At 38.1% G+C, this 61,420-nt stretch overlaps 2 protein-coding genes across 7 annotated transcripts; both read right to left on the bottom strand.

Moving 5' to 3' along the window:
- Positions 1–1,712: 1,712 nt before the first annotated feature.
- SPATA24 (spermatogenesis associated 24) lies at positions 1,713–20,859 on the bottom strand. 3 transcript variants are annotated; one of them, XM_074212893.1, is made up of 6 exons: positions 20,662–20,859; positions 6,959–7,024; positions 6,564–6,694; positions 6,393–6,463; positions 2,018–2,120; positions 1,713–1,858 (listed from the first exon to the last, which is right to left on the bottom strand). In XM_074212893.1, the coding sequence occupies exons 1-6, from the start codon at positions 20,767–20,769 to the stop codon at positions 1,729–1,731; spliced, it is 609 nt and encodes a 202-aa protein (XP_074068994.1). In that variant the 5' UTR covers positions 20,770–20,859; the 3' UTR covers positions 1,713–1,728. The 3 variants fall into 3 exon arrangements, with proteins under 3 accessions (XP_074068994.1, XP_074068993.1, XP_074068995.1); XM_074212892.1 differs by lacking the exon at positions 20,662–20,859 and adding an exon at positions 13,015–13,210; XM_074212894.1 differs by lacking the exon at positions 20,662–20,859 and adding an exon at positions 12,183–12,787.
- Positions 20,860–21,885: 1,026 nt separating this feature from the next.
- DNAJC18 (DnaJ heat shock protein family (Hsp40) member C18) lies at positions 21,886–57,241 on the bottom strand. 4 transcript variants are annotated; one of them, XM_074212890.1, is made up of 8 exons: positions 56,715–57,241; positions 55,200–55,582; positions 50,143–50,288; positions 42,933–43,118; positions 42,080–42,192; positions 34,901–35,010; positions 30,697–30,869; positions 21,886–26,312 (listed from the first exon to the last, which is right to left on the bottom strand). In XM_074212890.1, the coding sequence occupies exons 2-8, from the start codon at positions 55,301–55,303 to the stop codon at positions 26,188–26,190; spliced, it is 957 nt and encodes a 318-aa protein (XP_074068991.1). In that variant the 5' UTR covers positions 55,304–55,582; positions 56,715–57,241; the 3' UTR covers positions 21,886–26,187. The 4 variants fall into 4 exon arrangements, with proteins under 4 accessions (XP_074068991.1, XP_074068989.1, XP_074068990.1 ...); XM_074212888.1 differs by lacking the exon at positions 56,715–57,241 and adding an exon at positions 56,287–56,556; XM_074212889.1 differs by lacking the exon at positions 56,715–57,241 and adding an exon at positions 56,321–56,556.
- Between the last annotated feature and the right edge of the window lie 4,179 nt (positions 57,242–61,420).

Genomic DNA, 61,420 nt, shown 5'->3' with positions numbered 1-61,420 from the left:
AACTAAACTGCTGAGAGGAGCTGAGTCCATCATAGTTGATCATCTCACAGTGTTGCTGTTACTGCACACAAAGTTCTGTTGGTTCTGCATCAGTTCATACAAGTCTTTCCAGGTTTTTCTGAAATCCCACCTGGAGGAGGACTCAAAAAACCACTCCAAGACAGAACCCAAGTTTAAACCCAGCACATTCTTGGGAATAAAATTGTCATGTCTTTCCTCTCCCCCTGCAATCCTCTAGTAAAAGCTTGCCGGAGGTCCAGGTAAGTGGCCCAGTGGGGGAAGGGAGGTAGGGCAATGGGGTTAAGGGGCTTGGCCAAGGTCACACAGCTAGGTAATAAGTGTGTGAGGTTGAATTCACATTCAGGACCTTCTGACTCCAGGGCAGGTGCTTTATTCACTGTGCCACCTAGCTGCCCCCTTGCCCTTTATTTCCAATGCTTTTTAGTCCCAAATCTTTTAAAAGTCCTATCAGCTGTTCACTACTAGCATGATACTGAGTATGAGGGCAAGATTCCTCTGAGCAGCTCCAGTCTAACTGACAAAGGCTGAGCAGGCATGAGATTCAAGGATTGTGACATTCAGAAACAGAGGTTTGGAATCCATAGCAAGTCAGAATCAGTATGTTACTCTTCAGGCTGGCTTAATTGGAAAGTAGGGGCCCTAGGGATTTCAACTTTTCTCCTGACACACATTTGCCATTTCCACTGCACATTAAGCATTTGGAAGAGGACAGATTCAGTTTTCAGATAGATGTCTATCACAGATAGAAGTTGGTAGAAAATACATGCTTTGGATTTTTTTTTTTATTGTACCACCCCAGGTCTTGGTCATCTAGCTCAGGAACAATTCTATAACTAGTGCAATTACTTTGGGCAAGTCAACTTTGTCTTCCTGTTTTCTCATATGTCAAATAAGCATAATGCTTAACCTTCTAAAGAGCTATGAGGATTATGTGATAATGTTTATGCAAATACTTTGAAAAAACATTAAAAATATGCTTATGATGCTGAATGGAAGAAATTTTGAAATCAAGTTAAAGTTCTATCTAAGGATAGAGCTTTCTCTATCCAGGTCATGAGACCTTACATTGGTAAGTTCTCAATCAATGTTTCCCCCATCCCCCATCACTTTCCAGCCTAGAAACTTCCCAAGTCTGGAAGCTAAATTAAGCAAGACTACTTAACCCTGAGGAGGGGGGTTACCAGGGTAACCAGGAGTGTTTATGTAGGGAGGGGCCAAACAAGGGTGGGGTAGGCATTGGTCTGGGGAATTCCACAACCCCCCCCAAAAAAAATCTGGGGAGCTGAACACATATACATAGGGGACATGACCCCATATGTCCCACAAACCCTGGAGATCCATCTAGAAAGAAAGTAGGATGGCAGAGTGTTTAATCTGAATATCCCTTCCCTGGCCAGTTCTGTTTCAGCTCTGTTGGGTCCAGTGTGGCAGCTGCAGGGGTTGATGCCAGAATCAGGTCATGTCCTATCAGCTTCATCCCACCTCATCCCACGCATGCTCCCTGGAACTGGCTAGGCAGAAGGGCCTGCCATCCACCAGGGCTGGAGAAGGCAGCCAAAGTGGGGTTCCTTGAGCATCCTAGCAAGGGCTGACTGAGCCTAACTGAAGTGGGCAAATTAATTAAAAGGGGGGAAAAAGGGAAAGGTTGAGGAATCTAAGAAAGTCCCCTTAGTTCAGGGTACAGAAAAGAGTTAAGTGGAAGCAGATTTATTTGTCTCCAAGTCCCTTGAAGCCCCTGGTGGAAAGCAGCCCACCTGCCTTCTTTTGCTTCCTGTCCAGCACTTGGGCCATGTAATTCTCTTGCTGCTTCTGAATCCGAAAGTCTGATATCTGATGCCTGCAACAGAGATGCATGGGATAGACCTGAGAAATCTACTGGGGCAAAAACCCATCAAGGAGTTTGGAGAGTCAGTGTCCCCCACCCTTGTCCTTCAACAACTAGGCTTCTCCCTATACATCCAAATCCCTTACCTGATGGAGGATTCAAACTCCTTACCTGAAGATCTGTTTCTGATGGCTGATGACATTCTGTAGTTCCTTAATTTCATTTTCTTTCCCATTAAGAATATCTTCTTGCTTTATAATGTGAGACTCAATTTCTGAAATGAAGGCGAGAGGTTGTCAAATACCTAGACCAGGAAAGAAAGGGAGGTCCCTTGTCCCAGGAACAGAAGAGTGAATGCTTGAAATCTTAGAATTTAATTTCTTTGGAATTACTACCCTCACCTAGGTCTTCTTTCAAAAGTGAAGACACTTCTACATCTCCCCTTGAATGAGTTTACCTAGAAATAACTCAGCTTCTCTGTTTGAGAAGCTTTATGCCCTGCTCACAGAAGTCAGTTTAACATAGAATGATAATCTCAGCTCTTCTCTAGGAGATTCCAGGAAAAACTACACATCTCTAAGTACTATGAAGGTCTAGATCAGGAGATACAGGAAAGAGGTTGTACCCCTGGTACCATGACAGGTAGCAGCTCAGACGGACGTTGGGATGTTAAATCTAAACTCTATCCTTAGTTGGATAGTAGATTATTGAATTTAAAGATGGGAAGAGCCTTAAATAAACTGGCTCACTTAGAAATTCAGAAATTGGTTGTTATAGAAGAGGAAACAGAAACTCCTTGAAGGGAAATGATTTCCCCAAGGCCACAAAAATATTAAATAGTGAAGCTGAGATTTGAATTGGGTCTTTTGATTTCAGATTGTACTGTTACCTTGACTGAAATCATGAAATTCTGCCTTTGTAGTATTTCTTAAAAAATTTTTTTTGGTATCTTCAAGCCAAAATATAGACAAGCTGGGAGATTTACCCAGTCAAAACCTCAGAATTGGAGGGGGATATTAGAGGTTCTTTTCTTCATATTGAACCTCCAGGGAGAGGGGAATCCACTACTTCTCCAGGAATCCCATTCTACTTTTGGACAGATCTAATTGTTAGAAAGGTTTCCTTCCCCCAAAAAGAAATGTTTCTCCTATGTTTCCCCTATATTTGAAGGCAATGATTATTAACCTTCCATCTAAGTCTATTTTCCTCCAGGTTTAACATCCCCAGTGCATTATCTCCAGTACCCTCATTATCCCAGCTATTCCAGCACCCTCATTATCTCAGCCACCAGGATAAATCACTCCAACTTGGTGGATATAATTCACCAAGTTATCATTGCAACATTTGGCAAGCTATGCCTCTTCCATCTATTCTTCTAAAGTCAATTCTTTTAAGCTCAAGAAAGAATTTTACATTTAGTCCTGTTTGATTTCAAAATCTTATATTAAGTCCATTGTTATGCAAACTCTAATGAGCTCTTTTCTGAAATATGCTCTCATCCAATATGATTACTATCCCTTGTCCTACCTTTGTGTCATCTGTAAACGTAATCAACGTGCCTTCATTACTTTCATCAAAGTCATTGATTTAAAAAAAATGTTAAACACTCTAGTCTCCTCTCTGAGACAGTTAAGATTTCTCAACCATTTCAGGAGAATTCTGAATCAATCCACTAATGCCGCCTCTACAGAGCCTGTGATTTAATCATCTAACCCATGGCTCCCTACCTTGTTAAACAAGAATTGTATAACATGATGATGAGGATGAATAGAAAATTCATTTCCTAATTCCCAGTCAAAACCCACTTTGGCAAAACTCTTTCCACTAATGTAAACTGTAATGAGGCATTGTTTTGGGAGGTCCCCATAATGACTAAATCTATTCCAGGCATCAATAAGCATTAATGAAACTCCAATGTACTAAGCACTCCAGTGAAATGTTAAATGACCATTGTGATCACTTTCTTCCAGACCTAACCTCTTTCCTGAATGCTAGTTCATCAGCTGCTCACTAGTCACATGGACCCAGCTGCCCCACCAGCTTTTCATACTCAAACAGGACAAAAAGTGATTTCGTGTTCCTCCTGAAATCTGCCTCTTCTCCAATCCTTAATTCAGTCCAATTCAACAAATTTGATTAAGTATTTGCTTTCTGAAGGATTCTACAGAAGATGCTGGGAATACAAAAACAAAAACGAAAGTCCCTGTCCTCAAAGAGCTTATATTCTCCTGGGAGTGAGAATCTGTAAGGCCACCATTTGATGAGGGATAGATAGCTCTAACAACAATGGTAGCATCTCTGTCTTGTCTCTGTTTAAGCAGAGCCTTGAACAAAGATATGACAAAGAGAAGGAGGGAGGGAGGGAGGGAGGACAGGTATGGAGATCAGCTTGTATAGAAGCACAGTGAGGAAGTGGAGGCTTGTGTTTGGAGATTAGTTAGGAATTCAGGTGAGTTTAAGTGTTTAGGAAGGGGAACTGGTAATATGAAAGAGAATTACAGCCAGATGACAGGGGGCCTTTAAATATCAGTTTAAGTAGTTTATATTTTTATATTTTATTCTAGAGGCAAGTCATTAAAAATTTATGAGTAGCAAACAATGATCCAAGACATTTCCAAAAGACTTGTGAGGGAAAATCTTAACTATATCCAGAGAAAGAACTGATGGAGTCTGAATGTATTTTGTGTTCACTTTTTTTCATAATTTTTTCTTTTTGTTCTGTTTCTTCTTTCAAAACATGACTAAAGTAGAAATATGTTTAACTTGATTGCTATACTATATTAGATTACTTGTCATCTTGTGGAGAGGAAGGGGGAGGGAGAAAAATTTGGAACTCAAAATCTTATAAAAATGAAATGTTGAAAACTATCTTTACATGTAATTAGAAAAAACAAAAACACTATTTACAAAAAAAGTATGAGAAATTTAGAGGTTATTTTGGCAATCTTGGTAAAAGTTGATAAAGGTCTACTAAGTCTAAAAGTCTGGGTCTGGGTCTGGGTGGCTAAGTCAGTGGAGGGAAGGAAATGAATGGAAGAGGCATGTATTCTGGCAAATTAATAGTTTCAACAACTGATTGGAGACCTGAATTCAAATTCTGCCTCAGACACTAGAGTGACAAGTCATTTAACCTCTGTTTGCCTTAATCCAACTAGAGAAGCAAATGGCAAACCACTTCAATTTTGTTTCAAGAAAACCCCATGGTGTGCTATATAGTGCATGGACTCACAATGAGTTGGACACAATGAACTAAATAATGACAGGTTCCAATCCCATTTTAGTAGCTATGTGACCCTCAAATACTCCAAGTTGCAATTTTCTTCTTTGTAAAATGGAGCTAATAATAGCTTCTACTTCACAGAATTGTTCCTAGATATGCAATAATGAAAAAGTGCTTCATTAAAGTACCAGATTAATGTCACTGTTTTATGATTCTCAAATCCCTGAATGATCCTGGTCTGTCTCCCCCCACTTTCCTCCCCTTCCTCCCTCCCCTCTGGATACTGTCCAGGTAAGAATAGCCTTACTTATGGCAAAAATATCATCTGCAAACAAGGGTCCTCCTAGACCTTCCCCTATTTCCAAGGACTCCCTTCTGTTCTATGTGGACTTTCCTTGTACAGGGAACTCTTCTTTGATCTGGACTCTTATGTGACATATTATTCATGCTGGTGGCCAACAGATCTCGGTTTTATGCTTCACTTGCTATTAATACTCAGGAGATAAATACTTTTAAGGAATCTTGCATTTTGACTTGGGCATGGGAGACCTCCCTTATTAGAGAAGTCTTTTAGATTGGTATTTTGCTTTAATGAAGCAAAGAATAAGCACAGTGGATCTTTTTTTTATCATTTCAGTTAACTGTGGGATGCTAAAGATATGAGTTGCTATAGAATGTCATTTCTCAAACCTTCCTTAGGATGTCCTTTGTGCATGTGTACTCATCAAGACTTTGTAGAGTTAGTAAAGCAGGCTCCAGAGGGAAGTATTTATCAATATTTTGAGTACTATTCCTTTTCTTAATGTAGCCTAAGGTCAATTTAGCATTTTAAAATATTTTATCCCCCTCAATTACATGTAAAAACAAATTTTTACACTCATTGGTTTTTTTTTTTGAATTCCAAATTCTATCCCTACTTTCCATCCCACCTTCCTGAGACAATAAGTAATCTAATATAGGTTAGACATGTGAAATCATATAAAACATTTCTATATTAGTCATTCTGTGGAAGAAAACCTGAACTAAAAAAAGGGGGAAAAAGTGAAAAAGAGTGTGCTTCCATCTGCATTCAGGCTCCATCAGTTCTTTCTCTGGATAGCATTTTTCATCATGAGCCCTTTGAGATTATCTTGGATCATTGTATTGCTGAGAATAGCTAAGTCATTCACAGTTGTTCATCTTACAGTATTACTGTTATTGTGTACATTCCCATTTGCTTTTTCTAACATATTAATTTTCAATATAAATAACAGTTTATACTTTTCTCTAGCTATTTGTCTTATCTGGTCTCTATTTTTTCTTCAGTTCTCTTGTGACCTTCCTTACCATTGCATTTGGTGATAAGCTTGTCCTTTTTGGTGGACTCTGTCAGAACTTTGTTCTTGACACTGGATAGCCTAAATTGAACAGAAAAGATGTCTGAGTAAGTGGGGAGACAGATTGTCTCTGAGTACTCCTCTTTACTTCATTTCTCTCTTTCCTACAGGTTCCACTTACGCCTTTTCAAAAGCCTGCTTTTCTCTTTCCAGTTGCTTGGACAGTACCTCCACCTCTCCAAGAGCAAACTGCAGTTTCTCTGTCTCTTTAGCCAACAGGCCCTTGGTCTGGGCATGGGCTGCCTTTTCCTCCTGTAATCACACAAATCTCTCCATTAGCATACCATCCTGCTGCTCCCCCCCCCCCAAAAAAAAAGATGAAGCTAACTCTGGCACCTTGCCTGTAACCCTGGAGATATCAGAGCATCTCCTGTCAGGGGGAGGGCTCTTGTTGCCCTGTCCCCTTGGGCAAAAGAAATCAAAGATCCAGTCCTCTTTTCTTCCCATTTCTCCTCATTCTGACATTCTCATGCTCCCACCCCCAGGAATGAGAAGTAGAGGGAAGGACCTTTTTACCTCCAACTTCTTTACCACAGCTTCGTATTCTTCTTTACTCACAAATTTCTCTTCCTGGATGGCCATCTGCAATGCAACCACAGGATTAAAGTCTGAGGACTATAAAGGTCTAAGAGGTCAAGGAGTTTGTAAAGAGGAGAAAAGGGAACAAGGGGATGTTAGGTGGGCACAGCTAGTGAATGGTTTAGGAATACAGGATGTTAAGTGGGCACAGCTAAGTGAATGGTTTGGGAAGATTAACAGAAATCCCTTATAATTTACAATTCCCCCCATCCTTTTTGGGTCATAGCTTGGGCTGATTGAAAAGATTTGCCATTGAAATGGCAGTACATAATAATGCCTGGAGATTATAGTTTTTAGCTTGTAGAAATATATATATTTGGTCTATAATTATCTAAGTATATGGGTTGTATAGATATATTTATATAGTGTAATATTTTCTTCCCTGAAAGAATGTATAAATTCGATGAAGGTAGAGGGTATTTATTTCCCCCCCTCCCTTTGTATCCTACTATCTTAAGTTAAAATTGCTTGCTGATTAAATGAAAAAAAAGTCTTTTCATCTGTTTGCATAACAAGCTTTTTGTAGAGGGAGGAGCACTGGATACAGAGATCTAAGAACCTGGGTCTGAATGACAATTCTGTTTTTTATTACCTGTTGAACTTTGGGGAAATCACTTCACTTTTGCAGAGCCCTCAATTTCCTCACCTATAAAATTGGATTAGATTTCCAAGATCATTCTCATCTCTAAATTCTTACGTGATCCTCAAAATACCTTCAAAGCAGAAAGCATAGCAAGCACAACTTTTTTTTTTAGGTTTTTGCAAGGCAAATGGGGTTAAGTGGCTTGTCCAAGGCCACACAGCTAGGTCATTATTAAGTGTCTGAGGTCGGATTTGAACTCAGGTCCTCCTGACTCCAGGGCAAGTATTCTATCCACTGCGCCACCTAGCCGCACCCAAGCCAATAGATAAAAAGTGATTAGCCAAGACAACTGGGTCTTGGACCAGGAAATTAGAAGGGAAAGGAGGGAGCAGCTAGGTAGCACAGTAGATAGAGCACTGGTCCTGGAGTCAGGAGGATCTGAGTTCAAATATGACCTCAGACACTTAATAATGACCTAGCTGTGTGACCTTGGGCAAGTCACTTAACCCCATTGCCCTGCAAAATAAAAAAAAAAACAAACAAAGGATAAGAGGGCCATGGAAATAAATGGAAAATTTTTGGAAGAGGTAATTTGGGGAGGAGAGATTTGGGAATGAGAGGAGCAATGAGAAGCACTTTACATTTCAGGCTTGTGATGCTCATGATGGGAATAAGCAAGATCACCAAGGAGATTATAGTTTATTTGCCAAGAGCTGTTATACAAGATAAATAAATTGTATGAAGAACTTGAGGAGAACCTTCAATCAAAGTCAGTAGATACTCAGTAGACTTTGGTGAGGTTTGAGATTAAGAAATGAAAAGAGATCAAGGGCTTATAGACTACTCAGAAGCCCATGCCTATCTAGATCGTGAATACTTTTCCTCCAGAAGAGAACTGGGGTGGGGGGGGTAGAGTTGAAAGGTTAGTGTCAAAGTCAGGATGAGTCCCAAACAATATCACAAAAAAATGAAATTTAATTTTCATTGATAGGAAATGACTGGTCATCAGTATGGAATCACAACATCTGAACTCTTAATAATATCATAGTACCTGATGTATAAGGAATTTAAGAAAATGAAATCTTTATAATCAACTGGACCTCACCAAATACAAGAAGAAGTTCTGGAGAAGACACAGTTTTAAAGGCACTAAGAGAATAATTTTTTAAATATCTTTAAAATGAGGAGAAAAAAAATCAAAGACTTATGATCCAAAAAAGATGGAGAAGACATCAGCAATTACTAACTCTTATGTCTATATTCCAGGCAGCTAAGTGGCATAGCAGACAGAATGCCAGGCCTGGAGTCTGGAAGACTCATCTTCCTAAATTAAAATTTAGCCTGAAGACATTTACTAGCTACGTGTACCTGGGCAAGTTACTTCAATCTGTTTGCCTCAGTTTCCTCATCTGTAAAATGAATTGGAGAAGGAAATGACAAACCACTCCATTATCTTTGCCAAAAAACTTCCAAATGGGGTCACAAAGAGTTGGACACAACTGAAAACAACTTAACAATGACAACAATGTCTACATTTTAGCCTTTATAAAAACTGTGAGAATGTTTCCATATCCAGGATATTCTTGAATATGATAAGGCATGTACTTTAGTGGAGTTGTGAACTGATCCAATTAGTGTGGAGAGCAATTTGGAACTATGCCCAAAGGGCAAACCCTTTGATCTAACAATTACCTCTTCTTGGCCTATATCCCAAAGAGAACACAAAAAGGAAAAAAAGACCCACATGTACAAAAATATTTATAACAGCTTTTTGGTAGTGGCAAAGAATTGGAAATTGAAGGAAAGCCCATCAATTGGCAAGTGGCTGAATAAGCTATGATATGTGAATGTTATGGAGTAATATTGTTCTGTAAGAAATCATGAATAGTCTGACCTCAGAAAAGTATGGAAAGCCTTGCATGAACTGATATTGAGTGAAGTGAGCAGAACCAGGATTACAGTGTATCCATTAACAGGAACACTGTGAGATGATCAACTATGATGGATGCAACTGCTCTAAGCAGTTCAGTAATCAAGGACAGTCCTGAGAGACCTGTCAAGGAAAATGCCATCCCTATTCAAAAAAACCCAAAAATCCAACAAAAAACTGAAGGATTCTGAATGCAGAGCAAACTGTACTATGTTCACTTCTTAAAACTTTTATGCTTTTGCTTTCTCATGGCTCTTCCCCCGTTTTATTTTTTCATAACATGAAATGGAAATATGGAAATATATTAAAATAACCTGTAGCAGGTTGTTTGCTGCCATGGGGAGGGGAAAGGAAGGGACAGTGATAGAAAAATGTGGAACTCCAAAGCTTGTAAAAGAATGAATGTTGAAAACTACCTCTGCATATAATTGGAAAATAAAAAAAAACAAACATGATAATGCAATAGGTAGGCTTTTCACATGTTTTTCCATAGCAGACCACTGCTCCACAATCATACAATTAAGAGTTGCAGATGTAAAGAATACAAGATATTCACTGTTTATTTAAGCGTTTGATTTCGAAGAGCAAAATGTAGCATTAAGCCCTCCCCATTAAGTATCTCCTATGCATATGTTAAGATTGGAGAAACCAGTAAAATTACTTTTCATTTAATGATCCTGATTATTTCAAGTGAGGCACAAAACAAGAAACTATGCTTGACTATGTCATTGAGGAGAGATCTCAACCAAAGAACTAGTTAAAGGGGGATTCTCTGTCAATGAGGAGACATTCCAGTCTGCAAATGGTCCTAATTCTCTGAAGTACCATCATAAATGAGATCCAGTGCCATTAAAAAAAAAAAAAAGACTGTGGTTAAGTAATTTGCACAGAAAAATCCAAGGAGATTCTCTAGGATAGAAAATATTTATTGGCAGAAATGACAAAAGAGAATATTTCAGAGAAACCTGGGAAGATTTGTGTGAACTAATAAGGATTGAAAGGAAGAGAACCAGAAAAATAATTATGCAATTACACAATTGAGTAAACAACTTGGAAAGGCTTAAGAACTCTGTTCAATAAAATGACCAACCACAGTTCCAGAGGACTAATGATAAAGTTTGCTACCCATCTCTTGGAAGGTAATAAGACTCAGGGGGCAGAATGAGTGATCTGGTTTTGGACATAGCCAATGTGGGAATTGAATTTATTTTTCTTGATTTTGCATTATTTGTTTTTTCTTTTTTCTCATGGGGGTGTGTACAAGTGAAAGAAGGAAATCAAACTATTATTTAATTTTAAAATGTTTGTTTCAAAAAAAGAAAATGTATATTGGCCAAATTAGAATGGATGGGCAGCTCCCAAATTAGTTTATCTTGAATGAATACTGCTAATAGTCTTATGAAATAGAGGTGAACAAGAAGGTTGAAAGGTGGAATGCATTAGGAAAATTATGCAGCACTTTCAATTATCCCCAGCAGCTCCTTGAAACAAGTCTGTCTTTTCAATATGAATATTCTTACATTCATACAGACAACTCCTGGAAATAACTTGCCAGTGCTCAGCAGGTGTTAATTTGCATTGGTGGAGGAAATTTCCTCATGGGGAGTTGCCTTTACTAATGAGAGAATGGGTCGTTTGTGTGTTTGTGTGTGTGTATACGAACTTGGAAGGGACCTTAAAAAAGCTCATCGTCTACCCCCCAGCCCCACCAAAAGTACCCACGTAGGTATCTTCAAGTTTTTACTCAAAGAAACTTCTAGTGATGAACTCACTAGCTACCCAAGGCAGCTCATTCTACTTCTGAAAAACTCTTACTTCTAAAAATTTTTTCTTATATTAAGAATAAAATTTCCTTCCTGTAACTCTAACCTTATCCCTACCCCCACACACCTCCCCTTTGCTCCTGGTTCTGACAGTTGTGTCCAAGGTCAACAAAACTAATCCCCTTCCTGCATGATAGCTTTTCAAATACTCAGGCTCACTGCGTATTGCTAAGAATGATTTTTCAGGGGAATAAGTGGGATAAATATCATTGAACCAGAGTAGACAAGTTGACATTGAAGCTGGGAAGACTCCTGGGTTCAAGACCTACTTCTGACACATACCGGCAAGTCACTTAAATTTTCCAGTGTTCTGGAGACAGACAGAGTTAATCTGTAGGCATATGTAGGCATATCACATCAACCAACTGCTTTTTGGACATCTCAAACTCAACATGTCCAAAATAGAACTCATTATCAGAATTCCCCAAACCTTCCTTCTCCCCAACTTCCCTATTATTATTGAGGGCTTCACCATTCTTCCAGTCATATGGACCCACACAGTGTCATCAGTTCCTCACTTGCACTTGTAACACACATCCAGTCCATTTGCAAATCTTGTAGTTTATATTCTATCCATAAGCTACAAGATTTCTTAGACTATCAGCTTTTGCCTTCCCTGCTTCCCCTCTCTACTCCAATCCATCCTTCCCTCTATTTACAAGGTGATTAAAAAAAACCCCCAACATAGGTCTGGATCCTGTCATTCTCCCCCCCCCCCCACCCCCTTAAAAAAACCCCTACTCCAACGGCTCCCAATTGCCTTACGATTAAAAATAAAGTTCTGTTTTGGCATTCAAAGCTCTCCATAATCTAATTTCTTCCTACCTCTTTTGTCTCACATTCTTACTCCTCTCCAGTTCTAAGATCAAGACACTGGCTGTGACCCATTTCTGGAGGGTTTTGCCCCCTTCACACCCCTGACCCCTTTAATTTTTTTTTTTGGCTTCTGTAAATTCAGCTCTAATTTCACCGTCTGCAAGAGGTCTTTCAGGTGACCCAGCCACTGAGGCACTTAACCGAGATTCCCTCCCAGGTGTGTGTGTATATTAGTAGTCGCTGCCTCCCCCCCAATAAACTGAGCTCCAGGAGGGCAGAAATTGCGTTTTTGTCCTTCTTCGTATCCTCAAAGACACAGGGTCTTCCCTCACAAGGCCGGGGCTTTTACTCCGCTAGCTGACCGGCGGACCCCGAACTTTAATCGAGAGGTTTCAGCCAGGGGGGGCTGAATGAAGCCGCTGCCCTGCGCCGTGCCCAACTGGCCCGGGAGGCGCAAAGCATGCCGGGCAGTGCGCGTCTCCGGAGAAGACGGGGCAGTGGGCAGAGTCGGGGCACCGCGCCCGGGCAGGCGTCCGGGCTCCACTATAAATACGGGGGTGGCGGGCGATGAGCCCGGGCTGAATTCGGGGTGTAGAGGGCTTGCGGGCGGAGGGGGGCGCACACCGGGGCGCTGGGTGGGTCCCTTGCCGCAGTGCCAGAGGCTGGTTCCTTCCAGGCAAAGATTGTCAGGTAGTTGCCTAGACGACGAGAGGTTCGGCGGTTAGCCCCGCCCCCGCCGAGCCCCGCGTGCCCGCCCCCGCGCCGCCGCAGTCGGGCCTCGCCCCGCCCCTTCCGTTGTGACGTCCGGGGAGCCCCGCCCCCTTCCGGTCAGGGTCCGCACCGTGCTTTTCAGCCGGTGGATCACTTGCTCCTGAGATCCAATGACTTCCCGAAGTTGCTGGAAGGCGAAATACGCCGTATTCTCGTCCTCCGGGAAATTCTTGGAAGCTTCCGCCATTTTCCACCCCTCTCTCCAGTTCGTTAGAAATGGCGGCCTCTTACTCCCCCCGTCCTCCCTGGGCCAATGAAAGAGCTGCACGGCGATAGCATCCGGGGCGGGTCCTCTGCCCCACCCGCAGACCTGGGAGCGCCATGTGCTCGGAGAAGTCTCGCGAGAGGAGCTTATTTAAAGGCCCGGAGCGCGCCAGCACAGACATGCGCAGTGAGTGACGGCCAGCGCCGACCCCGCCTCCCTAGGCCGCCGCCTCCTTCCGACCCTGCTTGCTCGAAACGCCGCTTCCAGACAGTCTCCAAACCTTTTTTTTTTTTGGGGGGGTTCTCTGAGGAAGAGAAAAGAGCTCAGTACACCCCAGGAGACTCCCAGTCTGCAGTAACGGCAAGGGGCTACAGGGGGAGAACTGACGCCGGGCTTGGGCCTCCGAGCTGGGAGTGATGGTTGAGCAATCCTCCCCAGTGGGCTGAATGAGGCAGATGATTTGGGAAAGATAACCAGAAGTCTCAAACTAATCTTCGAGAGCTCTAGTTCAACCTGTGTATATTGTTGCCACTAACAGAAACTTGAAAATGTTCAGAATTATCAAAAGATCTTACTGTCCTGCAGATAGCGCAGGACCACCAGGCTTTGTCCTAGAGCCATAAATGATCTGGGAGCATTCGTCCTCTCTGCTTCTCAATCTCCCCTTCCTCAACTTTTTTTTTTTTTTTTGTTTAGGTTTTTGCAAGGCAATGGGGTTAAGCGGCTTGCCCAAGGCCACACAGCTAGGTAATTAAGTGTCTGAGGTCGGATTTGAACTCAGGGACACCTGACTCCAAGGCCACTACGCCACCTACCAGCACCCAGATCACCTTTCCGTGGTGGCCTCCTCATCCTACCTTTCCCACAATTAATGACACGAAGGGCTGGATTCTTTGGGGCACAAGCTGCAGCCCTTTTCTAGCTCAGCTGCAGACCTGTCCTCTGCCTGCCACTGCTCACCTCACCTCCCAACTGCCTTAAACATAACATTTTCTAGTTCTGAACCACATGTAAAGCTACATGCACCCCAGTGAGCTCTAATGTGGATTTTTTTTTAACTGATGAAGATAAAAGTTATAACAATCAGAGGAGGTACACAAGAAAAGTGGGTCACAGTAGATTGACAAAAGAACTGACTAAAAACATCAGAATTTTTCAACTTGTAAAATTTAAAAGTTAACTAAAATCTAAAAAGATGAAATTCCATCTTGTCTAGTTTTAACTAAGGTTCAATTCAACATGAAATACTAGGATGAAAAAACATTGTTTAGGTTACATAATATAATAGGTAACAATTCTTTTTTCAGATTGCAGCTAATTTGTCTACTAAATATAAACAGCTGACACTACATTCAAGCCCCTTTACACAATCCTGGTTCACAGAACCAATTTAACCACTTCTCTACAATGCTATATAACTCACTTGCTTTCTGTTGCCTTTTGTTGAATCTTTTCCCCATTGCCTTGACTTTGCTTATGCTAGATTTACTGCCATTTCTGTGTGTTTTAGTCCCTTGTATTAATATCCATCTCAGTTTCCTCCATGAAGTCTTCCTGACAAAGACCACCATAAGATTGTCCTCTGAAAAATACATATACCTTGAGAACTCTGTTGGTCAAAGAATCTTGGGTTAAATAGACTGTTGTCTGATCCATTGTGGCATAGCTATATGCTTATCAGTACTTAACCATTTTCAACCTCTAAATGGTCTGATTGTTTCATGTGTATACTTGCCTTTCCAAGTTGAAAGTGACTGTTTGACCCTTCTCAAATGTCTCCTTTCACTTTGCCAGGCTATCCTTTGCTCTTAGGTTATTTTCCCATCTATCATACAACTATTTATACTCCTTTCCTTATACCCAGATTATACTGTCAGAACTTTTAGAACAAGACTTGCATTTTGTCTTGTAACTTCAGTTTTATTACAGTGCTTTATACACAAGACACTACATACTTGTTTTGTGAACTTTAATTCCATGAAATGGTATGGGCAAGAAAGATGGGGCCTCTGTTAGCAAAAGGATCCTGGGTCAAATAGACAATTTGTGTTTGACTCAGCAAGTCAATACCTATACCTGTTAGTACTCAATTCAAAATGGGACTAGAAATATTTACCCAGTCATTTATAGCTCCTAAAGGTTATCTGAAACCCCACTGTTCAAAAGGTATGCAGAAGAGTGTACTAGGTTTTGATAGGAAATATAACTTGAGGTCTTTATTGGCAAAAGGATTCTGGGTCAGAGAGACAATCTGTTGCCTGGCGCAGCACATCAGTACCTCATTGCTTATTGACATTTAATATCTCGTGTCTTGTATTGGTCTCTGTACATTGTGAATATCCTTGCCTCCCAAACAAGATAACGATCTCCTTGAAGGCAGAGGCATTGTCTTCCATTTTAACTTGTGTCTCCTTTCCACAGTGATAAGGTACAAGACTGAGCAAATAGAAGGGGTTAAAAAATATCTATTGATTGATTTAGACAAATTCTATGAAGAAGCATGCAATTCTGCACTACTCGTATAATCCACTTCTCATTCCAGATCAAGAAGAATATAATATATAGTACACCTTCCAGTATTCCAGTACATACAACCTACCTAGTATGTCTTTTTTGTATATCTCCCCTATCTGATATTTTGTGCCATATGGCCTCCACTCAGGTCTTATTCTTTCTGATGCTTCATTTCAATTTGGAGGTGACTCTGGGTTCCTGAGAGATATGTCAGTAGAATCAATGTTTTGGCAGTTTCTACCAAACTAGAAAGGTCCTGAGGGATGGTCCAATGATAGCAAGCATCTGCTATCCAAGAAATAGTATAAGTAAGGAGAAGTCAGAAGACCAACCACACTAGATAAAGAATTTTTTGGTCCATGGTGACCTTCAAAACTGTAAAGAGAGAAAACTGTCTTCAGACTGGTATGGTTCCCCTTATACAGTTGACAGTAGAATAGTAGAGGAATCAAAGGTGTTAAAAATCATACAGTTCTTAGTATCACATTGATTTAATATGATTAAAACAATTAAATGAGAGACCTTTATCTAAAACCAATAAGCATTGGTGGGGCAGCTAGGTGGCATAGTGGATAAAGCACTGGCCCTGGAGTCAGGAGTACTTGGGTTCAAATCCGGTCTCAGACACTTAATAATTACCTAGCTGTGTGGTCTTGGGCGAGCCACTTAACCCCGTTTGCCTTGCAAAAACCTAAAAAAAAAAATGGTAACTTTAAAAAAAAATAAAATAAAACCAATAAGCTGATACCCTATTAGCAGAATGAACCTGTTCCAAATGGACATTCTTAACACAAATGAAGCAGGAAGAAATGAAATTGCAGTTTAATGGAAGGATTGCTTGGGAGACCACACAAATGAAGGAGCTGGTATAGTTGGTTCATCATGTACTCTAATACCCCCAAAATATTTCATTTGTTCCTGACACTCTTCTTTCCTTCAAGTGTTTATGATGAATTTAGTAAATAGACTACCCAAGGAGAAATTATGACCCATGTGTCACCATTTATTTGTTGCAGAAAATGAAATAAAAAAAATCTACAGATGATTTTTGATAAGATCCTCCAAATGAAATAGGATCATGTATCTAGTTCTGAGATTCAAGGTTCCCAGAGGTGCATTTCCCCTAACCATATTTTACAGATGAGGAAACTGAGGCCCAAAAATTTTTGCCACAAGGCTCACTTGCCTAAGGTAATATGGCACGTAAGCAACAGACATTGGATTTTTACCTAGGTCCTCTGAATCCAGGATCATACTCTGTGCCACACTGCTTCTCCTAAATTAATAAAATTAAATACCTTTAATATCAGTGGCTTCAATGTGTTGGTAGGAACAAAAGCTAAGATCAATGAAAAATATCACTTGAAATCAAGAAAAAAAGCCAAATGCTTATTTACTCAAAACCTTTATTTGTGGTAGGCGGCCAATGGCATACCACAATATGTAGACATCATGAATATTTTCTTTGAAAGGAATGCCAGAAAGTGCTGGATGATGGTGATTATTGAATAAGATTACCAAAAAACAAAATCTATCCATACAAAGAAAATAATCAGTTTTTTACAGAATCAAATAAAATCTATGGATCTAGAGCTGGAAAAGACACCTTCAGAGGTTATTTAGTCCGAATTTCTATTTTATGGATAGTTAAATGACCCCTCTCTCTCTCTCTTTCTCTCTCTCTCTCTCTCTTTCACACACACACACACACACACACATACATAGACATACATACACATGCACACGCAGTATGTTCATCATGGCTGGGATTTGAACCCATTTCCCTTGAATCCAAAGCCAGGACTTTTTGTACCTCACTGTTTCCTAAATATCTACTTGGTCAGAGCAAAAATTAAGAATGTATTAGTAGAAAGGATAAAGATGAGAAGACTCTGGATAGTTACACAGTAACATCAACTCAAACTGTTTAAGCAAGATGTTAATACAAAGAATTAGGAAGGAAATGGACAGAAGTGTCACTACCACCATATCATAGAGAAGTAAAATAATACAGACAAGAGGGGACTGAAGAAGCTCCAACATCATGTAAAGAAGCAGTTTGCCTTTACTAATTACAGAGATGGGGTAGGCAAAGACAGATAGGTAATAGGTTAGAGTACAAACTGAATTTACAAAACATTAAAAACAATATCAAAATAGCAAACAACAGGAGATGGAAAAGACAGCTAACCCATATGATTCAAGGAGCACATATAGATGAAGCTGGAAGAAAAGCAAATAGGTATGAAATATGTCCCTGTGGTTCTACATAGATCTATTCTAACTAGTTATGTTAATTGAAGCACCCATTCAACCTCTACCACTCAAATACCAAAGTACTTATGAAGTGACCCATTCTAATTTTCAGAACATTCAGTTCTTGGCTGAGATTTTCCACAGTCCAAGTTATTAATTTTCTTTGCTATCCTTTCCTTCAAAGCTATTCCATTTCAGAATAGTTTCAGTTCTTCCAAGTACTCTTATAATTTTTGGTCACTATGACATTTTTCTTCAAGGCTTTAATTAGTTGAAGATATGCTGAGAGGTTCATGAAATCTATATTCCTAAGATTTTTCCCCTTGGGTGCATCATCTCATCTCCAGGACATTTCTCCCCACTATGATATATACCAAGCCACAATGTCCTAATTGGAAAATGAGTTAAGGCCTGAAACGAAGACATGAGCAGAACCTACTTAGTTGTCTGACAAAACAAAACTAAACCCCCTTTCCTTCAAGGAACTCCAGTACTGCTAAGTTGCTGGGTTCTTCTAGAGCTGGGGGAGGAGGTCTCTTGCCACAGGGCTCAGAGATAACTCTTCTCCATTAGGCTTTGCCTGAGATCTTTCCTCCTAAATCAACTTCAGACTGGGCTTATGCAAGATTTCTTTCTTCTTCTCCTGGGCTTGGGTTGAGACCCCAATTTCCTGGAATAATCTTTGCCTAGACTTTCTCCTGAAACTGAATTTACCTGGAGCCCTTCACTTAAATTTCCTGGCTTTACTACCCTGACATAGCTATTAGATACTAAAAGATTCCAAGGGTCTTCTGTGGATCCTTGGAACATATGGAGGAATCTAAAATGATTCTTTCTAAATCCTATTGATTTTTTTTTTTTTGGAAGGGGAAGGTGGGGAGGAGAGGGTGATGATCTGGACTTCTTTATGTCTTAGTAATCACCAAAATGGCAATGGTATTTAAGATGAAGTCGAGAATAGCTGCTGCTGTACCTGTCCAAAGGTATTCTATAGAAATCAGAGCTGGAGGCTACATAATTTTGAAGGTATTCAAGGAACAAAAATTTAAAAAATCAAGAAAAGATCTTGGACAGTATGGGAGAGTGCAGCAGGCCAATCAGAGTACTTTAAGCTTGGAATCAGGAAACCCTGCATTTAAATCAAGCCTCAGATATCATGTCATCTTAGGTCAGTCAATTTATTCCCATCCCTAAAATGTGAATAATTTCTATAGGATCCATCTACCTTACAGAATGATTATGAGGCTCAAGTAAAATAATAGATTAAAGCATTTTTTAAACTTGAAAAGTACGATGTAGATGTTATAATAAAAAAGTGACTGAGAAGAAACTGCCAGGACAACTACCTCTCTTTTTATCTGTATAAAATATTTACAACAATGGTTTTAGGCAAATAAATAAATAAAACATCCTTTGTAAAAACACAAAAATGGAACTGGTAGGCTTTTTTAAAAGATGATTTTATACCCCAAAACCCATCTTTCACTGCTTAACGGTGTAGAAACTCTTAAGACCTCTCTGCGACTTCCTTTAAAGCTCTCCTCAAACAAAAAGTGCTTTATATACATGTTAAAATCAAACAAGATTCCATGACAGATGCAATCTCAGAGACTATTCTGCTTAGTGATACAAGTATGTATGTATCATCATCACCTAAGGTGAAAAATAATTTATACTCATTGAGGCCACTGACCAATAGAAGAAAGCTAGCTTTGCTTAATGAAAACTGCTGGGCCTCCTCACTAAGAAGCAGACATTTGAAAGTCAAAGGTTTTATTTGAAAGGATTAATTAGCTTAGCCATCTATGCTGAAAAAAGAGATGGCTAAAACATATATGTTAGTCATATTTGACAAGTAGTATATATGGACAATCCATTAAGTTAATCTGTATTTATATGTGTGTGAGCATGACAGGTTACTTTGTAGATGGATCCCAGAGTGGAACAGAAATGCAAATGAACTTGGACCACATTTAAATGGGTTCATCAGCATTTTAAAATAATCTCAAACTACTTTGCTGTCATGAAATAAACTGTCTGAAAAAAAATCCATCTTTTTAAACAGTAGTACTGATCCCCATTTGGCCAATGGACCCAAATGACTCTGGAGGACAAAGTAGGTCTGGTGATTTAGCACAGCCCTATTTCACTTAAATCCAATTCATTGGCATATCATAGCATCACCTCCCTGATGTCATGATTCTCTCACAGAATGAAGTACAAGCAACAACATCAATAAACTGTGCCAGTGAATGATATCATATGGCTATGTATCATGTAACACCCATGATCTCAGAATAATCAAAATGACAGGAATGGTTGGTTTACATAAGTGCAACATATCAAAGATGACTTGCTTATAATCACTATAGAAGGCATTATCAAGGATGTTTATGATCAAAACAAGAGGGTGGATCTATCATACATAGAAAGGAATTCCAGGTACGAACATATTATTTGAAATACATACTTTTAAAAATTAGTTGTCATTTATTTTTAAAGGCTCCATTATCTAACATATTAAAACAAACTTGAAAAAAATTCAGTGATCTGGGTAAATATAGGTTATCTATAAAGACAGACATGAATTACAAAGGATAATGAAAAATAGAAGGGTTGTGATATGTACTTATGAAGGAAATATCCAAAACCAATGAAGATCCCAAATACATTATAATACCATATTCTATCCTCTGGGCAATCATTTCAACTCAGTTGACTTTCTGCTTTCTAATTACTTACCTGGGCCAAAAAACTTAGCACTGATCTCCTGTAGCCTGTGTGACCAGGGCAGAGTGAAGAGCAAGGAAGAAACCTATTTCCGTATCCCCTGCACGCCAGTGTGGTCATACAGTCTATATCTAGTCTGATGGGAGGGAAGAGGGTATTTCACAGACACCCAACTAAATGCATCATAACACAGATCTTTAGCAACCAATCACGGATCCAGGCAACATAACATCACAAAGCAAGGATATGATGTAATAATGATACCCAAGGTTGACTGTGTGTTTTAGCTATACAGGGGTGTATATCTTGAGGCAGCCATGGTTTAAGAAAAAGAGTATCTGATATGAGGCTAAATCTTGGCATTGCTGCTTAATAATTGTATGACCACAGACAAATCAGCTAACATTGTGAGGTGCCCCATTTCCTCCTTTATAAAATGGGGATAAAAATATCTGTAATGCCTGCTTCAAGGGCTGTTTGTCATATATCAACAAGCCAACAAAGATTTTTTTAAGTGTTTACTATATGTCAAGCACTATATTCATAAAATAATTGATGTAAAGCATTTTTCAAACATGCTGGTTATAGTAATAGTTGTATCCTCTCTATTAATACTGTAAGGGACTACTCCTAAGGTTGAAGCAGACATTGTCATGCAGAGGTCCATATGCCTCTAGTTACTGATTGAATACTTGTTCTTGTGATGAAAAATCAATTTATAAATGTCCAATGGAACTGATTTACTGATGTTTCCATTCCACCAGCCTCCTACCAAAAAAAATTATATAGTGACCTTCTCCTATCTTCTTTAAATAATGCTCACTATAAATATCCCTTTACACAGCTGTAACTCTGTATAGAGCTCAATCATACTATGTACTCTATTTTTAGAGCAAGACTTTTCTTAATATTGGCCCATTGGGATTGAGTCCAAATTCTCTGAATAAAGGAGCTGGGATGACATTGACTTACTGATGTTAAATATAGTTTTGATCTGCAGATAGGTTGCAAATGATTAATGATACAGCAGCTGATGTTGACAGAAAAACTCAATAAGGAATAGGTTATTCTAACAATACTGATATTCTCATAAGCATCCAAAACTACATTAATCAATAAGGGATAATTGGAATGAAAATCAACAAACTCTGAGTGCCACCAAGAGGTGCCTAGAAATGCCACAGACAAGAGAGGGGGGGAAGAGAACAGGGAGAGAAAAAAAGAAGTGTAGAGACATTATTTATATGAAAGCCTTTTTTATTTTTCTTTATCAAAATGTACTTCACCCCTAAAAACTGAGCTTGATCCAGATGTAACTAATCAAGTTGGAAGCAACTAGGTTTTTCAAAACTTTTATCCTACAGCAATATATACCATACATGGATATATGACTATAGTCATCCCTTGACATTCATGGGTTTCACATTTGAGGTCTTGATTATTTGGGATTAGTCATTGATAATCAAATGGGAATTTTTGTAGATTTGAATGTACTGTAGAAAATTAAAGGTAACAAAAATGTAAAGAAAACTAAAAATTTAGTAAGTCATAAATGCATACTGTGTATCATTAATCTATTTTATCATTTACTACTATTAAGTGTATATACATAAATTTATTAACAACAGTTAAATTTTGTTAAAAATTTCAGTGTGCTAAAGAACTATGGGTTACACACTCTCTTTAGGAATGCCTCCTGTATCTCTCTCCCATCCAGACAGTCATGTGATTTTTTTTTCACAGTGTTCCTTCTATCTTGTGCTTTTTATAGAAGAAAATCATGAAAGTAGTTGTTATGGCTACATAGTGACTGTGAAGACACTGTATAGTGTGCAAGATACAAATCTCTGTTCAGTAGAAACTGCAACCTTTTTTATGGGGGCAATGTTTTGCTCTATTTGTTTTGAGTGTTAAATAAATATGATCAGAATTATTAAAAATAAAAATTTGAGGTGGGGCCTAGGGTTATTCATGCCTTTTCACATTTACAAAGGTCCTGGACCATTAATCCCCATGAGTATTGAGGGACAATGGTACAGGTGAAAGAGGCAATGGAAACAACATAAAGGCAGCCAATACTAAAAGGGCAATCAAACTCTAATTAATTATAATGGCCAATTTTAAACATCCTAAAGATCAATGGTCCTCTTCTCAATATAGAAGTCCAAAGATACAAAATGTGGTATTCACAGGCAGATGTGAATCTATGCCAATTACTTTTTCATATATGTGTATATATATATATTTTTTTTTTTTGATTTATGAGGGAGGGTTCAGTAAAGGGAAAAATTATTATGATTTGAAAACAAAAAGCAACAGTAAAAAACTTTTAAAGGAAGGTTAAAACCTTTTTAAAGTCAGCTTTGAGCTGACTTTGTCCTTGTGAATTTCAACTTCAACCAGGTAATAATACTGAGAGCATTCATAACTTTAATTCCAAACATTTTACAGAGGCACATCCAAATGGCACAATCAATTTTTAAAGAACAGGCAGACAGTTACTAATAGTCAACATTTCTTTGCTAGAGTAAATACAATGCAGGCTTAAAAATCTTAAACCAACAGTAATGTTATTCTCAGAAAAGGAATGCTTGGATACTAAGCTGGCATCTTAAATCAACATTGAGATTGAAGTAAATTCAAAATAAACAATAGTTCTGTAAGGTCTTACAGCATGCATAGACGAAGAACTCTGATGTTCAGCCACAGTTTAATGGAAGAGTTTGTTTCCATATTTAGTGTACATTCTAATAATAGTCACTAAGGAATGGAGTATTTCTTTTGTTTCATGACCATTAAATTACAGTGTAGTTCCTAGCAGATCAAGAAACAAAAGCCTTATTTAGTGACATTCTTTGCCTGGTCTCTTCTATCAGGTAGCAGTGCTCAGGTAGGTGATTGTGAGGAAAGTTGGTAGCTTTCAAGTTTGGTCTAATGGGCAGGCTGGCTGGAGCTTTTCAGCATGCAGTTAGGTGACTGATCCTGAGGTGACTTTTCTCTTCTCAAGATTCCTCTGAAGGCAAGAAAGATTTTCCTCTCCTTCCCCCATTACTCAGCATGAGACATAAAGAGAATGAGGCATATATATTCCATTCATAAACTAATTTAGCAGAGTGATCTACACTTTAGCCAAGTACCATTTCAGCCTGTCCACGCATGTCTCAAACCCACAATAATTTACATGGAAACAGTACACAGAACTGTCTGTCCTGCTTTTGCAGTAGAAGTAATATGGATATCACCTGCAGTATTAATACTGTAAGGGACTACTCCTAAGGTTGAAGCAGACACTGTCATGCAGATAGTTTAACTAAAATACAAACAGGAAAGTTTTCATGTAACAATAAACTGGGGATTACCAGTAATGGATCAGAACAAAAACTAACTATTCCCTTGGGAAAAATCAAATGCAATTGTGTTGCCCTATTAAGAAATATAACTTTCATCAGTGCTATAAAAACATAGGCTTTCTGGTATGGAATGGGCATTAACATTGCCTTTACTCAAAAGAATTACAAATAACCAAACAATGACTTCCTCAAATAAATGTCTAGGATATTCATAAGCATTCAGAGCAGGGCCTCTCATGTTAATTTGATTTCTAGAAGAAATCAGAAAAAAAAGGGAACTCTAATTTCAAGATACAGAGGAAGCTCAACTTTCCGCAGGTTTCTTCGAATGTTTACAAATTTTATAGTGCAGACTGGGATCCTGAGGTTATGCCCTCCAAGTAAACAGTAACTACTTGACTCTAGAGTACATCTCAAAAGTGTCTGAAATAGCTTGTCTCCACCTTTCTTGTGGGTTTTCTCCAGATCCTCAGAGAACAAAACCCTGTGACCCAAACCTATCCTTTGCTGAATTCAGGACCCACACATTTGAATTCCTGGAACACTGAAACACTCTTTATTTTCTTTTCTCAAAAGAGGTAATCAGCAAATGGAAATCTCAGTCCTGGTCCTAAGAAGAAGGAATCTAGCTGTGTTATTGAGCATTTTAAGAGGAAGATGAGGAGCCAAATGACCATGTGCAATGAAGTTCCATTTCCTCATCAGAAAAAGGCCTTCTGGAAGAGAGCCAATTCTGTGCAATCACTTCTTTGGTTTACAAGATTCTTGTGGGGAGAAGCTGAGAAATGATGCTGAAGGGATAGGGAGACAAGATTTTAAAAGGGAAGACCTTCCACTCTTTCCATTCAGTCTGCATCATTTCAGCTCACACTCTATTTTCTTTCTACCTCACTGTTCTCAAAAACAGCTCTGCTAACTGGCAACCTTTCCATTTTAATTCTAACTCTCACACACTTAAATGAAATTGAGAAATTCAACTTGAATATTATATCACATAAAGTGAAGAACCTTCTAAGTAAAGGGAACTTTTACCTTGTCTGTATTGAAATATACAGGAATACATATTACAGACAGGGGGGAAAAAAGACTTTCAAAGTCATTTAATCCAGTTTCTTCATTTCAGAGATGAAGTACCAGAGGTCCAGAGATGTCTTTTAGGAGCAATACAAGTCAACTCTTTTTTTTTTTTATTTTTTATTTTTATTTAAGGCAATGGGGTTAAGTACTTGCCCAAGGTAACACAGCTAGGTAATTAAGTATCTGAGGTCGAATTTGAACTCAGGTCCTCCTGACTCCAGAGCTGGTGCTCTATCCACTGCACCACCTAGCTGCCCCAAAGTCAACTCTTAATTAATTAGGAGCATGTAATTGTCTGGGACCCAAAGTATTTCCACCTTTGGTCTCTGATCTATTGCTGAGCTTTTGGCAATGTCATAGTACATAGAAATCTAAACCAAAGGACAGTTAGAATTAAAATTCAAACCAGGTGAAACTCAAATCAGGTACTGTTGCTTATATCAACAACTCTAATAAAAGAATGGAGATATGAAAACTACTATCTACAATGAGAATTTAGGATTATCTATGTGTTATTATTACCAACAAAAATAATAGACATTAATCTAGTGTTTACAGTTTACAAAGTGCTTTACATATATTATATCATTTTTTTCCTTTAAACATGTCCTTCTCATGGTCATAGAATAATGAAGAATTCACTTTAAACATGTTCTGCTAGTGTTTCCGAGTGAAATGATATCTTTAACTGATGGATTTTGCTCTGTGAGCTATAAATAACTAGAGCTTGTGTGTGGCATGGAACTAAATGGTGGCTGTTTATTTCTGGATGATATACTTACCCATGGATAAAAGAGTATGTTTTGGTTCTATTTATGAAACAAAGTTCCCAGAGGATAGTATGGAATTCGTATCAAATCAAATACTTATACCCATGAAATCAATACAGTTGAACTGTCACTGGATTTTGGAGTCAGATCACACCAAGTATTATAAGAAGATCGGAAACCGTCTTCATGGTTCAGTTGTTTTTAGCTCTGTCCCCATGAGTTTTAGCAAGCCATAAAAATGGACTTGACTTTCTAATTTTCTTTTATAAAATGGAATTAGTAACATAAATAGGAAGAACTAAGAAAAACTCATGCCGTTATGTAATCCGCCTATGAGTCCATCATCCACCTTTATGGAGGCCAATAAGATTAGACAGTTTTTCACAGTTTTCAAGTTTCAGTGACTCAGCTTTTTGTTTCAAACGTTCATCTCGGTACAGTCTGGCCAAGTTTGTCAAGTCTGACTCTGAAACATGAAAGCGAGAACCAATTAGAAAGCAGACAATCAAGGCATTTTAATGAACTGTCTCTTTCCTTAAATTCTGTTTGTAGTTTTGGGTCCTGGGTCAGAAAAGCAATGGGTTTAGTTCTCATCAATCTAACATTTGGCACCTGACTTATGGAACAGTAAGAGAATATAACTATGTCCTCTAATGTTGCTCACATAACAGTCTGGAAGAGAACAACAGTTCACTATGCCTGTCTTGATGTCTGATACCAAGACAGCTGCTTCATTCCTTCCCCTTAATTTTTTTTTTTTGATCTTAATTTACACATACTACTTGATGCAGAGCCATTATCAAGTATGCAAGAAGATCAGAAGTTACCAGAGATGTTTTTCATTTCCCTTTAATTGTAGGGCACATAACACATAAACCAAAAAAATAATGAATTTGTATGTATATCATGATTTTTTGGTTGCTTGGTTAAATGAGGCTGATTTTCTTTAGATGATATTGAAGGCTGCTCTGTTGAAAACTAGATTACATTCTTAGCTGCTTTCCATGATTTTCATAATTTCTTTTTTTTTTTTAGGTTTTTGCAAGGCAAACAGGGTTAAGTGGCTTGTCTAAGGCCACACAGCTAGGTAATTATTAAGTGTCTGAGACCGGATTTGAACCCAGGTACTCCTGACTCCAAGGCCGGTGCTTTATCCACTACGTCACCTAGCCACCCTGATTTTCATAATTTCTTAATATTTCTAAGACATGTTTTTAAACTAGAACTCCTAAAAAGAATCTCTGAGAAAGGGGTCAAATGCAATTCTAGAATAGCCTGTTTGTGTAGCTTCCGAAATAAAGCTGCTACAATATGTTTAAAGGATCACTCTGTTAAAATCCTATCTTAATCACTTTGAAATAAATCTATTCCCTATTCCCTTCCTACTGAAAGACTAATACCAGCTTAATCAACAAACTGTTGGAAACAGGAATTAATATATTAACCCCAAGTGGCTAACCAGTTATAGGAAACATTGGGCATTGACTTTTTTTTTGGCAGGGCAATGGAGTTAAGTGACTTACTCAAGGTCATGCAATTAGGTAATTATTAAGTGTCTAAAGTCAAATTTGAACTCAGGTCCTCCTCACTCTAGGGGCAGTACTCTATCCATTGTGTCCTCTTCCCTTCCCACTGATTACTGATCTTTTAAAAAAAATTTAGGTTTTTTTTGGGGGGGGGTAAGGCAATGGGGTTAAGTGACTTACTCAAGGTCACCCAGCTAAGTAATTAAGTGTCTGAGGCTGAATTTGAACTCAGGTCCTCCTGACTTCAGGGCTGGTGCTCTAGTCACTGCACCACCTAGCTACCCCCCCCCCCCCAATGACTCTTAAACAAGTTTGATAAACACAGAATGCTGTGTAGCACTTCTGCTCACACAATGACTACTGATATCCAAGGAGACCCAAGATAGCCCAAAGCACTAATTATGGTCAAGACTAGAGGGTGACAGACAGACAATGCATAGAAAGCTTCCTTCCACGACAGCTACCTCAGATCAAACGTCTAGAAGGCCTTACATGAGTCAAACTCATTGCCTGACAAGTAATTATGTCTCCCAGGTTCAAAAACAATGTGCTCCAGAGGTGTGTTCTGTTTGGTTGGCCATCAGGCTAAGTATGTCTTGGCGCAATAACTCTTGCAGGTAACATGCCTTCAAGGACAATTATTTGGCTCTTTGAGCTGAAATACCTTTGATAAGGCTCTCCACAGTCAAATATTGACTCCATTCTTTTGGTATGTTCAGCAATGTGTGCAGCGTACATTCATAATGACATAGCTGAACCTATCTAGATCTTTCATTCTTTTGGGCTGGAGGTATGGAGGTACGTTTGATGCTAGTCTTGGATAATTAGAAGGAAGACAAAGATACTTGCATTTGAAGCAGGCTCTTTTGTTTCTTTTTAATCTCCATTCAATTTCCTTGAATTTTCTATTTACCTGGCTTGACTTATTTTTCTGAAGAAGATCAATGAACTGCTCCTAACAATCCAGAGACCAAAGTTTCACAGCTTCCAAATTCACAATGTTCCCACTCAATTATAATACTTAGAAACCTCTCCCCAAACTATTCTTATCCCATCAGTAAGCAAAAGGCTGACATAGTGAATGTACTAAATTTAATCTTTTAAGCAGCTCCTTTTTAAAAAATGAAAAGGGGCAGGTCTAAGGTTTTACTTTTTAAATACTAAGATAAAGGTTTTCATCTAAATTCTTCCTTTATGTTTATCGTGACCTGACCAGAACAGGTAACAATCAGATGGGATATTTGATAGACTTGAAGTCTATGACTTGGGCTCTGTCAATTGAAAGGCAAGATGACAGTCATTTCCTCAACTCCCAAGAATGTTTTGTTTTCAATTTTCAAATCTAGGGGCTGATAAATTTGGAGGACTTTGACCTGTCTCAGCCATCATGGTACCAAAGACCAGAGTGAAAATCAAATCCATCCACTCAATTTGTAAATAAATGGGGAGGGTTATGGCTATATATATATACAGTCCAAGACTCTGTTTAGGGAGGGAAGTGAACAAGGCCATAATTTCCCATTCAATCATCTAGTTCTGTTGATTTTACCTTTTTGTTTTTAAGTATTCATTCAGGCACAGATATTAAAAAAAAAAATAAAGACAATAAAATTCAACAAGGGGCTAAACAACCAGAGTGAGCTATTATTACTCAGGAGTCCAAAGATAAGCCACACTTTGAGTTAAATATTTATTTTAAAGAATAGTAGAGAAAAGGACCAAAAGGTTACAAAAGACAATAGCTAACTTTGCCAAAAATTCTCCACAGAACATTCTGCCAATAGCAAACTTTGTTCTGAAATTGCTTTATTTTTGTAACTTCTAGGGTACTAAATTTAACTACCTCAGCAGTAGTTGCTACTGGAACAGTGGAACAGTTGCCTATCATTTGTAAATAGCTTTGCATTTCCTGCAGTGATTCTAGGCAGTGACTATTTCCAAATATTGGAAATAGATTTTCAAAGGTATGTGAGCTAACACATAGGCAAACCCACTTATCTCCTGGAACAGAACCATCACATATGATTTCACCAGAATCAAAATTACTACCTAGAAAGGCTGGCATCTCAATTATTTCTTTTATCTACAGACAAAAACATTAAATGATTCCTTTTTTTGGAGATAGGATTAAAAGCAAGGGTTAAGGGAAGAAACAGAATTTCCATTTCTTCAGAAGGAATACAATGAATTTGAAAGGCAGGGTGGTAGAGTGGAAAGTGTATTGGGATAAAGTGGGATAAAGACCTAGGTTCTAGGTCTGGCATTATGAGAAAGAATGGGTTGGGAACATATAGGTAAAATCATTTTCCCTTTCTGAGCCTTAGTTTCCTCACCTGAAGAATAGGGATAATAATAATACTTGTACTTTCAACTTCACAGTGATATTGTAAGAAAAGAACTTTGTAAATTTTAAAGTTAATAATATTATGACAGAATTATCTTAAGATGCCATATTTATGACTTGCTAATTTCCATTTTGTTTAAATAAATAAATATTCTTTGCCCCTCAGGTCTAAGGAACCTATATTCTCTTCTTCTAAATTCCTTTCCCTCTATTTATTTGTTTTATTTATTTATTTTTTGTTTTTGTTTCTGCTAGACAATGGAGTTAAGTGGCTTGCCCAAGGCCACACTGCTAGGTAATTATTAAGTGTCTGAGGCTGGATTTGAATTCAGGTACTCCTGACTCCAGGTGCTCTATTCACTGCTCCACCTAGCCACCCCCCCTTTCATTCTAATTAAATATACAAATTCAGTTTTATGAATTGAAGCTATGATTTCTACCTGTGGTTTAATATCACTATCCTAAAGCCTCAATACCTGATCCATCACTATGTTGGTTTATTTTGCTAGGCTATATTTGGTTGTGATAAGGGAGGATGCTATTGGGAACTGGCTACAATATAATAAAACAAAAATAGAACATTTTTAAATTTATAAAACCTAAGTTTTAAAGAAATGAGTGCTAAGGATGAACCAAAGAGTCAGATAAACTTAGGGCTAGGTAAGACAGGGTTTTATCTTATTCAATCTCAGTTCATAGGCAAATCTTAAAGGGTTAAAATAAGGAAGAGAAAATGGTAAGAGAAGTGTCATCTGTGAGGTACACACAACTATACCTGCTGTTACTACTTTGATCAAATCTATTTGACCTAAGTTAGTGACTTATCATCTTCCTTGTCCAAATGGGAAAAGAAGCAAGGAGGGATATTAAAAAAAACGAAGAGGAAAGAGCCTATCATTTCAGGCTAGTACACTATACCATGCTGAGGAAATATTGGTAGAGAACAAAATAAAAAGCCCTCCCAATTCTCCCCATCTTACTTTGTTGTTTTTCCTTCCAACAACTTGACTGAATATAATCTATATAATCCTTTTCTACAGTCTTCTCCAGATCACGCAATGATGGCCCTTTATAGTTTTTTTCAAAGTGTTTATCAACAAAATAAGGCACCTGCAGATTTTCTGTTTCTCTGGAAATGGTGTGCCCCATAGACCTATGAAAAAACACAGAGATATGACCAAAGGTTAGGAATACTATTAATGATTTTGCTGTATATGAGCCCCTAAGAACATTTAACATTTTATTTACAGAACAATTCCTGCCCTATCATCACGAACATTAATGCACAACATGCATGTCACTATAATATTTATATTCTTCCAATCTCCTAAAGTACCAAACTGATCATCACAATAAAGATAGAAAACATGTAAACTTCTCTAGTAAACTTAAAGGTTTATTGTATAAGAGTGAAATATAATTTAGATAATTACATAGGACTGATCCAACATCAATAGCAAAGAGATTGAAAAATAGCACTTGAAAGTGCTGCAAGAAGAACTGCAAGAAGAAATAGGTAAAAAATTCATCAAGGTCATTCTGGTACAACTCCCTAAAGATCTAGACTATGGGTTTGATGCTTAGAAAGTTGAACTACTCAGGACCAAAATTCAAAAAACAACCCAGAATTAGTACAGACATTCTAGTGTAAAACTCTTAAGAATTCTAAATAAATTCCAACTCCAATTGAGTAGCACAAACTGTTTAGCTTGGAGGCTGCTGAAGTGAACTGTTAGGAGAGTAAGTTGAATTTCAAGTTACAGTAATGTGACATGTCCACAAGCTCCAAACCTATTTTGTTCACTGGGGTTTTGCTTGAAGTTTATCTTCTACATTCTAGCCAAAAGGAAATGTTTCACAAAATGGCAGCAGAACTCTAGACTGCTCTTCCTAACTACTATCTAATATTCCTTTTTTTGGGCTATCTCTCTTAGTGAACTGAAGCCACCATTGCTCTTTGTCCTTACCCAAATAAAGTGTGCACAGAGCATATATGTCTGTGCAAATGTACCACTTTCTTGGAGAAATGGAAGGCATAAAGAAAAAAGCATTGGATGATAGAGAAGCAGGGAACTTGAGTTCTAGTCTGGGCTCTGTCACTGAGTGAGCTTGGGCAATCAAATATGTTTCACAGGAACATAGTGTGTTAGAAGGGACCTCAGAGCCCATCTAATTCCCTCAATCTATAGATGAGGAAAGTGAGGCCTAGAGAGGTTAAGTGACTCACTCGAGATCACTCGAGATCTGAATTACTCTGAAAGGATGGGAGAGTCTCAAGAATAAAATTCTCAAGCCACAAAGGAAAGCAAATTCCAGTGAGGAGGAAACATGGAATTTACCTAAAGAGACTAGTATGGATATTTAAGGAACTTGCCAACTAAATGCAAGCTAAGAAATAAATGTACATAAGACAGAAACAAGGCTAGAGAAGAAAGCATAAATTATGGCATAAATTAAACCTTAAAAACTCTCAGGAGGGGGCAGCTAGGTGGCACAGTGAATAGAGCACCGGCCCTGGAGTCAGGAGGAGCTGAATTCAAATCCGACTTCAGACACTTAATGCTTACCTAGCTGTGTGACTGTGGGCAAGTCACTTAACCCCATTGCCTTGCAAAAACTAAAAAAACAAAAACAAAAAACTGTCAGGAGAAATAAAACTAAATGACCTGAGATTGGCAAGGGAAGCTAAGGACAACCAAAAAAGGGGGATCAAAGAAACGAAAGACCTTTACTTGAGGTATAGGGGACAATTAGCTGTTTCTTTCTGGTTTGCTTCCTTTTCTTTGGCCAAGGGGAGTGACTTCTGCAATAGAAACAACAGAAGCAAATGACTAACAGAGAGTCAATGCCCAAGATAAGTAAGGACTTAGTAATGAAGCACCTGGTTGCCCTAGAGGAATTCAAGTCACCTGATTCAGATTTAACATTCTTGAGCATTGTAAGACTTGGTGATATGACTGCTAAGACATATCAGTAATAACTAAGAGGTTCTGGAAAAGAAGTACTAAAAGATCAAAGAAGAGAAAATGTTTTTGTTTTTATTTTTTAGGTTTTTGAAAGGCAAATGGGGTTAAGTGGCTTGCCCAAGACCACACAGCTAGGTAATTATTAAGTGTCTGAGGCCAAATTTGAACTCAGGTATTCCTGACTCTAGGGCCGGTGCTCTATCCACTGTGCCACCTAGCTGCCCCAAAAGAAGAGAAAATGTTGACCAAATCTTCCAAAAAAGGTAAGTACAGAAGCTGCAAATTATACACCAGTGAACTTCCTAAGAAATTCTAGAACAGATTTTTTTTTTGGCAAGGCAATGGGGTTAAGTGACTTGCCCAAGATCACACAGCTAGGTAACTAGTAAGTGCCTGAGGTTGGATTTGAACTCAGGCCCTTCTGACTCCAGGGCCAGTGCCCTATCCACTGTGCCACCTAATCACCCCTCAGAATGGATTGTTAAAGAAATTGTTGGTCTAGAAAGGGAAGTAATGATTACAAAGACCCACAATAGCTTCATGAAGGAAAGATCATGACAGACTAACTTCAATTCTGTTTTTGAAAAGACTATTCAACTAGGCAATGAGGGAAAGGGTGTGAATAGCAAAATTTCTGATAAAGTATCTCATGTTATTTTTGCAGAGAAGATGAAATGATATGGATTAGAAAATAATAATACAATTCAATGGATACTAAATAGCTACTAAAAAAGTAGCTATTAGATGTCAATGTCAAGGATCTGTGATTGACAGTGCTCTCCTTTATCACTGACTTAGATAAAAAACAGTTTCATTACATTAACAGGCAACACATTGCTGGGAAGGATAACTGTACAATGGATAACATATTCAAGATTGAAAACAGGAATTTACCTTTTTTAAAAATCATGAACTCTTTTGACATTCTGAAAAAACCTACTGACATCTTACTAGAATGTTTTTGAATGCACAAAATACACAGTTATAAATGAAATCTATTATGTTGGAATATAGTTATCAAATTAAAAAAAACCAAACAAGTTCCTAGACACAAGGTAAGAATAAATGCTCTAAAAGAATCTCAGCAGCTAGAGCATTGGGCTGAATCTAATATGAAGAAATACAATATTGATAAATTTAAGATCATCACTTGAAGATAAAAAAGTCAATTTTGTAAGTATAAGATAGATAATGATGGAAAAGGTTTTAGCAAAGTTTCTGATAAAATATCTCATGTTATATTGTTCTGAAAATAAATCTGGGACTGTTTCAGTTTTATAGCCAAGAGTCAAAGTTATCTTGGGCTGCAAGTTCCATAAATACAATGGTGACAGATGTCCCACTGTGCTCTGCCCTTTTCAGACTTAAACTGTTCAGTTTTGAGCAAACAGTCTGAGGAGGATCCTGAGAGTTTGGAGGGAAAGAGTATGTCAACTGAGGACTGCCTGAAGGAATGGATCATGTTTAGCCTACAAAAGAAGGCTCAGAGGTATAAAATAGGTGTCACCAAGGGAAAGAGTAAGGTATTTTTCTGTCTGGTAGAAAAAGGCAGAACCAAGAGCAATGGTAGAATTCACAAAGATACATATTTAGGCTATTATACATCGGGAAAACTTCCTAACCAGTAGAGCCATTCTGAAGTAGAAATGGGGTACCTCTAGAGGCAGAGAATCTTACTCCCTGAAGGTCTTTAAGCAGATGCTAGATATCATTTGGTAAAATGCATTATAGTGTGTAAAGCTTAGACCAGCCAGCCACCAAGGACCTTTCCCAGCCACCCATTCTGTGATTCTGAATGCCTGCATTCTCAAACTCCAAATACAGTGGTTTATCCTGGGCCTTCAGATCTCTAGCTCTCAGTTTTCTCAACTTTAAAATAGGAAAAATGGACAAGATTGTCTCTCCCATTCTATGACTGTTCCTCAGACGCTGAGCAGTTTGAGAGTTCCTTCAGACCAATCACTGCCATTCTTCGGTTTGCCCACAGGGTGTCACTGTAGAACAAAATAGTTCCCTTAAAAATTAGATTACTTCTATATATTATGCCTTCAATAGGGGATTTCACTGCAATGCCACTACCATGCTTCCACTTTAAATTCAAAATTTTGTTTTCTGAAATACTGGAATTAAATGAGTAACTTATTGACTAAGACTTTCAGGCTTGACTACCCGCATCTCCAAAGTCCATCATTAACAAAAATGAAAATATTGGACTTACGATTTATAGAATAGACTGTATGGAGGATTTGTGGCCATCAGCTGAGTAATAACAGATATAATCACAATCACAAGAACTGGAAGCAACTGAAGAAATGCAGAATACATATTCTAAAAGAGAAAAATTTGGAGCAACCATTAACTTTACAAAAATAAAAAATACTCAAGTAGAAAAATAGAGATTAGATTGGATCTGTGATATCCTGGTGTATGGAATTCTTCCTACATGAGGAAAATCCCATTATCAATAAACATTGGCATTCTGTAGTTGCCTAGAGTACTGAGAGATTAAATGATGTGCTCAGGGTATTAAGTATGCCTGAGAGGTATGATTTGACTATAAGTCTTCCTAATTCTAAAGTTAACTCTCTTATTCACTATGTTAGACAGCTGCCTCTCATTAGGAAAAAAAGTTGATGTGCTTTAAAAAAAAACTTGCAACATATTTATTTGCATATAAATTCATTTTCCACATCTCTTTAAACCTTCATTTCATACTCTAACCAAAGCAGTTATAATTATATAAATTAAATAGTATTGAATAAATACTGATAGAAAATAATTTCTGTTCAGCTTGCTACTGTATTGCAATGTTAGAACTGGAAGAGTCTTTGGAGATTATCTGATGCAAAATTTTATTTTGTAGTTAAGAAATTGAAGTCAAAAGGGACTTGAGATCCAGTAAACATAACCTCCATTTTTAAAATCTTAGTTTTCTATAAAAGACTTTTAATTTTCTAACAATGCTTAAACATTTCATGAACATTAATGATAAATAAAATGAACACAAATTTTAGGAGATCTAAGTTCAGACCTATCCCTTGTTATGTGATCTTGGTCAAGTAGATCTTTGGACTTCTCTGAGCCTCAGTGAGCTAAATGATAGGGGGTGGATAAGATGATCTCTAAGGTCCTGTCCAGCTCTAAATAGTATGATCCTAGGAATCCAAAAAGGAAAGGAAATTGTCATCGGCATAGAAGATTTCAGAAACCATATGAAAGCCCCTCAGACATCCAGAAACCATGGAGAATGAGAGTGCAAAATCACTTTGGTCCAAGAGGAAGAGTTGAGAAAATGTACCTCCTTCCATTCTTTGCAGAGGATGATTGATATTGATATTGATATTGAATAGTATATTTGCTGCCTGTGGTTTGTGGAAAAACCATTTGAGTCAAGTGAATAGAACCAGAACAATTTATATAATAACAACAGCAACAGCACTGATAACAACTAGTATTTGTTTGGTGTTTTAATGTAAGCAATGCATTTTACAAATATTATCTCACTTGATTCTCACAACAATTCTGACAGTTGAAAATATTTTCCCTAATTTTTAGATGAGGAAACTAAAGAGCTGTGGCTGAATTTGAACCAGGGTCTTCCTGCCTTAATGGCAATATTGTAAAGTAAAATGACTCTGAAAAATATAACAACTCTGATCAGTGAAATGATGAACTATGACTCCAAAAAACAAGTAATGAACTAAAAATATTGATATCCATTTTCAGATATGACCAATGTGTGGACTGGTTTTGATTGACTATTTCAGTTTGTTACAAAGGAAGGCTTTTAACACGTGGGAGGAATAGGTATAGGGTAAAGTGGACCAACAGTGACAAAGATGCATAAAAAGGAAGAAAAGAAAGGAAAAAAATTAATGAAATATTTTTTAAAATATACAGAAGAGATGGAAATTTGGGAGGGTGTCAAAGATATCAAGGTAGGCTTTGTGGATACTACACTGTTCAATTTATTATATGCTTTTAAAAAAGTTGAATGTAACATAAATTAATGGTTTATTATATAAACCTTTTCTGTTCTTTATATTTGGAAAAATCATATTTGTCAAGTTCATAATAAAAAAGTGTCTACTAACTCTGAAGGAAGAGGAACAAGTATGAATATTGCTTCTAGAAATAACTTTTTGACCTTGATCAAGTCCCAGCTTCCCTGGGCCTCATTCTTCTTATGGGCAAAACAAGTAGATTAGATGAGAAGGCTTGAGGGTCCCTTCCATATCAAGACCCATGATCTTGTGTATTACTTGGTTTTGCTGAAATTTTTTCTCCATCATTTTTTGATATAGCATAGCACAAGAAGACATGGATTCAAATCCTATTTCCAAAACCTGACTTATAGACAGATAATTTAACTTCTCAAGTGCTTGAGGCAATTCTCTAAGGCTTCAAGGTGCAGAAAAGGTGATACCTGGCACAAGGGAAGATATTTCTTCTTTCAAAATTCCTTGAATTAATGAAGCCACAGGTTTAGTCCCTATTCCTATACTGTTTCAAGGGATGGTTAGTTAGGCAGAGGAAAAGGAGGAATATTTTTGGAAGTGAAATTGATATAAAAATAAAGAGTACCAATAAACAATTTTATAAAATGAATCCAAAACTTGTCCTATAAACAATGATTGGCATTTAGTTTTAAAAAGTAGTTTGCTTTTACTAAGAGATCAGAGAAGAAGGGGTGGCTAGGTGGCACAGTGGAAAAAGCACCGGCCCTGGAGTCAGGAGTGCCTGGTTCAAATCCAGTCTTAGACACTTAATGATTACCTAGCTGTGTGGCCTTGGGCAAGCCACTTAACCTCATTTGCCTTGCAAAAACCTAAAAAAAAAAAAAAGAGAGAGATCAAAGAAGATATAAGGGAAGGCAAGGGATAGGAAAAGCAACGTATTAGTCTAGTCAGCTAAATTATGATTCTTGAATCTATTATTCAATTTAATGTACATTTACTGAGGTTCTATAATGATAAATGCTTTAAAGTCACAAAACTGAGTTATTTTCATTGTAATTTAGATCCACAGAAAAAGTTGAGAAGCCTCAGATCCCAAGTCTTTTAAATTCATAAGCCAAAAATTCTAATACAAATGAACTTTGTAGTTCACAAATCAAAGTGATATAAATGAAATTCTGTAATAGCAGCAGAGCAGAAATGGTGAAAAGGTACCTAGAATTTGGGCAGAATCTTGCAGCATTGTGCCCACTGGAGGGATTCATAGGGGACAATGACATACTCAACAAAGTACCCTTGATCTTCCTTTAAAACCTGATTTGCAGACTCATCTCCAGAAAACCTATAAGAGCAGATCTGAAGGTCATATGAGAATCCTCACAAGTCAATGAATTTAAGATTATTTTAGATATATATTGGTCAGGGACACAGTTGATTCAATTAAATTTCAATAAACATATACTAAAAACTTATCAAAAGTAAGACACTAGACAAGGTATTGATACAAAAAAGACAACAAATGTCACTTGTCCTAAAGAAGCTTATATTTAACTGGGAAATACAACCAGTATACTGCTAAGCAAATAAAAAGCAATTTAAGAAGGGAGAGAGGGGGCAGCTAAGTGACACAGTGGATAGAGCACTTACCCTGTAGTCAGGAAGATCTGAGTTCAAATACAGACTCAGGGTGTTGTGTCTCTCAACCCTGAATATTTATTAGCTGTGTGATCTTGGGCAAGTCACTTAATCCCATTGACATAGCAAAAAAAAATTTAAAAAAGAAGGGAGAGAGTATGAAAAACTAGAAGAATTAGGAAAGATTTTAGAAGAACAAATATCTGAAATGAGTCTTGAAAACAGATTCTAAGAGGTGGGAAGGAAGATGAATTGTACTTGAGGGGCAAAAGAAAAAAAAAAGAGTAAGGAGAAGGAATACTGAATTCCAGTAACAGTTGGAAGCTAACAGTTGGCTGGAATATAAAAATGGCAGGGACATAAATAAGCATGAAAGGGAGTAATAAGAAATGTCTGTAAAGGTAAGTGGGAGTCAGTTTGTGTTAGCTTTTAAATATCAGGATAGAAAGGAGAAATGGCTTCCGCTTCCAGAATATAAATGGGACATTGCTGTGCTTTAAGAAGTGATGAATATGAAGAATTCTGAGAAGCAGGAAAAGACTTATGAAGACTAATGCAGAATGAAGTAGAATCAGGACAATAATATGTGCACAAATTACTACAAGAATAGAAATGCAAAGAATGGTACAATGAAACTGAATACTGTGTAATTATCATGACCAAGTTTGGGTCCAGAAAAGAGTGAAAGGTTCCCCCCACCCTGCATTGCAGAATTATGAGTGCACAGGTAGTGAATGTTAGATATACACATATAGAGAATAATACATTGACAGAGATGAGATTTTGGTTAATTGTTCTGAGTTGCTTTTTCTCCTCTTCTTTGAGGGGGAAAGGTAAGGGATACTCTGGAAATTAAGTAAAGCTTTATTTTTAAGTTTATACTTAAATTCAGGGAAGTGTGGAAGGATTTGCATGAACTGCTGCTGAGCAAGATGGGCTGAACCAGAAAAACATTGCACACCCTAACAGCAACATGGGGGTGATAATCAACCTTGATGGACTTGCTCATTCAATTAGTGCAACAATCAGGGACAATTTTGGGCTAACTTCTATGAGAATACCATCTGTATCCAGAGAAAGAATTGTTGAGTTTGAATAAAGACCAAAGACCTTTAATTTAGGGAAAAAAAGTTATCTTATTATATAATTTTGCTATCTCTTATAATTTATTTTTCTTCCTTAAGGATATGATTTTTCTCTCATCACATTTAACTTAGATCAATGTATACTATGGAAACAATGTAAAAACTGGCAAATCACCTTCTGTGGGGGGTGGGGGGAGGGAAGCAAGATTGGGGAAAAATTGTAAAACTCAAAATAAATAAAATCTTTTAAAAAAAATAGTTTGTACTTTATACACACAAGAGGTTTGAGGAAGGTAGTGACAAGGTCAGCTTATTTTGGCACTGTATGGAAGATGGGCTGAAGAAGGAAGAGACTGGAAGCAGGGGAACTAATTAGAAAGCTAATACAATTATCTAAGCTAAAATTATTGAGGATATGTGAGTGGAAGATAGCAACAGACTTAAGAAATTATATGGAGGTAGAATAAAGAGAATTAAGCAACAGGTTAGATGGGAGGCAGGGCAGGTGAGAGAAAAGGAAGATAAAGATGTTTTGGAAGTTGGAAGACAGTGATTAGAAGTGGATAGATTTTCCAAAAAGCAGGAGAGTTTGGAAAAAATGCCAATGGGGGGGGATAATCAGTTTTGTTTTTTACATGCTGAATTTAAGATACTGTTGAGACATCAAGTGGAGATATCCAGTAGGAAGCTGGTACTGTAAGGAGGACTGAGGTTCTACCAAAACAACTCAGGGCTAGATATAAAGATCTGGAAGTTATCTGCAAAAAGTTAACTGAACTCAAGGGAGTAAATGAGTCGATCAAGGGAAAGAAAGTAAAGAGAGAAGAAAGAGGGCCAAGGATAAAATCTTGAGGGATACTCATACAGTTTGGGGAAAAAAGATAGATGATGACCCAGGAAGGGAAACTGAAGAACAGTCAAACAGATAGAAGGACAACCAGAAGAAAGCAGTGTCACAGAAGGTCAGGAAAGAGAAAACATACAAGAGCTAGGATAAGTCAACACTATTAAAAACTGCGAAAAAATGAGAACTTGGAAAAATGTTATCAAATGATTTATAATCCTGGACTAGAATCAGAAATGAGAGTGCAAGGAACTGAGAAATAACTGGGAAGTAGATAGGAAGAAACAGTGAAGACAGACAAGTTTTTCTAAGACTTTGGCTAAGGAAAAAAAAGAGAGAACTAGGACAAGAACTTGAGTAACAGTAAGATCAAGTGAAGAGCAAGACTTTGGCCTGTTTGTAGATATAGAAAAGGTGCCAGCACATAAAGAAAATTGGAAGGTACTTGAGAGACACAGGTGGGATGATCAAAGAGGTGAGTCCCCGAAGGAATAGGATTCAAGCAGAGGACTAAGAAGCGCAATCTTTTCATCTGAGATTGGAGAAAAGTGGGAAAGAGGAATGATGAAAGGGGGTCTGAGAAGGGGGGAAGGGGTTATGACAGATGACTGAATTGTCTCAAGAGATATAAGGTTGTCTACCGAGAGAGAAGGGGACAAGAGATTTTTTTTGTTTTGACTTTCCCCTTTGGCACTCCATATAGAAGAGAAATGGGGAAAGCACATGGGGGGAGGAGGAGGGATTGAAGGGAATGAACTGGTCAAGTACAGTATCAAGATAATGCTAGGAGGACTGTGTGAAATCAGGACTGAAACTCATGGTGAAGAGAAAAAATAAGCGTGGGTACAGAGGTACAAATGAAAAAAGGGATTCTGTAATCAGATGGGGATTTCAGAGTTCAAGATCACACAAATAGTGAAGTTATCAAGCACTTATGATATGCCAGGAAAATACTGGGAATATAAATGCAAGCAGAAAAAAAAAGAAACTAAAGGTGTCGGGGGGGAGGCGAGTGGGGGATGCTGGAGAAGTCTGGACAAGTCTGAAAGACCAAGAGTGAAGCAGGAGAGGAAGGTGGGTGAGATCAGGTCTTGATCCTCCCAGTCGTTGAGACAGAATAAAAAAATAGGCCCTGGGAGTTGAGACTGATTGGTCCTTGAGCAAGAGGGAAGGGCCTTGGCTAAACCTCTGGACTTTTTGAGAAAAAATAAAAAAATAGAATGTCCTATAGGCAGTTAATTACAGCAAAAATAAACTGGAATGGGTGATATAGATGGAGAGGCTAAACCTTAAAGAAGGAGAAGATGCATAACGGTGATAGAACGGTGATAGAAGATCTGGAAGGGGAAGTGACTAGACTTGCCCAGGGTGTTGGATGACATGAAAGAAAAAGCAACTGGCACTAGAGTGGGAGACCAGGATACACTATTTTACAAAGGGAGCTAGGTTTCCCAAAACAAAAGGGTGAAAGGAAGAGGTCTAGGATGAAGGGGATTTTGTTAACAGCAGAACATGGGGGGGGGGGGAGTGGGGGGCGGGGAGAACAATGGAAAAGGAAGGCAAAAGGAGAAAGGGAATAGGAAAGTGTAGGAGTGAGTCAGATGGAAATAAAGGAGTACAAGAAGTGGCCTTTTATCTTGGCAAATACCAGCTTTGAATAACAGAAATTAGTGGAATAGCAGGTAGGTTTTTGACTAGTCACAGGATAGGAAAAGTTCAGATTTAACTGAAGTCTCCACTCTCCAAAGTGTCCTGTTAGTATGTATTTCCTGTCTTCCTAAATATATATTATAGAACATTTTAAAATATTCTTACAGACCATAAATGCTGACTCATTACAATTATTTTTAGGTAGCAGCCCTTCTTTCTTCAGTCACCTGAGGTTTTTCCTCTTCTTCTTCCTTCTGGGTCTGAACCCTCTCATTTCGGTGTCGTCGACGGTAAAAGTGTGTGTCATCTGTTGTCACATTTGAAAACATGTGAATATTTCCTGATAAAACAAAAAATAATTAGCATAGGGAGCAAAACAAACATCCCTCCCAGACTTTTCCTTGACTCCTTATGTGGTCAATTTTAATGTAATTGCAGTCATCTCATGATTCTTCTCAACAGTCTTTCAGGAAAGGCTCAATAAGTATTTTTTCCATATTTTATACACTGGAGAAACCAGGATCCTGAGATGAAGAGTAAACGTGGCATAGTTATAAATGAAGCCTTCTGAGTTCCCTTGCTTCTTAACTGAACCAAAATTTAAATATTTTTTTAAAAACCCATAAAAACTATACTGAGGAAAACAGTATAGTTATATGGATACTCCTTCAGGTTATGAGTGAAGAACCATTGGTCTTGACTTTGTTAGTAATGACTATCTATGTGCAACTCTGTTTTATAACTTCGCCAGCTATATATAAAACCAATTCCCCTCCTAAGCATTTAGTGCTAGTTATTACAATCCAAACTCCAATACTTCACAGATTTTGTGAACTCTAATCCTCCAGAGAGAGGCAGCATGACACAGTCAACAGAAAGACGATACTCACCTATAATGGAAGAGGGGCTTCCTCATCTGGAAGTTCATGTTAATAATAAATGAAATATCTGGTCTAATTGCTATCCCTGACTTTCTATTAGCACAATCCTACAGGTATAACAACTGATCCTCTATTCAGGTTATTAAATAGCTAAAATGACCAAAAGGGTGGTTGTCTGTTGTATATCAAGGATACTAACCTGTAGGAAAATGTCCTCCAAAGAACACATTGAAGACCTCCTCTGGAGTAATGTCAGCTTCAAAATCTGGGTAATGAGTATAGGGTCTGGCCTGGGGGGCAGCAAAAGTTGCTTGTTCATCTCCATATTCATCATAGCGTAATCTTTTATCAGGATTGCTGAGAACAGCAAAGGCATTCCCAATTGCTATAGCAAAAGATGAGGAAAAACATTATAGTTAGTCATCCTTTCTTTCACCGAGTTTAAGTAAATAATCAGCAGTTAGGAAAATAAGATCAATTTCAAAACTTCACATGAATTTGATAAGGCTAAGTCAAAGTGGAAATTTTGGGGTAAAAATAATTTGTAATTATAAGTGTTCCAAAAATGTTGTTCATAATCATTGAAAGAACTAATGGAATCTAAATGTAGATCAAAGTATACTGTTTCATTTTTTTTGTAGTTTTTCACTCTTGTTCTCTTTCTTCTTATACAACATGCCTAATATGGAAATTATGTTTTACATGACTGCACACATATAACCTATATCAAATTGCTTACTGTTTTAGGGAGGAGTGAAGGAGGAAGAGAGAAAATTTTAAATTCAAAATTTTATTTAAAAAAAGAATGTTAAAATTGTCTGTACATGTAATTGGGAAAAAATAAAATATTATTTAAAAGATAAAAATAAGTGTTTCAAATGTAAATAATGGATCACATTTTGAGTTATAGAAATAACCAAATAAAGCAATCATCAAAAAAAAGCTTTTTTTAGTTTACTCTTGTCCAAAAGCAAAGCCCTTATATGCTTTCAGCTTATTTTAGAAATCAGTGTATATTTGACTTTTTGTTTTTTGAAACCAGGCCAGTCACTCACCAAGGTTTAGAAATTCAAATCCAATTCCAAATTCCACTACCTGCTTCATCATCCATGTGTGACCCTCCCAAGCCATAATGGTGGCTTCCCTCTAAGGCCCCTGCCCCTGAGGGGCTCACTACAAAGGTGCCAATTGAGTAGACTTAGTTAGGACACAGTCCCCTGCAGTTCAGAATTACTGAGCTTGAGATCCACCAGCTTCAGCTTCCCCTGTAGTAAGGATTACAGGTATTTGAGACTGCCTGGCCATTTAATTTTCAAAGGCCAAGATTTGAATGGTACTTGAGAGATATACGATAATTCAAAGGAGTTTAAAAAAAAAGTCTTTTCTGAAAATACTTTTCTGCTTTGTCTGTATAACTGTAAGGGAAAAATACAGATCTGACTCCATATAAATATTCAATTAATAAAATCACTCTGAAAAATATCTCCACAGGAGCAATCAATACTATAAGATGATTTAAGAGGACTATACACAATATTTTTCATTACATAATAAAATATTTATTAACAGTAAGATAAGTGACACTTAAAGAGATAATATTTATTTTACTTCAACATATATTTACTAATTACTTTATACTTGGCTTATACCTGATTATCTCAAAAATGGTAAAGGAAGAGATTGTATACATTACTGTAGTTGTGACTAAAATAGCATCTACCTGACTAGGAGTTCTGTTAAATGGCTAGAGTAATGGCATAGCTATTTAAACATTCCAGTTACATGAACTTCTTGATAAAATGAGAGTTAACTAATGTATTGTGTTCCCTTTTTTTTTTTCAAAGACTAGCTCTCACTGTCTTACCCAGGCTGGCAGTGAAGGGGATCTTCAGGCCCTGATCCCATTACTGATGGGCAGAGTAGCACTGACTCACTCTATTTCTGACCTGAGCTGGTCTGTCTGTCCTTGAGCAGTCCCCACCCAACACTTAGCCCCATCCCCTGGCCTTAAGCCCTACCAATTCCCAGGGACTCAGCATACAAATGCAGAAATTAGTTCTGACATACAATCTTCATGACTCACTGCAGTTCAGAACATTGTGCTGGGCCATGTGTTCTTGCATATGGAGTTTTACTTGTTTAACTTGTTGGAAAGGGTGTAGAGGAGAAATTAATGCACCTATGGCTGTTAAATCAAATTTAACAATAAACAAATTCGACAAATATTTATTAAGTCCTTCCTGTATGCCCTTGGGTAAACTATTTAACTTCTTTAAGCCTCAGTTTCCTTATTTATAAAATAAAAGGGTTAGTCTAGATTTATTCTGAGGACCCTTCCAATTCTAAATCTATGATCCAACTAAAAGTAAGACATTGGGGGGACACAAAGATGAAAACCAATAAAGTCACCTGCTTCTCAAAGACCTTGCAATCTATTAGGAAAAGACTTGTAGAAAGATGAGGAATAAGAAGAGCAAAGGGAGAAAGATCAGAAAAAGTATCCTAGGAAACTGTGAGAAGGGAGAACACTTGCAAGTGAAGGTAACAGGAAAAGATTCACAAGAGAAAAACACACCCAACCTGAACTTGAGGAGGTGGAAAAGGGGAAGAATAGCATTGTAGGCAGAGGCAGATGGTCTGTGAAAATTCACAATGGCGGGATGACAGACATTTGAGACACAGCTCATATTCTAGTTTGACTGGAATGCGGCATACGAAGGAAAGTGATACAAACTAAGACTAGGAAGACAGGTGGAAATTAGACAGTAGAGGGCTTTAAAGGCCAAGCTAAGGAGTATATATTTTATCCCAAAGGCAATAGGGAGCCACTGAAGGTTCTGAACAGGGGAGATTATTTTAGCAGGTGTGCAAGGGGAAGATTAGTATAGGCTATAGGTGATAAAGATTTGTACTAGAGAAGTGAATCAAGAGTAAAGAACAGATACAAAAGATAAAAAGAATCAGTGTGGTATCATGGGAAGAACACCGTTTAGAATTAGGAAGACTTAGATTCAGGAGAATAATGTACACATTAACAACACCATTGTGAGATGATCAATTATGAGGGATGCAGCTCCTCAAGCAAGGATAACACTGAGAGACCTGCTATAGACAATGCTGTGTGGGATAAAAATCCACTTTAAAAAATCTAGAGACTCCTCTGAGCAAAAAAAAAAAAGTTTATTTTGGTTTTTCTTGAGAAAAGGACATACTCCAAGTCTCACAAAGGCAGTGAAGATCAAGGAGCTGCCCTGAATTGACAATCAAGCAAGATTATATGGCCTAACTCGATCTCCTCCTCCTTATGGTCCCTCTCTGTCATTGGTTAGTCTTCAGAGTTACATTCTACTTGTGAAAATCTAGGGGGGGCTAGGTGGCACAGTGGATAAAGCTGGCCCTGGAGTCAGGAGTACCTGGGTTCAAATCCGGTCTCAGACACTTAATAATTACCTAGCTGTGTGGCTATGGGTAAGCCACTTAACCCCATTTGCCTTGCAAAAAAAAAAAAATCTATCCCCAGCAATGCGAAAAGAATAAAAGGTTTTCATAAAATATTACCTCACCATCCACATGGTGAGAATAACTATCAGAATTATAACTATCTTAGTGAAGTTATATAACTTGTCTTAGAACACAAGGTCTAGGAACAGTCTACTTATCATTAAAGAAGAGGAGGCTGATGAGCTTCTTTGGAATGCAAGATTTTTCTCATGGGAAAAAGTCTACTTATCCTTCTAGTAGTCAGTAAAAGTAGTCTTATCAAAAGGTAGGAAATTGAGCCACCTATTTGTAATACAAGGGAATTTCTTCTAGAAATAGTTTAAGAATAATAGTTTGTTCTTTCTTTAATATTTCTTAACTCTGAGAAGACTTCACTAGGAATATTAACCCTGAAATGGTTTTATTGGGAATATTCCACTCAATGCCATCCACATCTAGGGGAACCATGGAGTCTGAATGCATATTATGTTTACTTTTTTTTAAAACTTCTTTTATGTTTTTCCTTCCTTTCTCATGTTTTTTTTCTTACCCCTTAGTTCTGATTCCTCTTTCACAACATGACTAATATGGAAATATGTCAACCTGAATTGTACATGTACAACTTTTACTAGACTATTTGCCACTATGGGGAGGGGAGGAGAGAAGGGAGGCTGGTAGAAAAAGGAGGAACTCATAAATTTTCAAATGAATGGATAAATGGTGAAAAACTACCATTGCATGTAGTGATGGGATTCAAATAAATTAACAATCGGTTGACCAAACTCAACATAATATTAGGTATTGGTTCTGCCAAACCGATGTGAACTGCTGAATCTGAATAGGAAAAATAAAATTTCAATTAAAAAAGTACTTTGTAAACTTTAAAGAACTTTTAAAAATGTGAATTCACAGAAATATTATGCTAATATTAATGTTAGTACTTTAAAGAGTAAACTGATTCTAAGCAGGAAAATTCTTCAATAATAAAATAATAATAATTAAAAAAGGAAGACCTAGGTTCAAAACCCACCTCTAATACTTAGTGAATGTCTGACTATGGACAAATTACTTAAGCTCTCAAGCTATTTTCTCATCTATAAAATGAGAATGATAGTAACTATAGTACTTACCCTACATAGTTGTGAGGATCAAATAAATATAAATAAAACACTGAAAGCTTTAAAACACCTATGTCAGGCAGTTAAAATAGAGGTGACAATACATGGTAACTGACAAAGTAAGAGATGAGAGAGAGAAATATCAAATATTACAGAGGTTATAAACCTGGAAGAATATGTAGACAGTGGTATCATTAATCCAATAAATTTTTTTTTTTTTAGGTTTTTGTAAAGGCAAACGGGGTTAAGTGGCTTGCCCAAGGCCACACAACTAGGTAATTATTCAGTGTCTGAGACCGAATTTGAACCCAGGTACTCCTGACTCCAGGGCCGGTGCTTTATCCACTGCCACCTAGCCGCCCCAATCCAATAAACATTTAAGTACTTCCTTAAGTCCATAAAGCTTTGTGCTAGATCTGAGGGATACAAAGACAAAATGTAAAAATTTTCCTTTTCTCAAGGACCTTACATTCTATTGGAGGGATATGATATGTAAATAAATAAGTGTGCATTGTAATTTCAGAGAGAAGGAGAAAATATTAACCACTAAGCAAAATCTTTTTTTGGGGGAGGGGGCAAGACAATGGTGTTAAGTGGCTTGCCCAAGGTCACACAGCTAGGTAATTATTAAGTGTCTGAGGCCGGATTTGAACTCAGTTACTCCTGATTCCAGACCTGGTGCTCTATCCACTGTGCCACCTAGCCACCCCCCTAAGCAAAATCTTATTGTAGGATAGCAGTTCTCATTCTTTTTGGCTTCAGGATTCTTTTATACTCTTAAAAATTACTGAGGACTGGGGCAGATGGCACAGTGGATAGAGCACTGGCCCTGGAGTTAGGAGAACCTGAGTTTAAATTCAACTTCAGACACTTAATAATTAATTACCTAACTGTGTGACCTTGGGCAAATCACTTAAACCCCATTGCCTTACATAAATAAAAAAAAATTTTAAATTACTGAGGACCCTCTAAAGTACTTTTGTTTATATGCATTGCACCTATTGATATTAATATAAGAAATTAAAACATTTCATATCATTAGGAAAATGGTTTTGACATTGGAGAAAGGTCCCTAGACCACACTTTGAGACCTGTGATATTGGGAATGGCCCAAAAGTTGATCCATGAAGTTCCAGACCTGCTAAGAGGTGGAGATGAGGGAGTCCATTCCAAGCAAAGGGGATGGTCTGGGCAGAGGCAGAGGCAAAGACAGCAAGTTTGTTCGCTTGACTGGAACTGAGTGAATGAATAATAAAACTAAAAAGATAAGCCAAAGCCAGACTCTATAGTAGCCAAAATCAGGCTTTCCAATACTGATAGCTCTAAGGAGATTCTGAAGGTCCTGGAGCAATAGTGACTCAGAGACTTTAGGAAGATCATTTTGGGTGCTCTGAGGAAGACAGACTGGAGAAAGAAGAGAAGGGGAGCAGGAAGTCTATTTGGAAATGTTTTGAGAGTTGGAAAGATGATGAGAGCTTCCACTTGTGGAGACAAGATGTAAATATATTAGAGAAAAGGGAACTGAGGTGAGACATACCCTAGAGGGAGAATCTGACTGTGCATGAGAAATGAGAGAAAGAAAGAGTCAATGGAAACAACAAAGTTTGGTGAAGGGTTAGACTCAGGGGAGAAGATTATGAAATGAGTTTTGGACAGATAGTGATGTTTCAAATATTGATGGGGCATCCAAAGGGCAGATAGGTGGGGTTGAAGCTCCAGGACTAGATAGACAGATGTGAGAGTTATGAGCAAAAACTGAATTCATAACAGTGAATGAGATCACAGAGAAAGAAAAGAGAAGAGATCAAGAGAATCACTAATTCAGGGGGTGGGAGGAGAATGAGGAACTAGTGAAAGAGACAAATAAGGGGCAGTCACATGAGAAGAAAGAGAACGGCATCATGGAAGTGAATGAAGGGGAGAGGATCCAGAAGGAAAAGATGGGATCAAAATACAAAATACAGAAAAGTACAAAATATAGAAAGCTCAAAAATAATGAAAAGTGATACAAAAATCAATAGATTTAGCAATTGAGAGGTCTTTGAAGCCTAGTTTAAGAACTTCTGGTTTCTAGTACTAATACCACATTCTATAGATGAGAAAAATGAAGCTTAGAGAAGGATAATGACTTCCTTAACCTAGGGAACATGGTTATTAGGTATCAAAAATTAAAATTTGGATACTCAGATTAACAGTTTATATTATAGTTGAAAGTTACCTTACCCTTAAGAATGACCTTTTGTTTAAAAAGCCAATTTTTTTAAAATTATGTTTTACAGTGAACTTTATTTGTGAAATTAAAATAGAAATAGAGAAAATAATTTTATCTATAAAAGTTGTTTTACATGCAACTTTTTAGGAAAATATTCAACATAGAAAACAACATCATGTAGAATCAGAACTAGATTTCTGGAATGATAAAGAGATTTGCATTAAACTTAAAAACCAATTCATAATATATGATGACTACAAATTTTTTTTTTTGATGACTACAAAATTAAAAATGAAGTCAATGCTAAGAAGCAACAAAATTCTGGTCAAGTACAAGAGTCAGTGTAACAGATTATCAAAGTTAAAACAAAGTTAAAACACATTTTATACTAGATTCTCTGTATAAAATAAGTAAAAGAAGTGAATTTATAATACCATCAAAGTAACTAACATTTATTCCAAAGTATCATGGGACAAAAGTGGGTATTTAAACAAACTATTTAAAAGAATAAAGTGATACTGCTGCTTGAACAAAAAGCTGAGACAAGACTAGAAGGAGTCTACAGAAAGAATCCTCGAACATGATTTCAACTGCTATACCTTTAAAAGCTTCTGTGGCTCCAGGTGCACAGTTCTTATCAGGGTGAAATTTCAGGGCCAGTTTTCGGTAAGCTTTCTTTAGATCCTCTTCACTGGCATCTCTGTCAACTCCCAGAATTTCATAATAACTTCTGCATTTCTTTATCCTAAAAAATAGTATGTCAAAAGTAGTTATACCTTTCAAGATGCTTTCATATGGTTTATTTTGTCTCCTTTGCACAACTGTTGAGATATCTTCTCCATTTTACAGGGATGGAGTCAAGACTCATAAAATGCTAGAAATGGAAGGAATCTTCAGAGGTCTTCACCAAAACTACAGAAGCTATCATCCAAATCCACTCCTCCCAGCACAAGTCTTATATCCATGATGCCCCTGCAATCTGACCATATAGAAAAATTAAGGTTGCTCTTCATCTGTGGGGAATGAAATTATGAAAGCTTGACTCCATCCATCAACATTCTAAATGGAATCTTGAAGCTATGTTAACTCTTCATGCTTCTCACAGTAAATGTCTCTAACATACACTTTTGGACATAGTCAGTGTGTGAATTTATTTGCCTGACTGCATATTTTTCCCTTTGTTTTTTCACAATGCAGGTGAGATGGGAAAGAAAAGAAATGTTTGTTAATTGAAAATAAAAAAAAGCAAAAAATAAAACATCACAATCCACTCTCTCTTTCCCCTTTCCCTAAGGCTAGCATGCTCCTAAAGTTCACTTTCCACTTCCCATAGGATAAGAGATCATAGATTTTGAGTTGAAAGGGTGTTTGAGATTATCTAGTGCAACTCTCTCATTTTAAAGATGAAGAAACTTAATACCAGAGAGGTTAAACAACTTACCCAAAGTGGCAGAACCAGGATTCAAATGCAGGCCCCTTACTCCAAATCCATATCACCATTTTGTTACAAACCCTGTCCTACTGCTTTATTTTCCCTGAGCTTCCTCATTTGCCCTACACCTCTAATTTAGGTCCTGTCTTCTCCTGCATGTAACTCTTTTTCACTGTCCTATGAATTTTCTTAGTTTCCTTCATCTTGGACTTCTTCCCCTTACAGCCACTCTACTTACTTGTGTCAATTGAAAACTGATATTCCCCTGAAGGCTCCACAACTCTCTAATGTTGACTGCCTCTCTTCCCACGTCCCATTCTCACAAGATCTATAATCCAAAATTTACTCCTTTCTCTCCCATCACTCAACATTTCCTCTCAAGGGATGCCAGCTGATCAGACCACTCTGAACTTAGTGGCAGTCACCTACTAATCTCACTTTGCCAGTTTTTCCTAACACTTTAGTTCTTGGCTCTCTAGCCTTTCCCTTGGTTTGATTCTCAGAATCACCAAAATCCACAATAACAATTGTTTTAACTCTCTGCCCTTATAATTTTCTTGAACTTTTCAGTTCCTATGACTTCCAACTCCATTTTACCTTAGTCAATCATAGGTGGGCACACCCCAAACATATTATATGAACATTTATGGTCATATCCTGGGTCTTATCACTCAAAACTACTCTGTCTCCAAAACTGTGAATTCTTAGAAATTCCCCTATTATTATGATTAGCTGTCCTTCAGTAACTCCTACTCATTTATTCCTCCTATATCTGTATCCTCATCATGATCTTTGGTTCTTTGAATTTTTTCTACTTTCCTTTCATTCCTATCTTTTCTATTTTCCTTTTTATTCTAAACCTTTTACTTCTTTTAAACTTGTTATTTTATTTAGCAATATAAAGTGTATCTTTGGTAAACTGATTAATATTGTACTAATTCACGTAGGTATCTTTTTTTTGTCATATTGACCCAGCATAGTCATGAGCCCTGATTGTTATGGATATTTCAGTCATTCTTTATTTCTTTAAAAACCATCTTCTAATAGTATATATGCTACAACTGAATGTGCCTTAGTAATTAACACGATATTTTATGTAATTATTTTAAAAGGAGTTCCCCTTTTTAATATATATATATATATATAAGCTATTGATATTTGTGGTTTTATTTTGTATAGCAGTACTCTAAGTGTATTATTGTCCCAATTTTTTTTTGCTAATTCTCTAGGATTTTTATCAGCAAATAGGGAAAATCATTTCCTCTTTGGTGTTTTTTTATGCTTTTAATTTCTTTCTCCTGTCTCATTGCCATTACTAGCATTCCTGGAACTATGTTAAATAACAGCAGTAAAAAAGACTCACTTTATTTTACACATGGATTGGAAAAGTTAGTATTTACCCATGCAAGTAAAGCTAGCTTTTTATATATGTTTTTTTTTTAGGTTTTTTTACAAGGCAAATGGGGTTAAAGTGGCTTGCCCAAGGCCACACAGTATATGTGCTTTTTTATCACCAAAATATAGCCTATGCTGAACTTTGTAGGGTTTTTATTATGAGTGTTTTATTTTTGTCAAAGCCTTTTCTACATCATTTGATATAATCACATGATTTAGAATGTTTTTGTTTTTTAAAATGATTGCTTTACTACCACCAAGTCATTCTTGCATTCTGTGTATAAATTCAAATTGATCATAATGAATAATTTTTTATATATAATGCAGAAGTATTTTTTCCAGGATTTTATTTAAAATTCTTAGAATCAACATTTTCTAATGATTTTTGATCTATAGTTTTCTTTCCTTTCTTGCTTTAGGCATTATCTATTTTCTCAAATGTCAACACTATTCTGGTTTTATTTTCCTCTCTACCAAGTCTCAACTACCCTATGGTCAGTTGTTTTAATAATACTGGAATCCCTTGCCATCTTGACAGTTTCACTATTTATATCTCAATTGTAGATCATATCCAAAATCTGCATCTTCTAGTCCTACCATTATAAAAACATAAAACACAATGGATCTGGAATGAGAAATGAGTTCAAATCCCAACTTTGCTATTTATTATCTGTGAGATTGTAGGTAGGTCATTTACCCTCTTTGGGCTTCAATTTACTTTATCAAGTAAAAGGAAATACTCAAACAAGATCAGGAGTTCTTAATCTTTTTTTTTTTTATGTCGTAGACCCTTCATCTGCCTGGTGAAGCCTGTGAACCCATCTCAGAATGCTTTAAATGCAAAAAATAAAATAGATAGGAGATTATGAAGGAAACCAATTATATTGAAATAATTATCAAAATATTTTTTAAAACAACAACAACAAGAAAAAAACAAGTTCACAGACTTCAGGTTAAAAAGTCCTGGACTATATGACTACATGGATGATTTCTAAGGTCTTTACACTTTTTTTTCTTTAGATTTTCTAAGGCAATGGGGTTAAGTGGCTTGCCCAAGGTCACAGGGCTAGGTAATTATTAAGTGTTTGAGGCTGGATTTGAACTCAAGTACTCCTGACTCCAAGGCCAGTACTCTATTCACTGCGCCACCTAGCTGCCCCTCTAAGGTCTTTTCTAATTCTAAATCCTTTGGTCTTAGGAAACTGTAAAACTGTGCTAGGTCCATTACAAATTTGTGTTATTTACCCTGCAACTTACTGAGAAGTTGGGTTTTTTTTGAAGCTACTTACTTACATCTTGACTTTATCATCTCCTTCCCCATGATATCTATTACAAAACTCAAGGTCTTCCAAATTCTAACAATTTTCCTTTCCAATATAATTTCCCATTAATGCCCTTCCCATATTTCAAGTTTTGGGCAAAATGGACTACTCTTCAACCCAATCTGTTCTTATCTATGCCTTTGCTCAAGTCTTCAGCATTTGTATCTTCTGAATCCCATCCACTCCTTCAAAACCCATCTTAGGTGCCAAATTCACCAAGGAGCTTTCTTTGACATATCCTTCTATATAAAAGTGATCTCAAAGTTTTTTGTATTACTTTCCCTGGTTATCTCCTTTTAATTTTTCTAAATTTAGATTCTGCATTCCCTGAGGGTACAGTCTTAGTTAGATTTACCCTTGTATATCCAGCAGAGTGTTTTGCATGTAAGAGATTTTAATGTATGCATCTAATCTAAATGGCTAATTTTACAACTGAGGAACCAGAGGTCCAAAGAACTAAAGTAATTTCCAAAGAATCATGTTGGAACATAGGATATATATATATATATATATATATATATATATATATATATATATATATATATATCCAGAGAAAGAACTGATAGACTCTGAATGCAGATTGAAACATATTATTTTCAATTTATTTCTTTTTTTTTCTTTTTAAGGTTTTTGCTAGGCAAATGGGGTTAAGTGGCTTGCCCAAGGCCACACAGCTAGGTAATTAAGTGTCTGAGGCCAGATTTGAACCCAGGTACTCCTGACTCCAAGTCTGGTGCTCTATCCACTGCACCACCTAGCCGCCCCTCAATTTATCTCTAATGTGTTTTTTTCATATTGTTCTGTTTCTTCTTTCACAATATGACTAATATGGAAATATATTTTACATTACTGCACATATATATGGCCTATATCAAATTGTTCACTATTTTAGGAAGAGGGGAGGGAGAAAAATTTAGAAGTCAAAATTTTATAAAAATGAACATTTAAAATTGTTTTTATATTTAATTGGAAAAAATAAAATATTTTTAAAATGAGCTAAAATAATTTATCAAGATCAAATAGCTAAATAGTGGCAGAGCAAGGATTAGAATTTAAGTCTTCTGATGCTCAGTTCAATATTCCCTCACATGACCTGCCAAGATTATATAATAGAAATGAGATCAGAATCTTGATTTTTTAATTTAATGTCTGGCCCATTCTTCTATGATATTTCTTAAGCATAAAGGATATATAAAGCAAGCCAGGAGAGAAAGGCAGTGGACATAGTGGAATGAGTATGGCATTGGACTTAAGTAGACTGGGGTTCAAATCCTTACTCTGATGCCCACTACTTGTGAGATCCTGAGCAAGGCATCTAAACCTCCCTGCACCTTAGCTTCCTCAATTGTAAAAATGGTTTGGACAAATAGCCTCTGAGGTCTCTTCCAGACCCACAACTCCAATCTACTGTATTATGCTCAAGATCCACTCCACCATTGTTTATTCACATGCTTTATTAATGGAAAGAACAAAGTGTGGATTCCCTAGGATGATATAATAGTATTACCTCTGTACCCCAAGTAACTGTTCTTCTGTATAGGTCATGCTAGCCTCTCCAGGCCGAGCCTGACTTCTCTCATTCTCAAACTTCTTTTCCTTCTTAGAATTCATACAGTTATGGCATCCACAGAAGTCAGTACTGTCAGTAGTTTCGTCAGCTGGATATTTATTTCCTCTAAATGCATCAAAGTATGCTGCAAAGCAACGGCACCTCCGTTAGGCCAAGTATTGTCCCTGAAAATCAGCCTCTCCTATCTGACTCAGGAGCTCTTTCTGGGAGCAGACAGGAATCATAGCCGCATCATTCATGAGCAGGTGAGTGTGGGGGTCATGCTATGGACTTTATATTGTCTTTTCAATGTCCAGACCAAAGCTGAATAAACACATTCCCTAGGAAAATAACACAGAAAACACGGGAGGAAATTAATAAGGGTTTATACACACTAAAAACATATAGGGTACTGAGCATTGAAATGATCTAAATACTTTTGCAATCGGCAACAACTGTGGCAGTGGAAGCACTCAGGCTTCGGCCCAGCCAGCATCCCCCTGAGTTTTGGGAAAGGGAATGCCTCCATTTGCAGAGGCAGATGGTTCTGTTTTTTTTGCACACACACACACGCGCGCGCACACACACACACAGACACACACACACACACACACACACACACACACACACACACACACTTTCACTGAGACTGATGCACCGGGCTTGCAGCCTCAGTACAGAATGAACCTGCACCTCCAGGTGCGCGCGCGGGGGGCATGTTAATGCCAGGGGCCGGGGTGGGTGCGCATGCGCGCAGGGGTGGCGGGGTGGGGGCGGGGGCCTCCCCACGGGGAGGGGGCGGGGAGGGCCAGAGCAGTCCCCTCCCCGGTCCTACCTCCAGGTAGGGCCGGCCGTGGGAAGCCGGCCCTGGGAAAGGATCAGGAGCAAAGGGCGCTTCCCGGCCGAGCACGGGCTCGGGGGCGAGCCGTCCACACGGCGGGCCCCGGGGAAGGCCCAGCCCCCCGCCTCCGCGCCGCCCCCCGCCCCCTGGCCGCCCCCAGGCCCGGGAAGCCCCCTCGCAGCCCCTCGCCCCGCTGCCCGGTACCTTCGGCCGAGCGCTCCCTGCTCCCCAGCCTTGCCTTCATGTCTGCAGCCCCGCTAGGCCGCAGCGGCGCGCGGAGGAGGATGCGGGGGGGCGGCGCGGCTGGCGGCCGAGGAAAGGGAGAGGAAGTGGGCCCGCGCGGGGATCTCCGGGAACCGTAGTCCCGGCCACCCCCGGCCTGGCCGGGCGGGCCTACAGCCCCGGCCCGGCCGGCCTACAGCCCCGGCCCGGCCTTCCTCAGCCAGGCCTTGCAAAGATGGAAGGGCCGGCGGGGCCGGGGCCGGGCGGGGCTGGGCCGGGCCGGGGCTGGCCCCGGAGCCGGAGCCAGGAAGGAGGGGGAACTTGGTGAATCTGCTGACCCCGCGCGGCGGCACGAAGCCCTGTGACGTCATCCCAAAGGGAGAGGTTCCTCTCGAGCTTTGCGCACCCACCTCGCCCTGTTGGAGCCCCGGGGTCCCCCCTTTTACAGACGAGGAACCTGATGCTCAGGCCCCTTGGCCACTCAGTGGCAAAAGAGACATCCAAACCCAAGTCTTTGAGAATCCGGGCGCTCCTCTCCCGGCTCCTTCCCGACAGTCTGCTCCCGGCCGGCTGCAACTCCTGGGAGCTGGGGGCAGACCCTGACGGACCCCAAAAGTACGAGGCGCACGCCAGAAGCTGCTCACACACGTCAGCTTCCCACACTTCCAAACCTCCTTTTACCAAAAGCTCCAAAGCCGAGAACCTCAGGAAAATCTGTTGACTCCCGAGACCCAGGGATGATTTCTTTCCATTCAGAGCCAATTGCGGTGGTTAGAGCCCTGGCCTTGGAGTCAGGAGGGTTTGATTTCAAATCCGACCTCACATATCCGATTCTTCCTAGCTGTGTGACTTGGGGCAAGTCACTTAACCCTGCTTGCCTCGCATCCGGCGTCATCTGCAGTGGTCCCGATCCAAGCGTAGCCAGCCACTGGACCCAGATGACTGGAGGAGAAAGTGAGATCGGTGACACAGCACAGCCCTCCCTCACTCATATGCAGCTCACCAGCGTGTTATGATATCACCTCCCTGATGTCATGGTCTTCCAGAATGAAGGACAAATATTATATAGATCCTGTCCCACCCCAGGCCCACCCCATTAGCCTATGTTGCAGACACTGGCTTAAAGGCTAGTCTTTGTTTCCTTGCCCAGATCTGAAATGTACTCTCCTCACCTCCACCTTGCTAAATCCCAACTGAAGTGCCACCTCTAATGAGAAGCCTATCCCTATTGGCATTGCTCACTATTTGTGTGACCTTGGATAATTCACTTAACCTTTTGGGACCCCAATTTTTTTCTCTTGTGTATAATGAAGGGGTTAGACTTCTAACTTTAAACCTTTGATTCCAACCCATTCCTCAAATACCCTTTGATACTACTCCATGCCTACTTTGTAATGTAACCTGGAAATTTTTTAAGTAGCCCAGGGGAGAGTTGGCCAGAGCTTGGGAGAAGAGAGGATTTTTGTAGAGGGCCAGCCCCAGGAAGTGATATTCATATATCCTTGGTGATCTTCATCAAAGGTATGTATGATTATTGCTCATTGTATGGATCCGTTGGCTCACCAGATAATCTGTGGCTCCAGGATGGTTGTAAAAGGTTTCTTTGATAGAGAAGCATGCATTTTTCTAAGAACAAATATTGTAAATTTACCCAGGAACTTGTAAAACTGTGTTTCCTTTAACCAGTCATTCCTGAGATAAGTTTTATCTATAAAAATTCTGAGTTTCTGCTATAAAAAGTCTGAGTTTCCAAAAATAAAGTTGATAGATTTTTCACTTCCCAACCTTTTGTGTTTGGATATGTTTGTCTACCCTACCCGGACTCTCGGAAATTCATGTCCAGACCCACACCAGAGCTATTGCGGGCAATAGCTGGTGCCCGAACAGGGACTGAAGGACAGTCAGCCCTGGAGGAGAATCAATCTTGAGAGAAAAGATAAAGTCTGGATACCTGCAGGTCAAAAGAGCGATCATAAACGGACAGCAGGCAATTAAGGTAAATAATTTTTCATCAGGTCTAAAACAGAGAGCGTTAAAATGGGACAGGGACAGACTAAGGGTAGAGGACATTATTTGAAAGTGCTAAAGCAGATAGTTAAAGAGGCTTGTTAATAACAACAAAACAATTGGAAGAATTTAGTGAATGTGTACAAAAATGTTGTCCTCAGTTTCCAGAAGAAGGAGTATTAAGTATTGAAAAATGGGAAACTGTGGAGAAACATATGAGTGAAAATTTTAAACAGGAAGGTCAGGAGGCATTTCCTATAGGAGTCTTATCATTGGGGAATATTTTTAAAATCTGCCTGATTCCATCTGGAGATGTTCCTTTGGTTCAGAGGATATTAAAAGTCGATGTAGATATTCAAGCTATTCAGCAGGAAGATAAGAATAAAAAAGAGTGGTGGCTTTTATCTCCAGCCCCATCTCCAGACCCTGGCCTGCCTCTGGGTGGAACGAGGGGTGTGGAGGCCAAGGTGGCAGGGCCCCACCTTCCCAGGAGAAGCCTCCTCCTGGCTCTCACTTTAGGAACTCATATTGGAGAGTCTCTGGGAGGCCTGGTCCCACCCACTCAGGCTGCTGCTTCTGGGCTTCTGGAGATGGTGGCTCCCCTGCCACTTTCATCTCTTAACTCTAATAACCCACCTTCTGCTCCTTTACAGTCTAAAGAAGAAAATGTTACCAAAGATAAGGGGCATATGAATATTGTTCAAATAGCGCTCGAAAAGCAATTGATAAGGGAGAGAAGATTCCATGGGACATGAGAGAGTCATTGTTCTCTTTTCCTGTGCTTGAGAAACTTGATCCAAGGATTCCAGGGATTGTTTTGGGAGAATACGATAATTTAGATTTTTAAAAAATTTAGAGAATTAAAATCAGCAACAAGCACTTATGGTAAAACCAGTCCATATGTTTTGAATAAAATAGAAATATTAGGTAGACAAATATTAGCCCCAGAAGATTGGACCACGATAGCAAAAACTACTCTTACACCTGATTACTAAATTTTTTGGAAATTTTTGGAAAACTAAATTTTTTGAGAATTGTACTAGTCAGACTAAAAGAGATGAAGCAGCAGGATTAAGAATATCATTTGAGGGGCGGCTAGGTGGCGAAGTGGATAGAGCACCGGCCTTGGAGTCAGTAGTACCTGGGTTCAAATCCGACCTCAGACACTTAATAATTACCTAGCCTTGTGGCCTCGGGCAAGCCACTTAACCCCATTGCCCTGAAAAATCTAAAAAAAAAAAAGTAAGAATAACATTTGAAATGCTCTCTAGCACTGGTCCATGGACAGGAGTAAATAATCAAATTGGGTATAGTTTACAGGCACACGAACAGGCATGGCTAAAACTGCCTGAAAAAGGAGGTAATGGGAGAGATCAGATAGCTTGTATGCTCATGACTCGCTTATCTAGATCTTGAAGTTAACTGAGAGAGAGGAATTAAGAAAAAGCACTAGATAAGAGAGAGAATTGTTTCTCGAAGACTTGATAAAATAAAATGTTACATTTTAAAAAAATGCAGTTTAGGGGCGGCTAGGTGGCGCAGTGGATAAAGCACCAGCCCTGGAGTCAGGAGTACCTGGGTTCAAATCCGGTCTCAGACACTTAATAATTACCTAGCTGTGTGGCCTTTGGCAAGCCACTTGACCCCATTGCCTAGCAAAAACCTGAAAAAAAATTAAATTTAATTTCAAAAAGACAAGATAATCAGGTTCATTTTAAAATATGTAATTTGATTATTACAAAAAAAAAATGGGAAGATTGAGGATTTAAAAAAAAGAGACTCTCCTCCTAGAAAAGATTTAGGGGCTGCTGAAGTTATTTGGTACTCTAAGCTGATAGGGGATAGATAGGGAGTATTCCAATTAGGCTGAGGATTTTTGAGTGACTGCCTTCTCAAAAGTTATAGTCATTTATAGTTAAAATCAAGAAGTGTTAAATATTAAAACTTTGAATGGAAAAATGTATTGTGAAAAATGGAAGGTTCTCTGAATTTTCTTCTGGTTTCTTGGAAGATTTGTTACCTTTGGTGGTGTTATATGTTTGTTTTTTGTCTTTGTATAATGTTTAAAGGGACCCTCTAATGTGAGAGCAGAGTGGGGTTTCCCCGGATTTGGGGAGGTCTCTGGTTCTAAATGCTCTGACTCCGTTTATGTGTCTCTATGTGTTTGCTTTAAAATACAGGCAGAGGCAAGCTCTCAGCTGTCTCTCAGACCTGCTGTTCTCTGTATTCTGATTGGCCAATCTTCTTTCCATTCTCTCTTTTCAAAATTAGATCTTTTTTTTCCCCCAAAACTCATGATTGGCACCAAAAAAGGAGATTTTCCTGAGAATCATGTTGTTTTTGGAGGAGAAGAGGTTCTATTATTTTCTCTTATTTTCTAATGTCTCTTTTCTGGTCTGATAGACTAATAGAATTTTATTTACTGATTTGGCAAAATTATACTTATAAGGGACCTAGGAGAAATTGAAATTGTCCCTAAAATTATTTTTTGAACTGGTCTTAATTAGCATGATAAATATATATATATATATATATATATAAAATAAAAAAATTTTTAGGTGAGCAAGGAATGATAAAAAGTAAAGGTAAATAATTAGTGCATAATACACCTTGATATCTCAAAATGTGAGGAATCTCCAATTCCCAGAACATCATTTTGTCAGTGAAGATAGAAAGTTCTTTTAAGTTAGAGCATTGAGAAGTTAGAATAGCACTGATACAGATAAGAAGGATTCGCAAACTTTTATATTTTGAAAAGGGAAATAATTTAAGCTAATTTTGGATATAAATTTGGATTTTATAGGATTATTAAAAGAACTTTAAAGAAAACCTTGTAAACATAAAAAGGAATTTTAGAAACATTTGGTCTCAAGAAATTTTTATGTATTACAGCATTAGCATTTTAGGGAGTAAAGGTAATATACATTAAATTGAAATGTGGTATGTATAATTAGTAAACTTTGTATAAGAACAGATTCAGACAATTTTTTGAAACTTTAGTATAGTGTTACAGTAACAAGCAATGGATGGATGGATGAATCATCCATCACCTTTGTAAAGATTTGTTATAAGAAAACTGGAGAATACCTTGCTAACAAGGTTATATTTC

Source organism: Macrotis lagotis, chromosome 1 (assembly GCF_037893015.1).
Source record: "Macrotis lagotis isolate mMagLag1 chromosome 1, bilby.v1.9.chrom.fasta, whole genome shotgun sequence".
NCBI classification, from domain to species: Eukaryota; Metazoa; Chordata; class Mammalia; order Peramelemorphia; family Peramelidae; genus Macrotis; species Macrotis lagotis.
This window is presented reverse-complemented; position numbering and strand designations above follow the sequence as displayed.

Excerpts from the sequence above, each read along its gene's own strand:
- SPATA24 (XM_074212892.1), bottom strand. The coding sequence starts at position 13,131 with ATGGCGGAAGCTTCCAAGAATTTCCCGGAGGACGAGAATACGGCGTAT. Across the intron at positions 6,695-6,958 it reads CTGTGGTAAAGAAGTTGGAG|GAGGAAAAGGCAGCCCATGC; the intron begins GTAAAAAGGTCC and ends GTGTGATTACAG. Across the intron at positions 6,464-6,563 it reads AAGCAGGCTTTTGAAAAGGC|GCTATCCAGTGTCAAGAACA; the intron begins GTAAGTGGAACC and ends TGTTCAATTTAG.
- DNAJC18 (XM_074212890.1), bottom strand. The coding sequence starts at position 55,303 with ATGAATTCTAAGAAGGAAAAGAAGTTTGAGAATGAGAGAAGTCAGGCT. Across the intron at positions 30,870-34,900 it reads TACAGTCTATTCTATAAATC|GTCTATGGGGCACACCATTT; the intron begins GTAAGTCCAATA and ends GTTTTTTCATAG. Across the intron at positions 26,313-30,696 it reads TTGGAAGGAAAAACAACAAA|AGTCAGACTTGACAAACTTG; the intron begins GTAAGATGGGGA and ends TTCATGTTTCAG.